Source organism: Salmo trutta, chromosome 4 (genome assembly GCF_901001165.1).
Source record: "Salmo trutta chromosome 4, fSalTru1.1, whole genome shotgun sequence".
In the NCBI taxonomy this organism is placed as follows: domain Eukaryota; kingdom Metazoa; phylum Chordata; class Actinopteri; order Salmoniformes; family Salmonidae; genus Salmo; species Salmo trutta.
This window is the reverse complement of record NC_042960.1, coordinates 56,805,285-56,877,373: the sequence shown is the minus strand read 5'-3', so window position 1 is coordinate 56,877,373 and position 72,089 is coordinate 56,805,285. Positions and strand designations below refer to the sequence as shown.

Below are 72,089 nucleotides of genomic sequence, written 5' to 3'. Positions count from 1 at the left end.
CTCTGTGCATCCATCAGGCATTAGGGTTCCGGATTGTGGCTAAAAGTGGACCGGTTGGTGAGGTTGGGCTGGGGGAGACTAGGACCAGCATAAACAAGAGGGGAAAACTGGGAGGATGAGGAGGAGGAAGAGGAGGAGGCGGAGGAGTGTTGGATTAAAACCCAACCACCCTTTCACTTCTACAAAACCACATGACGTTCATGTCCAAAGCCCTACATATTCAAAGGCATGTACTCCAGCCAGCTCCAACCCTGTGACACAGATGGAGACCAAAATATACAAGCGCAGGCCGACCGGTCTCTCTGATGTTGCCATCAGTGTGGTGTGCTCTGCTGACAGAAGGAGTTAGCCATCAATCCTCTGAAGATAGAGATAGACAAGTCCACTCATATTTACTTTCATATGGTACACCGCTAACGGGCTGAAACAGACAACGGCTGTGAATCAGAACGATGTCTCTGTTATCCTAAAAGTATTGATGGCAGGAGAACCTTGTAGTATAGTGGATCAGTTGTCCCGTCACCCAGGATAAGAGTTAAATGGTGAGATGACAAACCTCCTCTATATTAAAAACAAAAGCGAAGTTTTAAGTGCCAAGTAAGTATTGGTCTTAAGACTAAAAGGAAATTCATGAGCACCACAATGTGTACTTCACCAATGCCCTAACAAGGTTTTCCAGCACACAGCTTTGACCTAATACAGTCGCTATGTTGGTCTATTGTACTTCCAACGATGTGTAAGCAAGTTTCTTTGGATTCCAACCTTATCACAGCCTAATTCATACTCTTAGAGTAGGTGCTCCCACAGCATTGGGATTTGTACTGCATACAAGATAATGTATTGCATTCTTCCCACCCCACACTAAGACATTACCCCATTCCACTACCCTTTCAATTTTTTTATTATATTAAAGCAAGATTTGCTTTTAAACTTACAACTCAATCAGGGTTGATTGAGTGTGTTTACACAGTAAAACAGCTCATCAAATGTATTTGTCACATGCACCGAATACAACAGGTGTTGACTTTAACGTGAAATGCTCATTTACGAGCCCTTCCCCAACAATGCTGAGTTAAAAAGTAAGAACAATTTGCAAATAAAAAAAGGGAATAGAAACACAACAAAATAACAATTAGGCTATATACAAGGAGGACTGGTAGTCAATGTGCAGGAGTATGAGGCAGTTGAGGTAACTCACATATATATATGTAAATATATATATACTACCGTTCAAAAGTTTGGGGTCACTTAGAAATGTCCTTGTTTTTTAAAGAAAAGCTCATTTTTGGTCCCATAAAATAACATACAATTGATCAGAATACAGTGTAGACATTGTTAATGCTGTAAATTACTATTGTAGCTGGAAACAGCATATTTTTTATGGAATATCTACATAGGCGTACAGAGGCCCGTTATCAGCAACCATCACCCCTGTGTTCCAATGGCACGATGTGTTAGCTAACTTTATCATTTTAAAAGGCTAATTGATCATTAGAAAACCCTTTTGCAATTATGTTAGCACAGCTGAAAACTGTTTTTCTGATTAAAGAAGCAATAAAACTGTCATTCTTTAGACTAGTTGAGAATCTGGAGCATTAGCATTAATGGCGAGCACATGGAGGGCTGTGCGGCCCCCCCCCCCAAAGAAATGCCACCCCACAACATGACTGACCCACCGCCAAACCGGTCATGCTGGAGGATGTTGCAGGCAGCAGAACGTTCTCCACGGCGTCTCCAGACTCTGTCACGTCTGTCACATGTGCTCAGTGTGAACCTGCTTCATCTGTGAAGAGCACAGGGCGCCAGTGGCAAATTTGCCAATCTTGGTGTTCTCTGGCAAATGCCAAACGTCCTGCACGGTGTTGGGCTGTAAACACAACCCCCACCTGTGAACGTCGGGCCCTCATACCACCCTCATGGAGTCTGTTTCTGACCGTTTGAGCAGACACATGCACATTTGTGGCCTGCTGGAGGTCATTTTGCAGGGCTCTGGCAGTGCTCCTCCTGCTCCTCCTTGCACAAAGGCGGAGGTAGCGGTCCTGCTGCTGGGTTGTTGCCCTCCTACGGCCTCCTCCACGTCTCCTGATGTACTGGCCTGTCTCCTGGTAGCGCCTCCATGCTCTGGAAACTGCGCTGACAGACACAGCAAACCTTCTTGCCGCAGCTCGCATTGATGTGCCATCCTGGATGAGCTGCACTACCTGAGCCACTTGTGTGGGTTGTAGACTCCGTCTCATGCTACCACTAGAGTGAAAGCACCACCAGCATTCAAAAGTGACCAAAACATCAGCCAGGAAGCATAGGAACTGAGAAGTGGTCTGTGGTCTCCACCAGCAGAACCACTCCTTTATTGGGGGTATCTTGCTTATTGCCTATAATTTCCACCTGTTGTCTATTCCATTTGCACAACAGCATGTGAAATTTATTGTCAATCAGTGTTGCTTCCTAAGTGGACAGTTTGATTTCACAGAAGTGTGATTGACTTGGAGTTACATTGTGTTGTTTAAGTGTTCCCTTTATTTTTTTGAGCAGTATATATATATATATATATATATATATATATATATAATAAAAATCCTCATCAATCTACACACAATATCCCATAATGTTTTTTGCAAATGTATTTCAAATTTATAAAAATAATACAGAAATACCTTATTTACATATGTTTTCAGTCTCTTTGCTATGAGACTATAAATTGAGCTCACTGATGATCCTTGAGATGTGTCTACAACTTTATTGGAGTCCACCTGTGGTAAATGCAATTGATTGGACATGATTTGGAAAGGCACACACCTGTCTATATAAGGTCCCACAGTTGACAGTGCATGTCAGAGCAAAAAACCAAGCCATGTCCGTAGAGCTCCAAGACAGTATTGTGTCGAGGCACAGATCTGGGGAAGGGTACCAAAATATTTATGCAGCATTGAACGTCCCCAAGAACACAATGGCCTCCATCATTCTTAAATGGAAAAAGTTAGTAACCACCAACACTATTCCAAGAAATGGCCGCCACGCCAAACTGAGCAATCGGGAGAGAAGGGCCTTGGTCAGGAAGGTGACCAAGAACTCGATGGTCACTCTCTGGCAGAACTCCATAGTTCCTCTGTGGAGATGGGAGAACCTTCCAGAAGGACAACCATCTCTGCAGCGCTCTACCAATCAGGCCTTTATGGTAGAGTGGGCATACGGTAGCCACTCCTCAGTAAAAGGCGCATGACAGCCCGCTTGGCACCTAAAGGACTCTCAGACCATAAGAAACAAGATTCTCTGGTCTGATGAAACCAAGATTGAACTCTTTGGAATGAATGCCAAGAGTCACGTCTGGAGGAAACCTTGCACCATCCCTACGGTAAAGCGTGGTGGTAACATCATGCTGTGGGGATGTTTTTCAGCGGCAGGGACTCGGAGACTAGTCAGGATCGAGGGAATGATGAACAGAGCAAATTACAGAGATCCTTGATGAAAACCTGTTCCAGAGTGCTCAGGACCTCAGACTGGGGTCGACGGTTCACCTTCCAACAGGACAACGACCCTAAGCACACAGCCAAGACAACGCAGGAGTGGCTTTGGGACAAGTCTTTGAATGTCCTTGAGTGGCCCAGCCAGAGCTCGGACCTGAACCCAGTCAAACATCTCTGGAGAGACCTGAAAATAGCTGTGCAGCAATGCTCCCCATCCAACCTGACAGAGCTTGAGAGGATCTGCAGAGAAGAATGGGAGAAATTCCGCAAATACAGGTGTGCCATGCTTGTAGTGTCATAGCAAAGAATACTTATGTAAATGTGGTATTTCAGTTTGCAAAAATTTCCACAAACCTGTTTCTGCTTTGGCATTATGGGGTTGTTGAGGATCTGAGGACCCATGCCAATTTTTTGAGGGGGAATAGTCTCCTGAGGGGGAATAGGCATTGTCGTGCCCTCTTCACGACTGTCTTGGTGTGCTTGAACCATGTTAGTTTGTTGGTGATGTGGAAACTAAGGAACTTGAAGCTCTCAACCTGCTCCTCTACAGCCCCATCGATGACATTGGGGGCGTGCTAGGTCCTCTTTTTCCTGTAGTTCACAATCATCTCCTTTGTCTTGATCACGTTGAGGGAGAGGTTGTTGTCCTGGCACGACATGGCCAGGTCTCTGACCTCCTCCCTATAGGCTGTCTCGTCATTGTCTGTGATCAGGCCCACCACGATTGTGTCATCGGCAAACTTAATGATGGTGTTGGAGTCGTGCCTGGCCGTGCAGTCAAGAGTTCAGGGATTACAGGAGGGGACTGAGCACGCACTCCTGAGAGGCCCCTGTGTTGAGGATCAGTGTGGTGGATGTGTTGTTCCCTACCCTTACCACCTGGGGACGGCACGTCAAGAAGTCCAGGATACAGTTGCAGAGGGAGGTGTTTAGTCCCAGGGTCCTTAGCTTATTGATGAGCTTTGAGGGCACTATGGTGTTGAACGCTGAGCTGTAGTCAGTGAATAGCATTCTCACATAGGTGTTCCTTTTGTCCAGGTGTGAAAGGGCAGTGAGGAGTACAATAGAGATTACATTTTGTGGATCTGTTAGGGCGGTATGCAAATTGGAGTAAGGTCTAGGGTTTCTGGGATAATGGTGTAGATGTGAGCTATGACCACCCTTACAAAGCACTTCATGGCTGCAGACGTAGTCATTTAGGCAGGTTACCTTAGTGTTCTTGGACACAGGGTATATGGTGGTCTGCTTGAAACATGTTGGTATTACAGACTCAGACGGGGAGAGGTTGAAAATGTCAGTGAAGACACTTGCCAGTTGGTCAGCGCATGCTCGGAGTACACGTCCTGGTAATCCGTCTGGCCCTGGGCCTTGTGAACGTTGACCTGTTTAAAGGTCTTACTCATATCAGCGGCAGAAAGCGTGATGACACAGTCGTCCGAAACAGCTGATGCTCTCACGCATGTTTCAGTGTTATTTCCCTCAAAGCGATCATAGAAGTAGTTTAGCTCGTCTGGTAGACTTGTGTCACTGGGCTGCCCTCGGCTGTGCTTCCATTTGTAATCTGTAATGGTTTGCAAGCCCTTCTACATCCGACGAGCGTCGGAGCCGGTGTAGTACGATTCGATGTTATTCCTGTATTGACACTTGCCTGCTTGATGGTTCGTCGGCGGGCATAGCGGGATTTCTTATAAGAGACGGTAGCAGCAACATTATGTACAACATAAGTAAAAAATAAAAGTTACAAACAACTCCAAAAAACAAACATAAAAACATAATCAATTAGAAGCACTTGAAACATCAGCCATCTTCTCTGGCGCTGTCTTACAATTGATACATGGATTGTGTATGTGTGCCATTCGGAGGGTGAATGGACAAGACAAAATATTTAAGTGCCTTTGAACGGGTTAAGATAGTAGGTGCCAGGCACACCGGTTTGTGTCAAGAACCGCAACTCTTCTGGGTTTTTCACACTCAACAGTTTTCCATGTATATCATGAATGCTCCACCACCCAAAGGACATCCAGACAACTTGACACAACTGTGAGAAGAATTGGAGTCAACATGGGCCAGCATCCCTGTGGACCGCTTTCGAAACCTTGCAGTCAAATTGAGACTGTTCTGAGGGCAAAAATATATATTATTTCAATATCAGGACACTTTAAATTCCATTATCCCTCTGAAGAGTATGAATTAGGCTGGTTTACCCACCTCTGTACACAGACAGACAGACAGACAGACAGACAGACAGACAGACAGACAGACAGACAGACAGACAGACAGACAGACAGACAGACAGACAGACAGACAGACAGACAGACAGACAGACAGACAGACAGACAGACAGGGGAGGATGATGCTCAGTACCGGACTTTACCCACCTCTGTACACAGACAGACAGACAGGCAGACAGAGACAGGGGAGGAGGATGCTCAGTACTGGACTTTACCAACCTCTGTACACAGACAGACAGACAGGCAGACAGACAGAGACAGGGGAGGATGATGTTCAGTACTGGAGTTAACCCATCTATGTACACAAGCCACTGTCTGACACAGCACCTGCACAAGGCAATGGCATGTAGCGCTGTCGTTTACAATACCTTCTAAATAAATGTTTTTATTTTACTGTATCTGAGTGCGACTTGAACCGTTGCAAAAAGTACCTCATCGAAATGATTGTAAAGTCTGATCTCTTCTCACAGTTGGCAGATAATTTCTTAGCTTGTTGACAACATCTTGAGTGCTCTGAAAGGTAACCAAAACGTTCAAAATGCAAAATATTTTGTCCAAGGAATTGGGCTGTGGGGTATCGAGTTCTGTGGTCTCAGCTGTGTAGCACATTGATGTTTTATCAATTGAGAACAGATCACTCAGAGCATGGCATTCTGGGCCATTTTCATGTTTCTGGCTTGGACCTGGTTTGTAAATGCAAGAAAACAATGCTCCTCTCTTTCTTCAATTCTCTCTTTATTATTCCTGTTTAATTCTAGCATGCAAGAGCAAGAGGATTATTACCATTGACAAAATGGCATTTGCTTTCTTGTGTTTTACATGCCTGCTACTGGTCAAACAGTCACCGGTAAGTTCCAAACTATTTTGTCCTCTGTTTCTTTTGAGGAGGGTGGGGTTGGGGTTTAGAGGAAGGGGCCAGTTTCACATTGAAACTTTCAATGGATGTGCTAAGAAAAGCTGTGATGGGTCTCTCTGAGTTTTCCCTAGGTGGAGTCTGCTTTTAGAACCCCAACCTCACTTATTGAAAAAACAAACGCTAGGAAGAAAATATCCTCAAGGAAAAGCCGTGGCCTAGCCAACCACCGGACACCGAGACGCACTGCACAAAGCGCATGTGGGCTGTCTTCAAACTCTCCCCACCAATGTCTCCATGTAGAAACCCACTTCCCTATGGGGATCTGTCTGTCTGCCTCCAAAAGACACACACTAATTCATGCATAGCAACACTCATATATTGAACCTTTATTTAACTAGGCAAGTCGGTTAAGAACAAGATCTTATTTACAATGACGGCCTACCTCGGCCAAACCCGGATGACACTGGGTCAATTGTGCACCGCCCTATGGGACTCCCAATCATGGCTAGATGTGATACAACCTGGATTGTACCAGGGACTATAGTGATACCTCTTGCACTGAGATGCAGGGGCGTAGACCGCTGTGCCACTCGGGAGCTGTACAGCCTCTCATACATTGTAACGCCCTGGCCATAGAGAGGGGTTTTTGTTCTTTATTTTGGTTAGGCCAGGGTGTTACATTGGGTGGGCGTTCTATGTTCATTTTTCTATGTTTTTGTATTTCTTTGTTTTGGGCCATGTGGCTCCCAATCAGGCACAGCTGTAGTTCGTTGTTGCTGATTGGGAGTCACACATAAGGAGCCTGTTTTTCCTTTGGGTTTTGTGGGGGATTGTTTCTGTTTAGTGTTTTGCACCTGACAGGACTGTTTGGCTGTCGGTTTTCTTGTTTTGTGTGTATAGTGTTCTTACGTTTATTAAAATTCAAAGATGAACGCTAACTCCGCTGCACCTTGGTCTACTTCCACAGACAGCCGTTACATACATACAGACCCTCATACATACAGTACAGACACTAAGAGTTAACCAACAATGCAGTTTTAAGAAAATTACCTGAAAAAAGTAACAAATAAAAGTAACAAATAATTAAAGAGCAGCAGTAAAATAACAATAGCAAGGCTATATGCAGGGGGTACCGGTACAGAGTCAATGTGTGAGGGCACTGGTTAGTAGAGGTAATTGAGGTAATATGTACATGTAGGTAGAGTTGTCAAAGTGACTATGCATAGATAACAACAGAGAGTAGCAGCAGCGCAAAAGGGGGGGTGAGAATGCAAATAGTCTGTGGTAGCCATTTGATTAGATGTTCAGAAGCCTCTTGGACCTAGACTTGAAGCTCCGGTACCGCTTGCCGTGCGGTAGCAGAGAAAACAGTCTATGAATAGGGTGGCTGGAGTCTTTGACAAATCTTAGGGCCTTCCTCTGACACCACCTGGTATAGACGTCCTGGATGGCAGGAAGCTTGGCCCCGGTGATGTACTGGGCCGTACGCACTACCCTCTGTAGTGCCTTGCGGTCGGAGGCCGAGCAATTGCCATACCATCAATCAATCAATCAAATGTATTTATGAAGCCCTTTTTACATCAGCCAATGTCACAAAGTGCTATACAGAAACCCAGCCTAAAACCCCAAACAGCAAGCAATGCAGATGTAGAAGCACGGTGGCTAGGAAAAACTCCCTAGAAATGCAGGAACCATGGAAGAAACCTAGAGATGAACCAGGCTCTGAGGGCTGGCCAGTCCTCTTCTGGCTGTGCTGGGTGGAGATTATAACAGTACATGGCCAAGATGTTCAAACGTTCATAGATGACCAGCAGGGTCAAATAATAATAATTACAGTGGTTGTAGAGGGTGCAACAGGTCAGCACCTCAGGAGTAAATGTCAGTTGGATTTTCATAGCCGATCATTCAGAGTTAGAGACAGCAGGTGCGGTAGAGAGAGAGAGTCAAAAACAGCAGGTCCGGGAAAGGTAGCACGACGGGGAACAGGTCAGGTTTCCATAGCTGCAGGTAGAACAGTTGAAACTGGAGCAGCAGCACGACCAGGTGGACTGGGAACAGCAAGGAGTCATCAGGCCAGGTAGTCCTGAGGCATGGTCCTAGGTCTCAGTTTCTCCAAGAGAAGAGAGAAAGCGATAGAGAGAGAGAGAATAAGACAGGAGAAATAATCCAGATATAACAGACTGACACTAGCCCCCCGACGCAAACTATTGCAGCATAATTACTGGAGGCTGAGACAGGAGGCGTCGGGAGACACTGTGGCCCCGTCCGACAATACCCCGGGACAGTGCCAACCAGGCAGGATATAACCCCACCCACTATGCCAAAGCACAGCCTCCACACCACTAGAAGGATATCTTCAACCACCAACTTACTACCCTGAGACAAGGGCGAGTATAGCCCACAAAGATCTCCCCCACGGCACGAAACCGAGGGGGGCGCCAACCCGGACAGGAAGATCACGTCACAGACTGAACCCACTCAAGTGACGCACCCTTCCTAGGGACGGCATGGAAGAGCACCAGTAAGCCAGTGACGCAGCCCCCGTAATAGGGTTAGAGGCAAAGAACCAGCCAGGCAGAGACAGCAAGGGTGGTTCGTCGCTCAAGTGCCTTTCCGTTCACCTTCACAGTAAAACCTTAAAATCAGCCCTAGCCTTAACAAGAAGCCAGTGTAGAGAGGCTAGCACTGGAGTAATATGATCACATTTTTTGGTTCTAGTCAAGATTCTAGCAACCGTGTTTCGCACTAACTGAAGTTTATTTAGTGCTTTATCCGGGTAGGCGGAAAGCAGAGCATTGCAAAAGTCTAATCTAGAAGTGACAATAGCATGGATTCATTTTTCTGCATCATTATTAGACAGAAAGTTTCAGATTTTTGCAATGTTACGGATGGAAAAAGCTGTCTTTGTAACAGTCTTGATATGTTCATCAAAAGAGAGATCAGATTCCAGAGTAACGCCGAGGTCCTTTACAGTTGTATTTGAGACGACTGTACAACCATCAAAATTAATTGTCAGATTCAACAGAAGATCTCTTTGTTTCTTGGGACCTAGAACTAGCATCTCTGTTTTGTCCGAGTTTAAAAGTAAACAATTTGCCGCCATCCACTTTTTTCTGTCTGAAACACAGTCTTCCAGGGAGGGCAATTTTGGGGCTTCCCCATGTTTCATTGAAATGTACAGCTGTGTATCGTCTGCAAAGCAGTGAAAGTTAACATTATGTTTCTGAATGACATCCCCAAGAGGTAAAATATTTAGTGAAAACAATAGTCCTAAAACTCAACCTTGAGGAACACTGCAATTTACAGTTGATTTGTCACACGACAAACCATCCACAGAGACAAACTGGTATCTTTCCAACTGATAAAATCTAAACCAGGCCAGAACTTGTCCGTGTAGACCAATTTGGGTTTCCTAACTCTCCAAAAGAATCTGGTGATCGATGGTATCAAAAGCAGCACTAAGGTTTAGGAGCACGAGGACAGATGCAGAGCCTTGGTCTGACGCCATTAAAATATAATTTACCACCTTCAGAAGTGCTGTCTCAGGGCTATGATGGGGTCTAAAACCAGACTGAAGCATTTCGTATACATTGTTAGTCTTCAGGGAGGCAGTGAGTTGCTGTGCAACAGCTTTTTCAAATTTGTTTGAGGGGAATGGGAGATTTGATATAGGTCGATAGATTTTCATATTTTCTGGGACAAGGGTTGGCTTTTTCAAGAGGCAGAAAACAGTTTTCAACCAGCAATTGAGTTGTGAGACTCTGCTGTAGAGCTCATCACTCCCCCTAACTGTGAGGGGGCCAGATACAATTACTCGATGCCGACACATCTGTCTAGCTGACTTACACGCTGAGGCTATGTTGCGCTTGGTGACCTCTGACTGTTTCATCCTAATATCGTTGGTGCCGACATGGATAACAATATGCCTATACTCTCTACACTTGCCAGTTTTAGCCTTAGCCAGCACCATCTTCAGATTAGCCTTAACGTTGGTAGACCTGTCCCCTTGTAAACAGCGTATGATCGCTGGATGATTCTTTTTAAGTCTAATACTGCGAATAATGGAGTCGCCAATGACTAGGGTTTTCAATTTGTCAGAGCTAATGGTGGGAGGGTTCGGCGTCTCAGACCCCGTAACGGGTGGAGGAGAGACCAGAGAAGGCTCGGCCTCTGACTCAGACTCGTTGCTGAATTGGGAGAACTGGTTGAAAGTTTCTGTCAGCTGAATGAGCGACACCGGTTGAGCATTCCTACATTATTTCCTTCCAAAATCCATGATTCTGCGGGGACTGTGCGAAGGAGTTAATTATACCATCTATACTAATTTGTGGCACAGACGCTGTTTCATCCTTTCCTACACTTAAATTACCCTTGCTTAATGATTGCGTCTGATGCTGGGCTTGCAGCACGGCTATCCTCACCATAAGGTGATCGTTCTCCTGTATATTTTGAGTACAGCGACTGCAATTAGAAGGCTTAATGTTAATATTATAACTTAGCTTCGGCTGGTAGAGGTCCTGTAGAACCATGTCCAGATAAAGCGGACGGGGTGAAAAGGTTGAATGAAAAAAGTTGAGCGAGGGAAAACATTTAAATATAAAACGGTAATTAAAAAATAATAACCATAAACTTCTGCAGGTAGCAAAGTAACGCTAGCAACAAAATGCACAGCATCACATAAACAAGTCCACAAGTTGTGACAGGAAATTACATAATCTCCAGGGAAAACTTGTTCACCAGGCAGCGATGCAACCCATCAGGATGCTCTCGATGGTGCAGCTATAGAACCTTTTGAGGATCTGAGGACCCATGCCAAATATTTTCAGTCTCCTGAGGGGGATAGGTTTTGTCGTGCCCCCTTCACGACTGTTTTGGTGTGCTTGGACCATGTTAGTTTATTGGTGATGTGGACGCCAAGGAACTTGAATCTCTCAACCTGCTCCACTACAGCCCTGTCGATGAGAATGGGGCCGTGCTCGGTCCTCCTTTTCCTGTAGTCCACAATCATCTCCTTTGTCTTGATCACGTTGAGGGATAGGTTGTTGCCCTTGCACCACACGGTCCGGTCTCTGACCTCCTCCCTATAGGCTGTCTCGTTGTCGGTGATCAGGCCTACCACTGTTGTGTCAGTGGCAAACTTAATTATTGTGTTGGAGTCTTGCTTGGCCGTGCAGTTATGAGGGAACAGGCTGTACAGGAGGGGACTGAGCATGCACCCCTGAGGGGCCCCTGTGTTGAGGATCAGTGTGGTGGATGTGTTGTTACCTACCCTTACCACCTGGAGGTGGCCCGTCAAGACGTCCAGGATATAGTTGCAGAGGGAGGTGTTTAGTCCCAGGGTCCTTAGCTTAGTGATGAGCTTTGATGGCACTATGGTGTTGAACTCTGAGCTGTAGTCAATGAATAGCATTCTCACATAGATGTTCCTTTTGTCCAGGTGTGAAAGGGCAGTGTTGAGTGTAATAGAGATTGCATCATCTGTGGATCTGTTGGGGCGGTATGCAAATTGGAGTGGGTTTAGGGTTTCTGGGATAATGGTGTAGATGTGAGCCATAACCAGCCTTTCAAAGCACTTCATGGCTACAGACGTGAGCGCTATGGGTCAGTAGTCATTTAGGCTACTTGGTGTTCTTGGGCACAAGGACTATGGTGGTCTGCTTGAAATATGTTGGTATGACAGACTCAGACAGGGAGAGGTTGAAAATGTCAGTGAAGACAATTGACTGTTGGTCAGCGCATGCTCGGAGTACACGTCCTGGTAATCTGTTTGCCCTGCGGCCTTCGGAATGTTGACCTGTTTAAAGGTCTTACTCACATCGGCTGCAGAGAGTGTGATCACACAGTCGTCCGGAACAGCTGATGCACTCAACATTTACATTTACGTCATTTAGCAGACGCTCTTATCCAGAGCGACTTACAAATTGGTGCGTTCACCTTATGATATCCAGTGCAGTGGAACAACCACTTTACAATAGTACATCTATATCCTTTTTTCTGGGGGGGGGGGGGGGGGGGGGGGTTAGAAGGATTACTTTATCCTATCCCAGGTATTCCTTAAAGAGGTGGGGTTTCAGGTGTCTCCGGAAGGTGATGATTGACTCCGCTGTCCTGGCGTCGTGAGGGAGCTTGTTCCACCATTGGGGTGCCAGAGAAGCGAACAGTTTTGACTGGGCTGAGCGGGAACTGTGCTTCCGCAGAGGTAGGGGGGCCAGCAGGCCAGAGAATGTTTCAGTGTTGCTTTGCTTGAAGCAAGCATTGAAGTAATTTAGCTCGTCTGGTAGGCTTGTGTCACTGGGCAGCTCTCGGCTGTGCTTCCCTTTGTAGACTGGAATAGTATGCAAGCCCTGCCACATCCGAAAAGCGTTGGAGCCGGTGTAGTACGATTCGATCTTAGTCCTGTATTGACGCTCTGCCTGTTTGATGCTTCGTCGGAGGGCAGAGCAGGATTTCTTATAAGCTTCCGGGTTAGAGTCCCGCTCCTTGAAAGCAGCAGCTCTACCCTTTAGCTCAGTGCAGATGTTGACTGTAATCCATGGCTTATGGTTGGGGTATGTACGTACAGTCACTGTGGGGATGATGTCATCGATGCACTTATCGATGAAGCTAGTGACTGATGTGGTGTACTCCTCAATGCCAGCTGAAGAATCCTGGAACATATTCCAGTCTGTGCTAGCAAAACAGTCCTGTAGCTTAGCATCTGCTTCATCTGACCACTTTTTTATTGACCGAGTCACTGGTGCATCCTGCTTTAATGTTTGCTTGTAAGCAGGAATCAGGAGGATAGAATTATGGTCAGATTTGCCTTATGGAGGGCCAGGGTGAATTTTGTACACGTATCTGTGTGTGGAGTAAAGGTGGTCTAGAGTTTTTTTCCCTCTGGATGCACATTTAACATGCTAATAGAAATGAGGTAAAACGGATTTAAGCTTCCCTGCATTAAAGTCCTCGGCCATTTGGAGCACCTGTTTGCTTATGGCGGTATACAGCTCATTGAGGGCGGTCTTAGTGCCAGCATCGGTCTGTGGTGGTATTTAGACAGTTACGAAAAATACAGATGAAAATTCTCTAGGTTGATATTGTGGTCTACAGCTTATCATGAGATACTCTATCTCAGGCGAGCAAAACCTTGAGACTTCCTTAGATGTCGTGCACCAGCTGTTGTTTACAAATATACAGTACATAGACCGCAGCCCCTTGTCTTACCAGAGGCTGCTGTTTTTCCTGCCGATACAGTGTATAACCCAGCAGCTGTATGTTATTCATATCGTCGTTCAGTCACGACCCGGTGAAACATAAGATATTACAGTTTTTAATGTGTCGTTAGTAGGATATACAAGCTTTTAGTTCGTCCAATTTATTATCCAGCAATTGTACAATAGTATGGAAAAGGCAAATTAGCCACTCGTCGCCTGATCCTCACAAGGCACCTCGATCTCCTTCCGCAAAATCTCTGTCTCTTTCTCCTGCGAATGACGCAGATGAGGGCCTGTTCGGGTGTCTGGAGTAAATATCTCTCGTCTGACTCATTAAAGAAAAATTCTGCATCCAAATTCAAGATGAGTAATTGCTGTTCGGATGTCCAGAAGCTCTTTTCGGTCATAAGAGATGGTAGCAGCAACATTACATACAAAATAAGTTACAAACAATGCGAAATAAATATCAAAATAGCACGGTTGGTTAATAAAACGGCAGCCATCCTCTCCGGCGCCATTACAACAAAACTCCTCGCCATTACAAATGTCCTCAATTCTCTGAATTTTGTTGATTTACTTTTCTTGTGAGGACTTCTGGTACGCACAAGTATCGTAAAATGTGTACACACACACACACACACACACACACACACACACACACACACACACACACACACACACACACACACACACACACACACACACACACACACACACACACCCATCTGCTCAGCCTGGGGTTGGACCCATCCCTTCATGTAAGAGTACTGATGCTGTCCTAACTGTAGCTGTGGGGCCTAACTGAAGGAATCACCACATAAGTATTAACCTTGCCTGTATTTTACGAGCACCGCTTACCGCCCCTGTCCAACATAAACAGGTGTGCTGGCAAAATGACTCCCTAGGCTAATGTCTCGTCTCCACATACAACTTTCACGTTCACATTATCTATTCATCTGAAATGATTTAAAGTTTCACTTACGTATAATTAGTAAATATCAATTGTCTAACACATTTACCCTGAAGAATATGAGTAAATCATCACTAACTATATATTACTGCTGAAAATTCAATGAATAGCACATTTTTTATATTCTAAGAGGTGTGCTCAAATTTGTCGCAAACAAAAACATCAACATTTGCTTGTAGATTATGACCCCTATCGTTGTCTTTGTTAGTCTCAATAAGGCAGTGATTATTTAGAATGAATATGCAACTAATAGATATTGGTTAACCATTTCCTACAATTATGCAAATGTTATGTAGCCTCCTGAACCAGCCTCTAACAAGTAATGTGTGTTAAAGTTAAAGTTTGAAGCCAAGAAGACTACATATAGTAAGTTGTACTGTTGAATAAATTAAGGTAATTGGAATCATTCTAAAGGGGGGAATCCAAGGTGAATCCCATAGATGAAGACTACACCAATAAAACAATGTAGTAAGATGCAGGGTAGTGGGCTAGTCAGGTATACTGAACGCAACATACAACAATTTCAAGGATTTTACTGAGTTACAGTTCATATAAAGAAATCAGTCAATTTAAATACATTGATTAGGCCCTAATCTATGGATTTCACTTGACTGGGCAGGGGTGCAGCCGTGGGTGTGCCTGGGAGGGCATAAGCCCACCCACTTCGGAGCCAGGCCCACCCACTGGGGAGCCAGGCCCGGCCAATCAAAATGAGTTTTTCCTCACAAAAGGTCTTTATTACAGAAAAAAATACTCCTACATTTCATCAGCTGTCCAGGTGGCTGGTCTCAGACGATCCCGCAGGTGAAGAAGCCAGATGTGTAGCTCCTGGACTGGCGTGGTTACACATTTTATTTACATTTTCTTTTACATTTAACCTTTATTTAACTAGGCAAGTCAGTTAAGAACAAATTCTTATTTACAATGACGGCCTACACCGGCCAAACCCGAACGACACTGGGCTAATTGTGCGCCAACCTATGGGACTCCCAATCACAGCCGGTTGTGATACAGCCTGGAATCAAACCAGCGTGTCTGTAGTGACACCTCAAGCACTGAGATGCAGGGCCTTAGACCACTGCGCCACTCGCGTGGCCTGCAGTTGTGAGGCCGGTTGGACGTACTGCCAAATTATCTACAATGACGTTGAAAGCTGCTTATGGTAGAGAAATGAACATTCAATTATTTGGCAACAGCTCTGGTGGATATTCCTGCAGTCAGCATGCTAACTGCATGCTCCCTCAAAACTTGAGACATCTGTGGCATTATGTTGTGTGACAAAACTGCACATTTTAGAGTGGCCTTTTATTGTCCCCAGCACAAGCAGCACCTGTGTAATGATCATGCTGTTTAATCAGCTTCTTGATATGCCACACCTGTCAGGTGGATGGATTATCTTGGCAAAGGAGAAATGTTAACAGGGATGTAACTACATTTGTGCACACAATTTGAGAGAAATAAGCTTTTTGTGAGTATGGGAAATTTCTGATATCTTTTATTTCAGCTAATGAAACATGGGACCAACACTTTACATGTTTCGTTTATATTTTTGTTCAGTATATATTTAAGAAGTCTCTGACTGGGGTCTGATGTTACGATCCCGGCTTCGCCATGCGGTCTATGATGTCACTCAGGCCTCTGCCTTTGAATAGCCATGTGTTCCTTGCCACTAATATCAAACAGATGATGCGAAACCTCAAAATGATGGTCTTTCAATAAGACAAGCAGTCAAAACAATGTAAAATAACTGATGAGAAACACCATTCTAACCTAACAGCAGATAACAAGCCATGTGATTTCGGAACTGGGTACAATACTGTGTTGCAACCTTTGTTGCACTCGAGGAATAGATCCAGTTCACTTGGCAAAAATAGTTTGTACCTATTTTCTATTGATTCCATTTACTGGAAGAACACTTCATGAGTTTTGGTGTGTTGTTCTTAGATCACAGAAAAGGATAACTTGCATTTTAGATCTGAAATACATTTTAGAGCTAATAAAGATCCTTGGACATCAGCTGATTTACCTCTCAGGAACACTGAAGTCAGACTAAGTGACATATTCAATCTGTATGGCGTTACAGCGTGGTTGCAATGTAAAGACAATGTTCCCGCGTTAGCAGTAAATGCCCGGCTCAATCGTAAATTACCGTAAAATGTATAATACGCAGTCTGTAACGCTTCAACGATACAGATTTAATAGAGTCTAAGATTACAATCAAATGACATAGTATACTGTAAAAATTCTTACATCACGTTACAGAGTGCTACCATACCAAGACAGACGGTTTCAGCAACACAGTAGTGCCTCAGGACTTTCTGATCAGCTCATCAAAAGCCATCATCCCACTGGGCACAGACGTCAATTCAATGTCTATTCCCACGTTGGTTCAACATCATTTCATTGAAATGACGCGGAAACAATGTTGATTCAACCAGCGTGTGCCCAGTGGGATGTAGCTCCAACAACAAACAAGACATGGTAGAATGGTTTAGAATGATGCATCACTCTGCAGACGTTTACATATGTTCCCTACGTGTCTCCCAGGCACACTGTAATTGATGTTCAGTGTCTGGAAGACAACAGTCCTTCCTTTCTTCTCTCTTGATCCCGGGAAAATCTCAAACATCAACTCAAACGACTCCTGACTCCTTGAATGTAACCCCCCCCCCCCTGGTTTTGAGGGGAATATTTTTTGCCACCCTCGCCTCTCTCCCCCACCGCAGCTGTGTCTTATCTATGATGGCCAGCCTCTGATCCTAAGGTTCTCGTTTGTTTCACAGAAGTTATAAATACTGGGTGGAGCCAGATCCCCAGATTCCCAGATCCCCAGATCCCCAGATCCCCTGATCCCCTGAGCCAAGCTGGAGGAATCTATAGTGCTTTTGTCAATTCATAAATGTTAAGGGAAAAGACAGAGGAAACCCTAGCACCTACACTGGTGTTTTTCCAGTAGTTCTGTGCAAGGCAGGACTAGCTAACATCTTTGTTACCTCTTTAGTGACCACCCCATATCTATTCTATATAGAGCTGGTCTGATACTTGAAGCTGACAGTTGGTTCTTGTGCCTCTGGGCTGGCTCAGGCCATTAGACCATAGGCGGTAACTAACGCCGCCCCATTTCCAGAAGCAGTGAATGAGGATGTTTGTCAGCTGAAGCAGGACAACACTGCATGGTCAATCTGTGCAGGCACTTCAATGGGTCTGAGCAGCAAAGTCTTCCAGAAAAAAAGTTTTGATCAGGAACTCACGAGGGAGGGCATCCAGCTTCCGGTCCTCTCTTCATCCTCTCTTTGCTCTCTGCTGTGGGCAACCAACTGGTCTCAAATGAGACTTGGCAGCCTTTTGGGCCTCTCTTATGTTCTTTAGACTCCGACTGTGTCTCAAATGGCACCCTATTCCCTATATAGTGCATTACTTCTTACCAGAACCCTAATAGGGTGCCATTTTGGACGCACCCTCAGTCATCTTTAAGTTAACGGATCTCGTTCTCTTGCCAAAGTCATGTACATTGGATCAGACCTCTCCCTGTTGTTTGTCCCCACTCTAAACTCTTAATCATGACCATAGATGTGGGCTGGTTACAGATACAACCCCTGTTCATCCATTCCCCACTAGTTTTCAATGACTGTGTTACTTTGCAACTCTCTCTCCCATCCCAGGCCCTGATTTGGAAAAGCAGACACGTCGCTCTCTACTAGTGTGAATTAGACCAGAAGCATTAGCTTGCAGAATATAACCCAATGAACTAATGATTCTGACACCTAAACAATAGCTGGTTTACAAGAAGGCACACACACAGCAAAGTCTGTTTTTCTATCTCATATTTTTTAATGACAAAATGTTTGTCAGACACAAATGGATTTATTTTTCTCAATCCAGGGTATAGTATGGGGAGCTTATGTTGTTCCGGTCCCCAGGGTTTCAGACAACTAACAAAACACATCTTACTTCTGCTCTGGTGCCTGGCTGTAATGCTTTTCACATAAAGGAGTGGGAGCGCCCACTAAATTAATAAAGTAGCATGGCCCTTTTCACAGTTATGTAGCGCCACTTTACATTAAGATCTGGATTCGAAATGTTGTCCAAGTTTAACACACAGCAACCATTTACACTTTTCACATAATAAAAAAAACATAATTTACGAGATTTGTTTTCAATAGCTGTAAGTTTGAAAGCTCTTTTTGTACAACGGTCAAAATATAACCTATTAATGTAATTATGCATTAATATTGTTTGTTTTTATACCAATTCACCCATAATCTTTAGAAATATAGACAGACACTTGTCTGTTTCAAAGCTGTAGATATACATATATCACATGTCAAATATACCATAAAACTCAACAATAATACCCATGGAGATATTGATTTTGACTCATAGTCATGTATAAAAATAGCAATGTTGACACCATTGATTTACAAAAAATGTATTGGATTTAAAAAGAAATGAAACAATATTTTGTTGTATAAATTATCTGGTAATATCTTCATATCTGAATTTTATTAAATACTTGCTGGCCCAAGTGAATTTCATGTTTATTTTATATTTATTTTAGGGATAATTAATTTGTTATATCAATCATATTGTCAATGCTAAAATACCAAGTTTTCAATTTTAAAGGCAACGTTCACCCAAATTAGTCCTTCACTAGGAAATGACTAGGCACATTTTACTGAACTCCACAATCTACATCACATCTATGGAGTTGATCGCAGATGACTGTAGGTGTACCTCCAATGACATTGAGTCTGTAAATTCTTAAACCCATACCGTGTACCTATGTTTGTCCCCTGTAGCTGCGCGCCTTTCTTTGTTTGCTGGAATCCCATACTTTTTAATAAAACGTTAATCAAATACAACCACCGACTGTTCCCTCGCATCGACTGAGTTGAGAAACCCATCTAGCAAATGACATGAACTTGTTAGCTCCTACAATGCTAATTTGAAGCTGTGGCTACGTAAACAAACCCAAGTCTTGCTCACTGACTTTCAGAGTCCATATGATAATTCATAGAAAAGTTGATTTAACCATCCACAACGAACAAGGGAACTAACCAACACATGAATTGGTTCAAAGATGAGTAGGCTATGGGTTTCTTCTTACTTTTTGATCTGATCTTAATTGGATTTGAATATTTTTTTTTTATTTAGCCTTTATTTAACTTATTGAATATTGACTATTAGAGAACACATCATCCCAGTTGAGGAAAAGACAGCAACACAAATCAAACATTTATGATTCACACCATTTGCTCTCCGCCACACGACTGATAGGTTAATCCTACGGTTGTACCTCCTTAACAGTATCCCCACACGTTCTCTCCCTCTCCCAACCCATTTTCACCAGCCCCTCTCTCTCCTAACCATTCTTTTCACTTGCTGTTTCCGGCTACACATGCACATCCTTATTCCATCCAGCCATCCCATCCATCTATAAAACACACTCAAAAGAACGACACTCTCGTTTGTGTCCAGAAACAAGAGGCAAACTGAGGCACTGCCTATTCAGCACAGGTCATTTGCATGGAGCTCCGCTTCCCCAGTGACACTGGATGCCAATGCTGCCAACACAGAGCGTATGGAGAGGGTCCAGAGAGTTAAGATAATCACTGTACTGGTACTCTATCAACATATAAAGGCGGTCGGAACACTTGAGAGAACACTTGAGAGAACTTATTGACGTCAATAATAGTATCTCATATCAAATGGTGATATATTGATGTACCGCAGGCCTACAGCCAGGAACCTGGGCAATGCATGGTGACTGAGTTAGACCAATTAATCAGATGATTGAGTGAGAAGGTTTATCTTCAGAGGCAGCTCTGACAATCCAAGCCAGACAACTCTAATTACCCAACATAAGAACTCCCAATGAGGCTTCACAAAGCCCCAAGACCACAGGTGGCTGGTGGAAGCTTAATTGGGGAGGACAGGCTCATTGTAATGGCTGGAAAGGGAAGAATGGAATGGTATCAAACACATGGTTTCCATGTGTTTGATACCAATCACTCCATTCCAGACATTATTATTATTACTATTATTATTATTACTATTATCCTCCCCTCATCAGTCTCTCTCAGACTCGCTGCCTGCATGTGACTGACTGATTCGGAGATGGGCTTCGAGAGATAATTCACTTTTGTTTCCTGCGTGCCATAACAAACACAAACAAAGCACAGATTACTATGAACATGTGTTGTATAAAAAATAATGTATTTACAATATTTAATGATTTATGCTTCCTTCATATCGCCAATAGCTATATTAAGGGTGGTTGGAAGTTCTGAATAAGGGGTATGTTTTATATAAATTCCTCCATTCCTCCTGACAGCTGGTGTAACTGAATCAGGTTTGTAGGCCTCCTTGCTCGCACACGCTTTTTCAGTTCTGCCCACAAATTCTCTATGGGATTGAGGTCAGGGCTTTGTGATGACCACTCCAATACCTTGACTTTGTTGTCCTTAAGCCATTTTGCCACAACTTTGGAAGTGTGATTGGGGTTATTGTCCATTTGGAAGATCCATTTGTGACCAAGCTTTAACTTCCTGACTGATGTCTTGAGATGTTTCTTCAATATATCCACATCATTTTCCTCCCTCATGATGCCATCTATTTTGTGAAGTGCACCAGTCCCTCCTGCAGCAAAGCACCCCCACAACATGATGCTGCCACCCCTGTGCTTCAAGGTTGGGATGGTGTTCTTCGGCTTGCAATCCTCCCCCTTTTTCCTCGAAACATAACTATGGTCATTATGCCCAAACAGTTCTATTTTTGTTTCATCAGACCAGAGGACATTTCTTCAAAAAGTACAATCTTTGTCCCCATGTGCAGTTGCAAACCATAGTCTGGCTTTTTTATGGCGGTTTTGGAGCAGTGGCTTCTTCCTTGCTGAGCGGCAATATAGGACTGTTGGTATAGGACTCGTTTTACTGTGGATATATATACTTTTGTACCTGTTTCCTCCAGCATCTTTACAAGGTCCTTTGCTGTTGTTCTGGGATTGATTTGCACTTTTCGCACCAAAGTACGTTAATCTCTAGGAGACAGAACACGTCTCCTTCCTGAGCAGTATGATGGCTGCGTGGTCCCATGGTGTTTATACTTGCATACTATTGTTTGTACATATGAACGTGGTACTTTCAGGTGTTTGGAAATTGCTCCCAAGGATGAACCAGACTTGTGGAGGTCTACAATTGTTTTTCTGAGGTCTTGGTTGATTTCTTTTGAATTTCCTATGATGTCGAGCAAAGAGGCACTGCGTTTGAAGGTAGGACTTGAAATACATCCACAGGTACACCTCCAATTGACTCAAATGATGTCAATTAGCCTATTAGAAGCGTCTAAAGCCATGACATCATTTTCTGGAATTTTCCAAGCTGTTTAATGGCACAGTCAACTTAGTGTATGTAAACTTCTGACCCACTGGAATTGTGATACAGTGAATTATAAGTGAAATAATCTGTCTGTAAACAATTGTTGGAAAAATTACTTGTGTCATGCACAAAGTAGATGTCCTAACCGACTTGCCAAAACTATAGTTTGTTAACAAGACATTTGTGGGGTGGTTGAAAAACGAGTTTTAATGACTCCAACCTAAGTGTATGTAAACTTCCGACTTCAACTGTATGGTCTTCTGCCAAAGAGGTTTTGGTGTCGCTAAAGATGTTTTGGTGTCACTAAATGTGTATTAGTAATATTATGAGAAACTGTCTGAGAGATGGTTTGGATAATTTTCACACTTTTGTCCCCTTGTTGCTGAGTTCATACTGTATCTAGAAATAGCAACAGGCCTGCGGTGGTTTCAATCAGAATTAGAACGCATATTAATTTGAAACACCTGCACCTCTAGTATCTGAGGAACACTCAACTCCGTTCTCTTATATCGAGACGGATATAAGCGGATAAGAGAACAGAGTTGAGCGTTCCTCAGCTACAGCTCTGGGTGACGTTAAATAGTTAGCTTAAGTCAGCAGACTATACCGGTTAATTACACTAGTATTGCATTGGAGTTGCACTTACATTGATAGCATAGTTGAAAACTATTAAGGACTAGATTTACATCATTACCACAATAAAACAGCACCTTCACCTAAATTGAGTGGTTATTGTTCAATATGCACAACCTATGATGACAGATCTGTCTATCTTATGAAAACCAAGAAAATGAGCCAAGAAAGAAACGGGCCCATCTGACAGGTAAACCTTGGGTCATCATAATCTCAAATAAGCAGAAAGCAAATATTATCTTATCAACATATGAAGGTTAAAGCTAGAATCCACTGTTGAAGCTATACCAAAGTGGTCACCCGCCTCTGTTTTGGGAAAAAGTTGAGGGATGGGCCTGGAGAAATGTAGCCACTCTGAAATTCATAGACAGAGCTATGGATGCAATGACTGACCATCCCTGATATCAAAATTATAGTTTCAATCATGTTTTAAGGCTATACCGTGTTTGTTTACGTTGTTAACAAACATTGGAGTAAAACAGGCTTATATTTGGGGTTCTGATAGGATGAGACAGTTGAACTAAGCTCATGAGGCATTTACAAGTTATATTCTTCAAAAATCAATGGTTATATACCATTAGTTTATAAGTCCAAAAATGGATGTTGCAACTAAGTATTCTAGCTTTAAGCATGACGAAAAGATTCTGAAAATAATGTTTGTTTTTGATCAGTGATGTATACTGATGGTTTACGTCAATGAAACTCTACATAGACTGACACTTGGTGTAGTATAACCACAACCAATGAATACAGATGAGAATGCCAACACAGCTTTGGATGCAGTGAATTACCAAAACTGTTGGCTAAAACCTAACATTTCCTCTCACGACCAGCAGACTTCACTCACTATCAGTCTTGTTTTTCTTTGATTCTTAGTCTTGTTTTTCTTTCCAATAAATTTCAAAAAGCAGTCAAATGGGAGATTATTTCTTTTTAATTTTGGTCGTTTCTGAATAGAAAATAATATCAGTGCACTCTACAATACATCCAGCAATATCATGTTTAAATAATTGAGGAAGGATCTTTGCGGTTAAGAGATGAGTTCTCTTGCTACTGTCTATGCTAAATAACCCAGACAGGATGTAGGCCTAATGTCTGCTGCATAAATGACTGCAAACAAAAGCTATGCTACAGCAAAATATAACCAATGTGATTGATTGGGATGTGAAATACCCTGTATTGTTGATTTTTTATGTAGTCAACACACCAGTAGCAATGAAACCATTTTAGAAAAAGGGGAATTGATAGTGGGATGGGGCCATATTCTAAAAGACACGCATTATCTTCAGTCAGAGTTTTCTAAAAAGTAATTTTTACACTTAGTACAAAAAAAGACATTTCTACCCGTTAGTGCTTTGTTTTAAGATACTATAACATAAATAAACAATTTATTTTCAGTGTTCAAACAGACAGTTCCAGTGTGACTGGAAAACTAACATACTCCACCGTATTCCAGTTGGCAGCAGAGGGCTTACTATAGAGACTTCTCCACTTTCAATGCGCCCCAAGGCACCACACTTACACAGCGTTCTTCATGTCTACACAGCTCCAAAAAGAAAACACCTCAAGTTTGGGGGCTCAAATATTCACCTCTGTTCTCTCCGTCTGTGGAAAAAGAAAGTAAAACTCAAAAGTTCTCACTAAAAGACTTTTAGAGTCTCATGCCAGTCTCATCCCTCAACAGTTACTGTCATTTTCTACCACATCTCCAGAGTCTGTCTTTCTGTTCCATGAAGAAGCCATTCTGTGAAAAAAATAACTACAAATCCCAGAGTGCAATGCACAGTTCCCATCCAGGCACCATTTGCTTCCTGTAGTCCTAACTTTTACATCAGTACATGATCACACATTATTCTTTCTCAGTCAGTCAAAGATTTTAGTATTATTACCTATTGATATTTAGCCCTCACTTTTCTTTTAAAAAGCTCATATAGATTCTGCTGTGCAAAACGATGCCATGAAGAGCTGATATTGAACATTCCATTCCTTTTTATTTTTAAATCTCTCACTATTCCTGTTCCAAGACATTCCTCTGGGGGTCTTCCTTGTCATCCAGCTAGTCCTGCCACGCCCCTCCCAATCATAGTACCGTACTGTAGGTCCGTTATGTCATGCCCCTTTATTTGCAGGTAAACACCTCCGTCCTCTCGCTGCATGTGTTGCACTTGACGAAGCAGCACCACTGGAACTTACAGTTGCACTGCCACACTTTGGTGTACTGGTGCGTGTTGTAACCCCGGCCACAGCACATGAGGTCGCAGCCGTCCGTGTGGGGCGAGGTGCGGTTACACAGCCTCCCCTGGGTGCCAACGCTCCCCGTGGATGCGTCCTCCTCGCAGTAGTTGGGCGACCTCTCGATGTAGACGAGGTCGGTCTCCATGGGCTTGCGGTAGCCCTGGGTCTTCTTCACCTTGAGGAAGGTGGGCTGGCGTAGTCGGCTGGCCCGGACCACCTCCACGTGGACCGCCTGGTTGTACTTGTCTTTCAGGACGTAGCCAATCTCTCGGAACTTGGGCAGGGTCGTCCAGCAGGTTTTGGTGGTGCAGGAGCCTGATACACCATGACACTTACACTCCAACTTCATCCGCTCCTCCAGGACCTGCATGGACACACAGGGATAGAGGAGGTTACATGGCGTTAAATTACATTACTAAACATTACATAACATTACATGGACAAACAAGGGGAGAGAGTCATACATGACATTTTATTACTGGGGTAGGCCCAGTGTTGAAATACAGAGATGACCTGACTTGGGTGGAAAGAGAAACCAAAAGAAACCCAAAGGGTGAAGAGGTTGCTAGCTAGCTCTGCTGCTGAATGAACGATGGAAAAAACTATCCCCAGAAGGTCAGTGAGAAAAGATGGTCCTTGGATAATATCATGTTTTTCTATAATAAAAGAACATTAGACAAGACCAAGCTGTTCTCAAACGTTGGTGAACTACCACACTTTTCTCAAAACTCCTTACGAATTACCTCTTGAGCCAACAACTGTACTTTGAAGGGATATTATTTTAGTGCGTTTGGCAATAACTACTGAACTCCTAAACCAAATGCAAGGTGAAAATGTGACAGGATGCTGTCCAACAATCCTCTATTGGGCTTGGTAACATTTGATGATTTTTCTTTTTAAAAAGTACGAGAACATTTAATGATACTAATGAATCACACTGCTCCAAAGTCTTCCCTGACACTTTAAAAAGGACATACTCAGATAAGAATCATGAACCAATTTTTACAAGACCAGTCTGAGAATACGTGAAAGCATAAAGTTTCAATGTCTCTAACAGTCTTTTAATATTTTTTAATTAAAAGTGTCAAAACATGGAGCGATACCACACTGTTGCATGGACCAAAAGGTAACTGTTGTCTGTGATGTATTTAGAGCACTGTTAGCTAATGTCTAAGTACAGTATACACCATGGCACTGTGGCAAAATGACACTATATAGACTACCGTTCAACAGTTTGGGGTCACCTAGAAATGTCCCTGTTTTTGAAAGAAAAGCACATTTTCTGTCCATTAAAATAACATCAAATTGATCATAAAAACAGTGTAGACATTATTAATGTTGTAAATGACTTGTAGCTGGAAACGGCTGATTTTTAATGGAATATCTACAAAGGCGTACAGAGGCCCATTATCAGCAACCATCACTTCTGTGTTCCAATGGCACGTTGTGTTAGTTAATCCAAGTTTATCATTTTAAAAGGCTAATTGATCATTAGAAAACCCTTTTGCATTTATGTTAGCACAGCTGAAAACTGTTGTACTGATTAAAGAAGCAATAAAACTGGCCTTCATTAGACTAGTCGAGTATCTGGAGCATCAGCATTTGTGGGTTCGATTACAGGCTAAAAATGGCCACAAACAAAGACCTTTCTTCTGAAACTCATCAGTCTATTCCTGTTCTGAGAAATGAAGGCTATTCCATGCGAGAAATTGCCAAGAAACTGAAGATCTCGTGCAAAGCTGTGTACTACTCCCTTCACAGACGGAGCAAACTGGCCCTAACCAGAATAGAAAGAGGAGTGGGAGGCCCCGGTTCACAACTGAGCAGGAGGACTAGTACATTAGAGTGTCTAGTTTGAGAAACAGAAGCCTCACAAGTCCTCAACTGGCAGCTTCATTAAATAGTACCCGCAAAACACCAGTCTTAACGTCAACAGTGAAGAGGCGACTCCTGAATGCTAGCCTATATATATACAGAACCAGTCAAAAGTTTGGATACACCTACTCATTCAAGGGATTATCTTTATTTTTACCAATTTGTACATTGTAGAATAATAGTGAAGCCATCAAAACTGTGAAATAACACATATGGAATCATGTAGTAACCAAAAAAGTGTTACACAAATCAATATATATTTTATATTTGAGATTCTTCAAAGTAGCCACCCGTTGCCTTGATGAAAGCTTTGCACACTCTTGGCATTCTCTCAACCAGCTTCACGAGGGAGTCACCTGGAATGCATTTCAATTAACAGGTGTGCCTTGTTAAAAGTTAATTTGTGTAATTTCTTTCCTTCTTAATGTGTTTGAGCCTATCAGTTCTGTTGTGACAAGGTAGGGATGGTATACAGAAGACAGACCTATATGGTAAAAGACCAAGTCCATATTATGTCAAGAACAGCTCAAATAAGCAAAGAGAAACGACAGTCCATCATTATTTTAAGACCCGACACCAATAAGAAGAAGAGACCTTCTTGGGCCAGGAAACACGAGCAATGGAAATTAGACCGGTGGATATCTGTCCTTGGTTCAACTTTTGAAAATCTGTCCTTTGGTCCAAATGTGAGATTTTTGGTTCCAACCGCCGTGTCTTTGTGAGACACACAGTTGGTGAACGGATCTGCATGTGTGGTTCCCACCGTGAATCATGGAGGAGGAGGTGTGATGGTGTGAGGGTGCTTTTCTGGTGACACTGTCAGTGATTTATTTAGAATTCAAGCCACACTTCACCAGCATGGCTACCACAGCATTCTGCAGCGATACGCCATCCCATCTGGTTTGCGCTTAGTGGGACTATCAATTGTTTTTCAACAGGACAATGACCCAAAACACACCTCCAGGCTGTGTAAGGGCTATTTGACCAAGAAGGTGATGAAGTGCTACATCAGATGTCCTGGCCTCCACAATCACCCGACCTCAACCCAATTGAGATGGTTTGGGATGAGTTAGTCCGCAGAGTGAAGGAAAAGCAGCCAACAAGTGCTCAGCTATGTGGGAACTCCTTCACGACTGCTGGAAAAGCATTCCAGATTACTACCTCATGAAGCTGGTTGAGAGAATGCCAAGAGTGTGCAACGCTGTCATCATGGCAAAGGTTGGGTACTTTCAAGAATCTCAAATCTCAAAAAAAAATTGGTCACTACAGGATTCCATATGTGTTATTTCATAGTTTTGATGTCTTCACTATGATTCTATAGTAAAAATAAAGAATGAGTAGGTGTGTCCAAACTTTTGACTGGTACTGTATATACAGTTGAAGTCGGAAGTTTACATACACTTAGGTTGGAGTCATTAAAACTCGTTTTTCAACCACCCCACAAATGTCTTGTTAACAAACTATAGTTTTGGCAAGTCGGTTAGGACATCTACTTTGTGTATGACACAAGTAATCTTTCCAACAAATGTTTACAGACAGATTATTTCACTCATAATTCACTGTGTCACAATTCCAGTGGGTCAGAAGTTCACATACACTAAGTTGACTGTGCCATTAAACAGCTTGGAAAATTCCAGAAAATAATGACATGGCTTTAGAAGCTTCTGATAGACTAATTGACATAATCTGAGTCAATTGGAGTTGTACCTGTGGATGTATTTCAAAGCCTACCTTCAAACTCAGTATTTTGCTTGACATCATGGGAAAATCAAAGGAAATCAGCCAATACCTCAGAAAAACAATTGTAGACCTCCACAAGTCTGGTTCATCCTTGGGAGCAATTTCCAAATGCCTGAAGGTACCACGTTCACCTGTACAATAAGGGATCATAACTTTCACCTGGATTCACCTGGTCAGTCTATTTCATGGAAAGAGCAGTTGTTCCTAATGTTTTGTACGCTCAGTGTAAATTCTTTAGAGAGAGACCAAGAAACATTCTGAGTGAAGAGGACGTATTTATTTGAGTTCAATATTGTGTTTATTAATGAATAACAAAGAGTTTTCAGCAGACGGTTGTTAAATGCACTCTTTGTATGGAGGAGTCCCTGTAAGTGGAAACGGATGTTCACAATGACAGATGCGTGCCATTCCATAGACAGTTGTTTTGATTTGAAAGTATTTGAGTATATTGTGTTATAGAATAGAGAGTTGTGTTTGATCTGAATTCACACTGGTTGTTTGTTCTGTGCGTTGTGCCACATCCATTTACATCTGAGGGTCAAACATTCACAATCTGGCGTAGAGTGACTGTTCCCTATGAAGTAGACCAAACCAGGCATATCTGACATTCTAAGAGGGACACTGATGCCAGCTATATGTCAAAAACAGGGGAAAATGCACTTACTGGTAATATTCAACCATATAATTATCCCTACCTTCCTGAAGACTACATCAATAGCAAGGGAAAATAAATATACATCTCATATAACCATACACCATTACGCTTGAGTTAAATGTGGATCATTCAGCTATTTAATGCGTTGCAGATACGACATAGTCGACAGATGATTATTAACTGTTTGCATCTGGATCAGCGTGTATGCTGGGATCATGGTTTGGTTAATTAACTAAAGAAACATGGCGTTTGAATGAAAGAATTATTAAATATTGGATGTCACAATGAAACAGATCATCCAAATCAACACTTCAAGGCCTCTTATCTTCAATCAAAACACTGTTACATGTTCAGATAGCAGACATATATCTTAGAAACGGAATCGTTTCAAAATGCACTAGTACCCATTCATTACCAAGCTCATCTCTGACATGTTTACATACATTTTAGTCATTTAGCAGACGCTCTTATCCGTACTGGTCCCCCGTGGGAATTGTGGCATGTGGCATGTGGCACATAGTGTAGAAGAGAACTCGTCTTAAATGCCTAATCCTAGGGCATCTGGGAAATATTGTGTGGTGTCCTCAGCAGTTTAGTGTCAGGACCAAGTCAATCCTTGTTCTACAACAGGCCTCTACTTACCTACTGTAAATCGGCATTCTGTCACTACAGTACATGCTGTATTCTGTGGAGAATAGAGTGGATGAAGTCATTGAGAAAAAAGAGACTGTGGCGCTTGTATAGGACATGGGATACATATAGTAGTCCTAACATGACTCTTCCAACCTAACTGGGTGCTTCTACTTGTAAGAACCAAGTATGCATTCGTTATATAAGATGTTCAGTTTTGTTGGCAGGGCATTTTTCCAGAGCAGTTTTTTCCTGGCATGACGCCTTGCCAGCAGTAGTCATCGTTTCTGTCAGACACTTCCACAATGTACACAATGTACACAGAGTTATGGATTAATAAATGCTGCCTGATTCTTACATTGACACTGTATGTGTTTTGAAATCCGTCATTAGCAGATATTCGATTGAAAGCGTGGGGAGAAGGTACATAGAATACTTGAGGGTCAACCGACAATCTCGTTACAGATGATGATTCAGAATGAGGATTTCCCAAAATATATGGTGGTATAAACCACAATGAATGTCTGTGTGAAACAGAATTACTGAATGGTTGAAAACATTTACTTTACACTGTGTCCATCAAAACCTTGTCTGCTACCAATTAGTCAGATATGACCAGATTTGTCAAACTCACTGGATCCCAGTATACAGAGAGACTAAATCATTCCATGGGTTTGTCTGTATTTATTTGGGATTCACAGAACTGGAGCCTACAGTGTTTGTGTCGGAATGTTCTAGATGCAGAGGGATCTTTGTAGTGGTAGAGTAGTAGTCTCGGGCCAGCATCAATCAAACCACAAACACTGTGAAGAAAATCACATTATTCCTGTGCTGTGAAAATGCATCCTTTCAAACAAAAAAATGTGTTTAGCTGAGTTTCCCCGTTGTCTCGTTAATCAACAGATTGCACTTAAAAATGTACTGATCCCCCACAATGCCCGTTTCCACAGTGTGTGTTTGATTGAGCCCCATCCTCTGTACCAAACCTCTGCCAGGCTTAACTCAGACTCAGACAGGTCATCTGACTACGATCCCCTCATATCAGTCTGCCTGCGTTAACTCCGGCATTGTCGCTGTGCTTTCAGAAACTGAATGGGCGCAGTGAAATGGCAGTGCTGTGTTTTTGGTACGGCTGAGAGACCTGCAATAATATCCTGTTCCTGACTTTACACTTCATAATTCCATGAAAGGGCTGGATGGAGGGCCATGGCAGAACTCCATCTGGCAGACGGCTGCCGGCCGCGCTCCGCTCCGCTTTCCCAGCGAACACACGATTAAACCCTGGACTTATTCATTAGATCCATTTGTCACCAGAATGCCAGAGAAGCCCAGAGAGGCATGCGCTCTCTCTCTTTCTCTTGCTTTCTCACTCTTTCTGTCTCTCTGTTATGATTCATGTTGTTCTTTGTTCTGGGATGACTAATAACAAACAAACATAGCCCAGGACCACACCACCACCACCACCACCACCACAGGAGAAGTGTGCCAGATCTCCAAGAGAAAAACACCCCACATTATAGTGGGAAAAAAATCTGTAATTGAGCTAAAGCAAAACATGCTGCTGAGAGGCTAACTGTCAATCAGCATGACCCCCATTTAGGAGTTGCCGCCACCACTCTGTAGGTTCCATTCTTTATCTGGGCTGGGGTGTTTACACATGGATGCGCGTGCACACACACAACCATAAATACACGAATGAATGAGCGTGTGCACACACACACACACACACACACACACACACACACACACACCGATCTAAAAATATAAAGATGTATTTCTTCTATGTGGTTGTTTACCTTTCTCCCTGCCTCATTGTTGTGGAGGTTCATCAGCCGGCGCGTGGTCTTCTTGATCTCGCGGGCGTCTACGAACCTCCTGGAGAACTCAACGCCATACTTGATGTCTGCCGAGCAGCCTCCCCACTTCCAGCCTTCTTCCTGGTTATAGTAACCCTGCTTCTCCCGGTCACAGCCACACTGGCTCAGGTTGCCCTGGCTACACGCTGCCGTGATGGCATGGGCTACGCCGGCGGCCGTGATGGCGTACGTGAACGCAGCTTCCCGGCTACCTGAGAAGAGGTAGAGAGGTTAGGGACGTTAAATTGTAGAATTACAGCGATGACAACAGAACGTCATAGAAGCTTGTGTACTATGACCTTGTTGCTCTATTTTGACTTGATGATCTCTAGATAAGGAAATCAGGCACAATCGTCCAGGCAAGACCTCCCCGGCGTCCCTCCCTCCTACCTTCGGTCCCTCCTGCACCTTGGTAAGAAGGTGGTCACAGCATCAGACCACAAGTCCTCAAGGACAGCCTCCAAGTGTGCAGTGCTGTGATTCCAGGCCGAGTGGGGAGAGGAGAGTACTGTAGCTAGGTGCTGTCCACAGTGCTGAATTCCTCTCCTCGAGCACCTTGTACTGCATGCCCACATTACTACAGCTGTGCTTTGCAGGTCTGTCTGGCTGTCTGGTGCAGTTACTTCCCTTCTCCCTATCTCTCTCTGGGAGCCTGGTGTTCTCTCTCTCTCTACAGTACACTTGCAGTGGTTAGGACTTCAGCATTACTGGTATAGGCCATGTATGCATGCACAAGTTCAGACAGAGGACAACCAACAGACAAAAGTGATGCCGGTATGACATACTATTTCCTCCAATGAGATGTATTGTTCAAGACTGTTAATACAAATGCTTTTTTCTACAATCCCTTTTCAAGTATGCATCCCCCAGACAGTGCTGTCCAATTGTCAGTAGGGAGTGCTCAGTCTTTAAAAGGCTGCTGTGCTCCAAAAGGGGCCATGGACGCTGTGCTGTCACAGTGAGTTACCCAGGTGTCCCCTGAGTAGTCTGTGGGAGAGAGGGTCTGGGCCTCAGAGAGAGAAAAAGGGGCCCTGGGCCCCAGAGAGAGTAGAGGGGCTCTGGGCCTCAGAGAGAGAGAGAGAGAGTAGAGGGGCTCTGGGCCTCAGGGAGAGAGAGAGTAGAGGGGCTCTGGGCCTCAGAGAGAGAGGGTAGAGGGGTTCTGGGCCTCAGAGAGAGAGAGAGAGTAGAGGGGCTCTGGGCCTCAGAGAGAGAGGGTAGAGGGGTTCTGGGCCTCAGAGAGAGAGAGTAGAGAGGCTCTGGGCCTCAGAGAGAGAGAGAGAGAGTAGAGGGGCTCTGGGCCTCAGAGAGAGAGAGAGAGTAGAGGGGCTCTGGGCCTCAGGGAGAGAGAGAGAGTAGAGGGGCTCTGGGCCTCAGGGAGAGAGAGAGTAGAGGGGCTCTGGGCCTCAGAGAGAGAGGGTAGAGGGGCTCTGGGCCTCAGAGAGAAAGGGTAGAGGGGCTCTGGGCCTCAGAGAGAGAGAGAGTAGAGGGGCTCTGGGCCTCAGAGAGAAAGGGTAGAGGGGCTCTGGGCCTCAGAGAGAAAGGGTAGAGGGGCTCTGGGCCTCAGAGAGAGAGGGTAGAGGGTGGAAGGAGAACAAATGCTACTAGTGACAAACCAGTGGGTTTATTGGGTCTTAAAGGGGATATATATATATTTATTTTTTTACATGGATGTTTCTGTTTCTTTACGTAACGTACTTTGCGTGTAACATCACTCTGTAGAATTCATGGTTGTGTTTTCTTCTTACTCAAATGTGTGTTCCATATCATGTAAACAATATTAATCAAGTATTTCAGATATCCAGGAGATTTTATGATCATCAGACCGACATGTACTTTCTGCTGTCTGGTCCATAAGGCAGAGCAGGCCTACTGTACCAGGCTACCAGCATGAGGGAAGGGAAAATGATATTGACCACTGCATATTGCAATACAGCCAAATTACAGTAAAAAAACATGACAAATCTCAAATGTGAAAAGTTCTACGTTATTTGGCTAAGCAAATAAATATTTAACAATTTAGAAACTTCCTAGATGCAAAATCATCTAGTATTTTACCTTATTTTACAACCCCAAACACTGTGGTCACATCCAGTGGAGGCTGAGGGCTAAGGCTGCTAGCCTGTGATGCTGGAGATAAGCCCGGCCATGACTGCTGCTTCTAATGCCCTGCCTGCCTGCCCACTGCCTGCTGTATGTACTGTATGGGGACTGACTCACAAACACCAGCCTTACTGGTTACCAACAGAGCTGTGCCCTGCCAGCTTGTGGTCACTCAGCCACCTTCATCTCACACATACAGACACACACACACACACACACACACACACACACACACACACACACACACACACACACACACACACACACACACACACACACACACACACACACAGAATCGCATACAGACACATGCACACAGACACACACACACAACGAACACACACACACACGGCGGGGCAGTGTAATGGTAAAAACAGAATGGAGTATGAAGTTTCCAGGGTAAGAAGGGTGGTTCCCTGTGCCATAGATGCCGGCCTGTTTCTGGGCCCATTCAGCCTGCACTAACATTTCTCATGGGGGAAATGGTATTGGTTGACACCCCCTGTTGGGTCTGGAACTGTCAACTAACGCTAAAGGCATCAACAAGCTTCAGTTCGGCTTGTGCCTAGCCGGGCCCGGCTAGGAGAACCAAACGAGTGTGCTCGCATACTCCCTTAAAGGACATTCACTTGAAAACATTTCCTTTCATTTGACCTTTATTTTAGCAGGGAGTCACCATTGAGACCAGTGTCTCTTTGTCAAGGAGCCCTGCATATACAATATTCATAGAACTAAATAATCTAATACAATATAAAACAAGTCAAATACAGACAAACATGAATACACAAAAGACAATCAACTAAAACAAACACATTGTTCATTATAAGATTCCTCTTTCCAATCTCTAAACAGCGCCAGGGACACTAAGGCATCTCTCTAAACAGCGCCAGGGACACTAAGGCATCTCTCTAAACTGCCCCAGGGACACTAAGGCATCTCTCTAAACAGCGCCAGGGACACTAAGGCATCTCTCTAAACTGCCCCAGGGACACTAAGGCATCTCTCTAAACTGCCCCAGGGACACTAAGGCATCTCTCTAAACTGCCCCAGGGACACTAAGGCATCTCTCTAAACAGCACCAGGGACACTAAGGCATCTCTCTAAACTGCCCCAGGGACACTAAGGCATCTCTCTAAACAGCGCCAGGGACACTAAGACCTCTATGTGTACTGCTTTTTGGAGATTATTCCAAACATATGGGGCATAAAAACTAAAGGCCAATTTACCTAACTCTGAAGACACCAAAGGAGTCTCCAGAGTTAACCAACCCTGTGAACATACTTTTAAATCTTAATAGTGAAGTGAAGTAAGTCGGAAGCTTGTGGAACAGGGCTTTGTGAACAAAAAGAGAGTAATGATGTGATCTACATGACTTCAAAGACGTCCAGCCAACCTTTTGGTAAAGAATACAGTGATGAGCTCTATGACAAATGGCATCCAGGGGTTTAAGAGAACAGGCAGCTGCATTTTAATAAATAGTATCACCATAAGCAAGAACTGATAGAAAGTTTGACAGCACAATCTGCTTCCTGCTGACTAGAGAGAGAAAATATCTGTTTTGTAAAAGGCGACTTTAAATCTTAGTTTCTTAACAAGCTCATTCGTATGTTTTTTAAACTATAAATCATTGTCAATCCAAATACCAAGGTATTTCTATGACAGACTAGTTCAATTATACAACCATCTGATGAGTGAAGACCTAATCCATTTGAGACAATCTTACGAGAACTTGAAAACAACAGGTATTTTGTTTTTCCTGTATTAAACCTGTTGTGGATAGGGGGCAGTATTTCACGGCCGGATAAAAAACGCACCCGATTTAATCTGGTTACTACTCTTGCCCAGAAACGAGAATATGCATATAATTAGATTTGGATAGAAAACACTCTAAAGTTACTAAAACTGTTTGAATGGTGTCTGTGAGTATAACAGAACTCATATGGCAGGCCAAAACCTGAGAAGATTCCATGCAGGAAGTGGCCTGTCTGACAATTTGTTGTCCATCTTTTGCATCTCTATCAAAATTACAGTATCTGTGCTGTTACGTGACACTTTCTAAGGCTTCCATTGGCTCTCTAAAGCCTTCAGAAAGCGGAATGACACGTCTCCTGTCTCTGGGCAAAGTACAGCAGCAGAGTTTATAAGTGGTCTGCCTGGGGACAGTGAGACTGGAGATGCGCATTCACGAGACCTCAACATTTTTTTATTTCTCTCTTTGAATGAATACAACGTTGTCCGGTTGGAATATTATCGCTATTTTACGAGAAAAATAGCATACAAATTGATTTTAAACAGCGTTTGACATGCTTCTAAGTACGGTAATGGAATATTTTGAATTTTTTTGTCACGAAATGCGCTCGCGCGTTACACTTCAGATAGTGACCTGAACGCACGAACAAAACGGAGGTATTTGGATATAACTATGGATTATTTGGAACCAAAACAACATTTGTTGTTGAAGTAGAAGTCCTGGGAGTGCATTCTGACGAAGAACAGCAAAGGTAATCCAATTTTTCTAATAGTAATTCTGAGGTTAGGTTGCCCCGACGTTGGCGGGTGTCTGAATAGCTAGCCTGTGATGGCTGAGCTATGTACTCAGAATATTGCAAAATGTGCTTTCGCCGAAAGGCTATTTTAAAATCTGACATAGCGATTGCATAAAGGAGTTCTGTATCTATAATTCTTAAAATAATTGTTATGTATTTTGTCAACGTTTATCATGAGTAATTTAGTAAATTCACCGGAAGTTTTCGGTGGGTATGCTAGTTCTGAACATCACATGCTAATGTAAAAAGCTTGATTGAACAAAACATGCATGTATTGTATAACATAATGTCCTAGGAGTGTCATCTGATGAAGATCATCAAAGGTTAGTGCTGCATTTAGCTGTGGTTTGGGTTTTTGTGACATATATGCTTGCTTTGAAAATGGCTGTGTGACTATTTTTGGCTGGGTACTCTCCTGACATAATCTAATGTTTTGCTTTCGCTGTAAAGCCTTTTTGAAATCGGACAATGTGGTTGGATTAACAAGAGTCTTATCTTTCAAATGGTGTAAAATAGTCATATGTTTGAGACATTGAAGTTATAGCATTTATAAGGTTTTTGTATTTCGCGCCACGCTCTACCATTGGATATTAGGCGAGGCGTTCCGCTAGCGGAACGTCTGTCCTCAACATTAAGCACTAGTTTTAACCAGGGATTTCTGCACAGCTGCAAAATTGGACTGTAGCCTTGTCACAGCCAGGTCAGCAGTTGGAGCAATTGCATACATTGTAGTATCATTGACCAAGTATTTATATACATAGTGAAAAGACCAGGTCCTTGAATCGACACCTGCGGAACACCTGCATGTACTTCACGAAATTCGGACTTCACCCCATCAACCACGATGGCCTAAGTTCTGTCACTTAGATCAGTGGTTCCCAAACTTGACTACCAGTCTGAATTAATTGGTTGGGGCAGAGAGGAGGAAGTGCAACCCTTTAGAGATTAGACAGTTTTCCAGATTTTAGCTGAGTTTCCCTTGCAATCATAAAGAGTGGTTACATAATAGAGGTCAACCGATTATGATTTTTTTTCAACGCCGATACCGATACCGATTATTGGAGGGCCAAACAAGCCGATACCGATTAATCGGATGTTGTTGTTTTTTTGTAATAATGACAATTACAACAATACTGAATGAACACTTATTTTAACTTAATATAATACATCAATAAAATCAATTTAGCCTCAAATAAATAATGAAACATGTTCAATTTGGTTTAAATAATGCAAAAACAAAGTGTTGGAGATGAAAGTAAAAGTGCAATATGTTCCATGTGAGAAAGCTAACGTTTAAGTTCCTTGCTCAGAACATATGAAAGCTGGTGGTTCCTTTTAAAATGAGTCTTCAATATTCCCAGGTAAGAAGTTTTAGGTTGTAGTTATTATAGGAATTATAGGACGATTTCTTTCTATACGATTTGTGTTTCATATACCTTTGACTATTGGATGTTCTTATAGGCACTTTAGTATTGCCAGTGTAACAGTATAGCTTCCGTCCCTCTCCTCGCTCCTACCTGGGCTTGAACCAGGAACACATCGACAACAGCTACCCTCGAAGCAGCGTTACCCATGCAGAGCAAGGGGAACAACTACTCCAAGTCTCAGAGCGAGTGACGTTTGAAACGCTATTAGCGCGCACCCCGCTAACTAGCTAGCCATTTCACATCGGTTACACCAGCCTAATCTTGGGAGTTGATAGGCTTGAAGTCATAAACAGCGCAATGCTTGAAGCATTGCGAAGAGCTGCTGGCAAAATGCACGAAAGTGCTGTTTGAATGAATGCTTACGAGCCCGCTGGTGCCTACCACCGCTCAGTCAGACTGCTCTATCAAATATCAAATCATAGACTTAATAATAATATAATAAACACACAGAAATACGAGTCTTAGGTCATTAATATGGTCGAATTCGGAAACTATCATCTCAGTGAAATACGGAACCATTCCGTATTTTATCTAACGGGTGGCATCCCTAAGTCTAAATATTCCTGTTACATTGCACAACCTTCAATGTTATGTCATAGTTACGTAAATTTCTGGCAAATTAGTTCGCAACGAGCCAGGCGGCCCAAACTGTTGCATATACCCTGACTCTGCGTGCAATGAACGCAAGAGAATTGACACAATTTCACCTGGTTAATATTGCCTGCTAGTCTGGATTTCTTTTAGCTAAATATGCAGGTTTAAAAAATATATACTTCTGTGTATTGATTTTAAGAAAGGCATTGATGTTTATGGTTAGGTACAGTCATGCAACAATTGTGCTTTTTTCGCAAATGCGCTTTTGTTAAATCATCCCCCGTTTGGCGAAATTGGCTGTCTTTGTTAGGAAGAAATAGTCTTCACACAGTTCGCAACGAGCCAGGTGGCCAAAACTGCTGCATATACCCTGACTCTGTTGCAAGAGGTGACACATTTTCCCTAGTTAAAAGAAATTCATGTTAGCAGGCAATATTAACTAAATATGCAGGTTTAAATATATATACATGTGTATTGATTTTAAGAAAGACATTGATGTTTATGGTTAGGTACACGTTGGATCAACGACAGTCCTTTTTCGCGACTGCGCACCACATCGATTATATGCAACGCAGGACAGGCTAGATAAACTAGTAATATCATCAACCATGTGTAGTTAACTAGTGATTATGATTGATTGATTGATTGTTTTTTCTAAGATACGTTTAATGCTAGCTAGCAACTTACCTTGGCTTCTTACTGCATTCGCGTAACAGGCAGGCTCCCCGTGGAGTGCAATGTAAAGCAGGTGGTTAGAGCGTTGGACTAGTAACCGTAATGGTTGCAAGATTGAATCCCCGAGCTGACAAGGTAAAAATCTGTCTTTCTGCCCCTGAACAAGGCAGTTAACCCACCGTTCCTAGGCCGTCATTGAAAATAAGAATGTGTTCTTAACTGACTTGCCTAGTTAAATAAAGGTGTAAAAAAAAAAAAATATATATATATTAAAATCGGCAAATCGGTGTCCAAAAATACCGATTACCGATTGTTATGAAAACTTGAAATCGGCCCTAATTAATCGGCCATTCCGATTAATCGGTCGACCTCTATTACATAATAATCACATTTAGCCTTTTTGGTCAGTCTTACACATTGACTCCTCAGTTGCCTAAAAGAAAAAAGCGGCTGTAGTACTGTTTGTCCATTTTGAGACGCCGTAGCCAGTATACACATCCTCAGAATAGTATAACTAAAGAAATCTGTCATTAATTTTGACGTTTTTGCCGAGGGGATCTTAGTCGCACAATTTTGCTTCTAACTAGGATGTTTGATGCAGTATTTTTATTTAACCATTATTTCACCAGGCAAGTCAGTTAAGAACAAATTCTTATTTACAATGACGGCCTACCCCGGCCAAACCCGGACGACACTGGGCCAATTGTGCGCCGCCCTATGGGACTCCCAATCACGGCCGGATGTGATACAGCCTGAATGACAACAGGCACTTCATTGAAGAATCTCTACTGTTGACCAATCGCCGATGAGGGGGCGTAGACTTCAGCTACTGACTTCGGCTTACCTCAAGAAAAAATGTTCAATATAACATTTATATACAAATATTCTCCTGCAGTGATCCTAAGCATAATGGAGAGCTATGTTAATGGTAATCTGCATTATCCATTAGACAATTATATCAACTGGGAAGCTGCATTATCCACCAGACAATTATATTAACTGGGAATCTACATTATCCACTAGACAATGATATCAACTGGGAATCTGCATTATACATTAGACAATGATATCAACTGGGAATCAGCATTATCCATTAGACAATGATATCAATTGGGAATCTGCGTTATACATTAGACAATGATATCAACTGTAAATCTGCATTATCCATTAGACAATGATATCAACAGGGAATCTGCATTATCCATTAGACAATGATATCAATTGGGAATCCGCATTATACATTAGACAATGATATCAACTGTAAATCTGCATTATCCATTAGACAATGATATCAACAGGGAATCTGCATTATACATTAGACAATGATATCAATTGGGAATCCGCATTATACATTAGACAATGATATAAACATTTACTACTGCTGGACAACTTTCGTTGTATCATGTTTTGACTTTGACTGCTTTAAGTGTCTCAAAACGATATTTGAGTGTTCCACAATGTGATTTCTAAAATCTTTTTTTTAATATAGTGTCAGCTCTTGTATTTTTATTAGCACTTTTTCTTCATTTTTAACTCTGCTTTGTTGGAATGGCCTCTTAAGTAAGCATTTCACGGTAAAGTCTACACCTGTTGTATTCGGCACACGTGACAAATAACATTTGATTTAATTTGTATAATTGTGGAGTGACACTTTAATACACGTTTCTAACTACAACTCTACAACTGGTTTAGGTCCTCATGAATCTGACTGTTTTACCACACACCCAAGACCCAACCCTAGGGTTTTAAAGGTTGTGATTTATGTTGTGTGAGTGAATGCGGGAGTTGCTTGATGCTTGGACTAGCAAGCAGTGAGAAACTTTAATACTGCTTCCATGGAGGAGATGTTCGATGCTACAACTGTGAGATTTCTGATGCTCCGTTTCTGTGTTTGAGCCTCTGCGTCTCAGTGAGTGAAAGGTTTGATGGAGTAGTGGTGGTGAAGATATTTCATCATCGACCCGTGAGGTGGTTGATTGTGTATTGAGAAGACAGATGTTCCATGCTGTGTTGGGCGTGATGCTCCAGTGCATCTACATCTACAGTATGAATGGGACTTGTGTACTGTACTCCCATGCCCTTGGGGAGCTCCTACTTGTTGAACAGGCATGTGGTTAATGAAAGAGAAAAAGGCTAAAGAGGCACCAGGCCCCATAGTCCTGACAGGATTCCAGGAGGAACCACCCTGGGGTAGCCTTGTAGGCTGCCAGTGGAAAATTGAACTGACCAGAAAAACCTCAATGAACTTGGAATAGTCCGGGGAGAAGAATAGAGAAATATTAAACCATCTGTCTAATGGAGTTTAGTGGCAAGTGTCTGTGACAGTGTCCAATATGGACAGAAGGAGAAGGAAGGAAGGCTCAAGCTCTTCCCTGAGAGCAGTTATCAGTCAACATCCTGTGGCCATACAGGATCGCTCACTACACACTGTACAGAGGAATACACCCTGTACGGAGTAATACACCCTGTACGGAGTAATACACCCTGTACGGAGGAATACCCCCTGTACGGAGGAATACACCCTGTACGGAGGAATACACCCTGTACGGAGGAATACACCCTGTACGGAGTAATACACCCTGTACGGAGGAATACACCCTGTACGGAGTAATACACCCTGTACGGAGGAATACACCCTGTACGGAGGAATACACCCTGTACGGAGGAATACACCCTGTATGGAGGATAACCCCCTGTACGGAGGAATACACCCTGTACGGAGGAATACCCCCTGTACGGAGGATAACCCCCTGTACGGAGGAATACACCCTGTACGGAGGATAACCCCCTGTACAGAGGAATACACCCTGTGCGGAGGAATACACCCTGTACGGAGGAATACACCCTGTACAGAGGAATACACCCTGTACGGAGGAATACACCCTGTACGGAGGGAATACACCCTGTACGGAGGAATACACCCTGTACAGAGGAATACACCCTGTGCGGAGGAATACACCCCTGTACGGAGGAATACACCCTGTACGGAGGAATACACCCTGTACGGAGGAATACACCCTGTACGGAGGAATACAGCTGATGCAAAGGAGAGAGAGAAGAGTATGAAGAGAATGGGTGTGAGAGTATGGCCTTTGCATCAGCTGACCACTGCCTGGCCTCCGCGCGTCCTTTATATCTTGCCGTCCCAAATGGACCCAAACATTTCTGGATGTGGTGGCCGGCCGCTTTTACGACAATCTGTGTTTAAAGCGGAGGCGAGCGCACCACTAAACAAATTTACATGACACTGCAAAGGAGATTTACAACCTGAGAGAGTACAGGCAGTGCTAGGCTACACTAGCAACACTCTCCTGGTGACCTCTCTGGGCTCAGCGTCCCCGCCACGCCAGGCCTATGTTGATGTTGCTGACCAGGGAGGGAAAGAGGGCACAAAAGGACACAGAAAGGACACATTGGGGAGAGTCACCATAGAAACGACAGCCGGTTCATACGTACTGAGGTTACAGCCAGCCCCTGGCCTGTCTTTTTGATGAGCTCCTGGCCTTGACACTGGACTGCAAGGGAGTGGAACACTACAACTAACCATTCCTCTGCTCTGGACTGCCTGGAAGTGGTAGTGAGTGGAAACACTACAACTAACCATCCCTCTGGACTGGTAGTGTGATGTCTCTGTAGATCCTGTGTTTGGAGATGTGTAGGTGATGGGGACAGAGGATCAGAGGATCAGAGCTGTCCCAGTAAGTCACAGAGCACAGTGATGACTTAATCACTGCTCTGGGGTGGAGCGCAGGGAGAGGGGGAGAGGATGGGGAGCTGGAGAAAGGAGGGGGAGCTGGGGAAAGGGGGAGAAGCTGGGTAGAGGGGGAGAGGAGGAGAAGCTGGGGCGAGGAGAGCGGGGAAAGGAGAGAGAGCTGGGTAGGGGGGAGTGGTCCCGGACGGAATCAGGGTGGGAACCCAGGCAAAGCAGAGGCAGAACACACAGGCACACACACACACACACACACACACACACACTGAGCCCAGCAGGGCAGACCAGTGGCCTCTACACACAAGCCCAGCGTCTGTAAAAGAGAGGGGGACAGCCTTGGCTTCTAGAGAGGAAAGACATTTAAAGACCCTGTCTCTGACATGCACTCGGAGAGGAGGAGGAGGTGGAGGAGGATAGAGAGAGGAGGAGAGAGAGAAGAGAAGGAGATAGGGAAGAGGAGAGAGGAGGTGGAGGAGGAAAAAGGGAGGATGAGAGAGGAGGAAGTGGAGAGAGGGAGGAGAAGGAGAGAGGAGGAGGGAGGGAGGGCGGAGAGAGGGTGAAGAAGGAGAGAGGAGGAGTGTGTTGCTTATAGCATGGACGGATTACAGTTATAGAACAGTTATATCGTTGTAGTCATCCATTAAAGGTGCACTATGCAGACATTTCTCCCCCATTTCCTGTTTGCAATTTTTTTTATAGTTCACCTAATTTCAGTTTATGTGACAAAACAGGCAAGTATAGTGTAGAGAATCATTTTACCATCTAAATCTCACTGAAATATATTTTCCAAAACCAAAAATATTGTATTTTCAGCTGTTTGAAGCTGGTGTACAAAACTGAAAGTAAAAGTCACAAAACCGAAACTTAAGAACAGGAAGCATAGAAATAGTGCACATAGAACTTCTTAGACTTTAATTTCAATGAGAATGACAGAGCTATAACTCACATTTCTATGTGAATTTCGATGAATCGCCCAAAAAGTTACATATTGCAGCTTCGGGCACAGAGAGAGCCCATAACGTACAGCACAAATGTAATCATTAATTTGGAACAAAGAAAAAAGTGGCACCTGCTGGTAGTCACGAGGTGCTGCAGTTGAACAGTATGGTTCAGGATTCTTTAAAGGAAAACCCCTGCTTTAAATACCAACCACTCCGCCCCCCACCCGACTAATATACTCTGTACTACTGTTTTCCGTTCCGCTTTATGTACAGTTGACATGAACCTATGCTCAGAGAAAATTATAGACAAAGTTGTGGTCCGTGAGGTTTGCAGCTAGAGGAATTAGTGCAGGCATGTTCCTTCACAATAAAATCATATTTTTTTTACCAGAACTACATACTGGATGCACTCACATTGTAAACTGTAATACGTTGGGAGTCACACACTCGGGCAGTCGGAAAAAGAGTGAGTCTTAACCTCTGGTCCATAGAGTGATGATGAGTAGAGAAAGAGTTAAGTTGTAATTACAACTGAAAAACAATATGGGGTCATTTGGGTTCAATGGTTTTAAATGCTGGGAAGCCAACCAATCTGCCTCCAAGACATGGACATAAGACTTACAGTTTGAACACTGTTCATGTGCCTTGCCTACACTTCTCCCATCTGTCTTCCCCCAGGTGAGGATAAAGATTTCGACACAATGATGACACTGTCAAAAGACGAGCCAGAATCCATCAAACTCCTTTAATGGAAAATCCTATAATGAGTCAGTACAGTTCAAGACCTCATCTAACTCTGCAACTTGGAAAGAAGTTCATTTGAGGTCATTGTTAGAATGATTGTTTGTGACATCTTGTTTATTGACATCTTGTTCGATATTGAACAGTAGTATGCTGCCTAGATATCCAATGTACTGGTTGAACTGTAACTCAACCACTCATTCAAGTCTCAGAGGATATTTGATCGTCCCAACATTAACAATATGCAAAGCCTTCCATTTTCATATCGTCATCTCAATAAGGGGTTAAAGCCTCTTTAACGTTTCCTCATCCAAACCTCTCTGTATCTGTCTCTCATCTCTCTTTAATGGCCAATAGTACTGTGATTGTTGGCACATGCAAATGTGCTCTGCCGCCCTGCGGTAGTGAACACAGTTAGTGCTGGGATTGTGTGGAACAAAGCACGCTTTGAGATTACAGTTGATCCTCTCACATCCTGTTCCCCCGCGTCCGGCCAGGCGGACATAGACGACACAGATCCCAGCGGACGATAACGCCACGTGGGTTATCGACCCACCCCGGCCCACGGCATCAGGCCCCCAGGGGGCAAAGGGGTGGGGCAGGCCGGGAAACCCAGCCCCTGTCAGCAGACAATATAATCTGTAGTGGAGGGAGGGAGGGGCTCCCCCCCATGCTGTCAGAGAGCAAGGGGTAGGTGGAGAGACAGAGAGAGATATTAACTTTTGGGAGTGCAATGTTTACTGTAAATGTTTTATTGTTTATTTCACTTTTGTTTATTATCTATTTCACTTGCTTTGGCAATGTAAACATATGTTTCCCATGCCGAGAGAGAGAGAGAGAGAGAGAGAGAGAGAGAGAGAGAGAGAGAGAGAGAGAGAGAGAGAGAGAGAGAGAGAGAGAGAGAGAGAGAGAGAGAGAGAGAGAGAGAGGAGAGAGAGAGAGAGAGAGAGAGAGAGAGAGAGAGAGAGAGAGAGAGAGAGAGAGAGAGGAGAGAGAGAGAGAGAAGAGAGAGAGAGAGAGAGAGAGAGAGAGAGAGAGAGAGAGAGAGAGAGAGTGAGAGTGAGAGTGAACCAGTCAAACGTTCTACTATGTTGTACATTGTAGAATAATAGTGAAGACATCAAAACTATTAAATAACACATATGGAATCATGTAGTAACCAATAAAGTGTTCAACACATTTTTAGATTCTTAAATTTCCACATATGCTGAGCACTTGTTGGCTGCTTTTCCTTCACTCTGCGGTCCAACTCATCCCAAACCATCTCAATTGGGTTGAGAATAGGTGATTGTGGAGGCCAGGTCATCTGATACAGCACTCCATCACTTTCCTTCTTGGTCAAATAACCCTTATACAGCCTGGAGGTGTGTTGGGTCATTGTCCTGTTGAAAAACAAATGATAGTCCCACTAAGCGCAAACCAGATGCTATGGTGTATCGCTGCAGAACACTTTAGTAGCCAAGCTGGTTAAGTGTGCATTGAATTCTAAATAAATCATTGACTGTGTCACCAGCAAAGCACCCCCACACCATTATACCTCCTCCTCCATGCTTCACGGAGGGAACCACACATGCGGAGATCATCCGTTCACCTACTCTGCATCTCACAAAGACACGGCGTTTGGAACCAAAAATGTCTAATTTGGACTCATCAGACCAAAGGACATATTTCCACCAATCTAGTGTCCATTGCTCGTGTTTCTTGGCCCAAACAAGTGTCTTCTTCTTATTGGTGTCCTTTAGTAGTGGTTTCTTTGCAGTAATTCGACCACGAAGGCCTGATTCACGCAGTCTCCTCTAAAGAGTTGATGTTGAGATGTGTCTGTTAATTGAACTCTGTGAAGCATTTATTTGGGCTGCAATTTATGAGACTGGCAAATCCAAGGAACTTATCCTCTGCAGCAGAGGCAACTCTGGGTCTTCCATTCCTGTGGCGGTCCTCGTGAGAGCCAGTTTCATCATTCATCATACGCTTGATGGTTTTTCAAAGTTCCTTGAAATTTTTTGCATTGACTGACCTTCATGTCTTAAAGTAATGATGGACTTTCATTTCTCTTTGCTTATTTGAGTTGTTCTTGCCATAATATGGACCTGGTCTTTTACCAAACAGGGCTATCTTCTGTATACCCCACCTACCTTGTCACAACACAACTGACTGGCTCAAACGCATTAAGAAAGAAAGAAATTCCACAAATTAACTTTAACAAGGCACAACTCTTAATTGAAATGCATTACAGGTGACCACCTCATGAAGCTGGTTAATGCTAGCAGTATGCTAGCAGTATGCAAAGCTGTCATCAAGGCAAAGGGTGGCTACTTCGAAGAATCTCAAATATAAAATATATTTTGATTTGTTTAACACTTTTTGGTTACTACATGATTCCATATGCGTTATTTCATAGTTGTGATGTCTTCCCTATTATTCTACAATGTAAAATATAATCAAAATAAAGTAAAACCCTGGAATGAGTAGATGTGTCCAAACTTTTGACTGGTACTATATACGCTCCTGTTCAAAAGACCTTGTATTTGTAAGAAAAGCACATTTTTATCCATTACAATATCATCAAATTGATCAGAAATGCAGTGTAGACATTGTTAATGTTGTAAATGACTATTGTAGCTGGAATATCTATGTACATAGGCGTACAGAGGCCCATTATCAGCAACCATCACTCCTGTGTTCCAATGGCACATTGTGTTAGCTAATCTAAGCTTATCATTTTAAAAGGCTAATTGATCATTAGAAAATCATTTTGCAATTATGTTAGTACAGCTGAAAACTGTTGTACTGATTAAAGAAGCAATAAAACTGGCCTTCTTTAAACTAGTTGAGTATCTGGATCATCAACATTTGTGGGTTCGATTACAGGCTCAAATTGGCCAGAAACAAATAACTTCCTTCTGAAACTTGTCAGTCTATTCTTGTTCTGAGAAATGAAGGCTATTCCATGTGATAAATTGTCAAGAAACTGAAGATCTCGTACAACGCTGTGTACTACTGCCTTCACAGAACAGCGCAAACTGGCTCTAACTAGAATAGAAAGAGGAGTGGGAGGCTAACTGGTGCAAAACTGAGCAAGAGGACAAGTACATTAGAGTGTCTAGTTTGAGAAACAGACACCTCACAAGCCTTCAACTTGCAGCTTCATTAAATAGTACAGCAAAACACCAGTCTCAACGTCAACAGTGAAGAGGCAACTGGCCAATAAAAAGAAAAGATTAAGATCGGCAAAAGAACACAGACACTGGACAGAGATATGGCATTTTCTTTGCAACTCTGCCTAGAAGGCCAGCATCCCGGAGTCGCCTCTTCACTGTTGACATTGAGACTGGTGTTTTGCGGGTACTATTTAATGAAGCTGCCAGTTGAGGGCTTGTGAGGCGTCTGTTTCTCAAACTAGACACTCTAATGTACTTTCTCTCGTGGAATAGCCTTAATTTCTCAGAACAAGAATAGACTGATGAGTTTCAGAAGAAAGTTCTTTGTTTCTGGTTATTTTAAGCCTGTAATCGAACCCACAAATGCTGATGCTCCAGATACTATAAAGAAGGCCAGTTTTATTGCTTCTTTAATCAGAACAACAGTTTTCAGCTGTGCTAACATAATTGCAAAAGGGTTTTCTAATGATCAATCAAGCTAACACAACGTTCCATTGGAAGACAGGAGTGATGGTTGCTGATAATGGACCTCTGTACGCCTATGTAGATATTCCATTAAAAAATTGCCGTTTCCAGCTGCAATAGTCATTTACAATGTCTACACTGTACTTCTGATCAATTTGATGTTATTTTAATGGACAAAAAAATGTAATTTTCTTTCAAAAACAAGGACATTTCTAAGTGATCCCAAACTTTTGAACGGTATTGTATACATGAGGGGAAAAAATACATATTTTTTTTCCCTTGTCAATTTACAGACAATACTCCATAATGACAATATGTTTTTAGAAATGTTTGCAAATTTCTTAAAAATAAAAAACAGAAATACCTTATTTACATAAGTATTCAGACCCTTTGCTATGAGACTCGAAACTGAGCTCAGGTGCATCCTGTTTCCATTGATCATCCTTGAGATGTTTCTACAACTTGATTGGAGTAAATTCAATTGATTGGGCATGACTTGGAAAGGCACACACCTGTCTATTTAAGGTCCCACAGGTGACAGTGCATGCCAGAGAAAAAAACAAGAAATGAGGTCAAAAAAATTGTCTGAAGAGCTCAGAGACAGTATTGTGTTGAGGCACAGATCTGGGGAAGGGTACCAAAAAATGTCTGCAGCATTGAAGGTCCCCAAAAACACAGTGGCCTCCATCATTCTTAAATGGAAGAAGTTTGAAACCACCAAGACTCTTCCTAGAGCTGGCCGTCCGGCTAAACTGAGCAATCGGGAGAGAAGGGCCTTGGTCAGGGAGGTGACCAAGAACCCGATGGTCACTCTGACAGAGCTCCAGAGTTCCTCAGTAGAGATGGGATAACTTTCCAGAAGGACAACCAGCTCTGCATCTCTCCACCAATCAGCCCTTTTCTGGCCAGACGGAAGCCACTCCTCTGTAAAAGGCAAATGACAGCCCACTTGGCGCATGCCAAAAGGCACCTAAAGACTCTCAGACCATGAGAAACAAGATTCTCTGGTCTGATGAAACCAATATTGAACTCTTTGGCCTGAATGCCAAGCATCATGTCTGGAGGAAACCTGGCACCATCCCTACGGTGAAGCATGGTGGTGGCAGCATCATGCTGTGTGGATGTTTTTCAGCGACAGGGACTGGGATACTAGTCAGTATCGAAGGAAAGATGAACAGAGCAAAGTACAGAGAGATCCTTGATGAAAACCTGCTCCAGAGCACTCAGGACTTCAGACTGGGGTGAATGTTCACCTTCCAACAGGACAACGACACTAAGCACACAGCCAAGACAATGCAGGAGTGGCTTCGGGACAAGTCTCTGAATGTCCTTGAGTGGCCCAGGCAGACTTGAACACGATCGAACATCTCTGGGGAAAACTGAAAATAGCTGTGCAATGACGCTCCCCATCAAACCTGACATAGCTTGAGAGGATATGCAGAGAAGGATGGGAGAAATTCCCCAAATACAAGTGTGCCAAGCTTGTAGCGTCAGACCCAAGAAGACTCGAAGCTATAATCTCTGTGAAAGGTGCTTCAACAAAGTACTGAGTAAAGGGTCTGAATATTTACGTGAATGTAATATTTCTGTTTGGTAAAATAAAAAAAATACTGTTTTTGCTTTGTCATCATGGGGTATTGTGTGTAGACTGATGGGGAAAAAACGATTTAATCAATTTCATAATGAGGCTGTAATGTAGCAAAATGTGTACAAAGTCAAGGGGTCTGAACACTTTCCAAATGCACTGTATATATATATATATATATATATAGAGAGAGAGAAACAGAGAGAGAGGGAAAGAGAGAAAGAGAGTGGGTGGGTATACAGAGAGAGAAAGAGAGTGGGTGGGTATACAGAGAGAGAAAGAGAGTGGGTGGGTATACAGAGAGAGAAAGAGAGAGGTATACAGAAAGAGAGAGAGAGAAAGAGAGAGCGAGAAAGAGGGAGAGAGAGAGAGGAAGAGAGACCAGCCATGGGGATCAGACATCACTGTTTCCCTGACGTAGGTGTTGGGCCCCGCCTAGCCAACAAACGCATTAGGGAAAACACTGCCCACTGTCTAAGGGGAAAAAGATCTGACCTTTGCCATGCCTTGGGTACTAACAACCCACTCTCTGTAGGTCGACTCACAGCCAGGCTACTGTACCTGATAAAGCCTAAAGATACTGCCCACACTGTAGTGGAACCCACAGCCAGACAACAGATAAACTCTAATGATCCTGATAAAGCCTACAGATGGTGATGCACATCCTGCATGATTCCATTAGGAGTCCCTCATCCCACTCTGTTTCCCCTGGCCTCAGCGGCTTGACAGGGAGGAGGCCAGTGGATTAGGCCTACCCACATGATGATGGCTCCAAACATAGGTATTTTATTTGCTGCCACTCTAGCATAGCACAATGTACGCATCACTTGCATAGGGTTATCCACATGATATCAGTTACTTGGCTATGGGTGACTCCATTTTCGGAGAACTTCACGGACATTATTTTGTTTCACATTAAATCAATAGATACTATATCTATCCATAATAACGCTGTAGATAGTATGATAGCATAATTATCAGATTTGATTACAATAATTTACTTGAGAATAACATAGCCAACAGGAAGAGGAGAAACAGTGATGCTAAAAGGAATAGCCTCAGTAGCTGTGTTATACAAAGGTGAATAATGATATTTTGGGAGAGTGTCAAAGCATCAACTTATAGTGCTCTTCCAAAAAATATTTCTTAAAAAATCTCTCCACATTAAACAAGGATTGGTTGGTTAAAGTACTTGGCTGTGGAATGGAATGTGCAATCAGATGCGGCATCAAATCATTATTCTAGCAAGAATTGAATTACTTTGTTTCCCTCCCCACTCGTCATGTTGGATGTAGAATTATGGGGAGAGAACAGGGAAATAGATGACCACTGTGACATGGGATAATGAGATTCAAAGATTAATTTATAGCATTTCCTTTTTAGCATTGTTTACAATGTTCTTCAAGATCCATAATTTATTTTTTATATATATATTTTTTTGGGGGGGGGTCCCAATAGTTTATATTTTAAAGAAATATGTTTATTTTCAGATTTCTATATGACTTTTCCATTTCAATGTCTGTATCAAGATATTTCTTTGAAAAAAGTAGCGGTTGTAGAAAACTTTCAGCAGGACATAATTAATATTGAAAAATGCCTTTCTTTAATTTTGTCAAATTGGAAGAAAGCATAAAATACATTAATAAATTAAATCAAATGTGTATGATTTTGATTTTGGCAGTGCATTTTAATACATTGTTAGATTTGGGAGGATAATAGCTCATTATTAGGATCAGATTCTACAGTTGAAGTCGGAAGTTTACATACACATTAAAACTCCTTTTTTAACCACTCCACATTTCTTGTTAACAAACTATAGTTTTGGCAAGTCGGTTAGGACATCTACTTTGTGCATGACACAAGTAATTTTTCCGACATATGTTTACAGACAGATTATTTCACTCATAATTCACTGTTCCAGAGGGTCAGAAGAAAACATACACTAAGTTGACTGTGCCTTTAAACAGCTTGGAAAATTCCAGAAAATGGTGCATTGGTTTTAGACGCTTCTGATAGGATAATTGACATCATTTGAATCAATTGGAGGTGTACCTGTGGATGTAATTCAAGGCCTACCTTCAAACTCAGTGCCTCTTTGCTTGACATCATGGGAAAATCAAAAGAAATCAGCCAAGACCTCAAAAGAAATTGTAGAACTGCACAAGTCTGGTTCATCCTTGGGAGCAATTTCCAAACGCTTCATCTGTACAAACAATAGTACGTACGTATAAACACCATGGGACCACACAGCCGTCATACCGCTCAGGAAGGAGACGCGTTCTGTCTCCTAGAGATGAACATACTTTGGTGCGAAAAGTGCAAATCAATCCCAGAACAACAACAAAGGACCTTGTGAAGATGCTGGAGGAAACCCGTACAAAAGTATATATATCCACAGTAAAACGAGTCCTATATTGATATAACCTGAAAGGCCGCTCAGCAAGGAAGAAGCCACTGCTCCAAAACCGCCATAAAAAAGCCAGGCTACGGTTTGCAACTGCACATGGGGACAAAGATTGTACTTTTTGGAGAAATGTCCTCTGCTCTGATGAAACAAAAATAGAACTGTTCGGCCATAATGACCATAGTTATGTTTGGAGGAAAAAGGGGGAGGCTTGCAAGCCGAAGAACACCATCCCAACCGTGAAGTGTTGGTGTGGCAGCATCATGTTGTGTGGGTGCTTTGCTGCAGGAGGGACTGGTGCACTTCACAAACTAGATGGCATCATGAGGGAGGAAAATTATGTGGATATATTGAAGCAACATCTCAAGACATCAGTCAGGAAGTTTAAGCTTGGTCGCAAATGGGTCTTCCAAATGGACAATGACCCCAAGCATACTTCCACTGTGGCAAAATGGCTTAAGGACAACAAAGTCAAGGTATTGGAGTGTCCATCACAAAGCCCTGACCTCAATCCTATTGAAATTTTGTGGGCAGAACTGAAAAAGCGTGTGTGAGCAAGGAGGCCTACAAACCTGACTCAGTAACACCAGCTCTGTCAGGAGGAATGGGCCAACATTCACCCAAATGATTGTGGGAAGCTTCTGGAAGGCTACCCGAAATGTTTGACCCAAGTTAAACAATTTAAAGGCAATGCTACCAAATACTAATTGAGTGTATGTAAACTTCTGACCCACTGGGAATGTGATGAAATATACGAAGCTGAAATAAATAATTCTCTCTACTATTATTCTGACATTTCACATTTTTTAAATAAATGGTCATCCTGACCGAGCTAAGCCAGGAAATTTTTCTAGGATTAAATGTCAGGAATTGTGAAATACTGAGTTTAAATGTATTTGGCTAAGGTGTATGTAAACTTCCGACTTCAACTGTATGTAGATACCATCGGAATTTGCGTTCTTTCACAACAAATGACCATCAAGTGATTCTGAGAAAGGGAAGGAACTCTTACCAATTAATTTATAATTGGAATGGAGTATTAGTTGTCCTTCAATTGTGAGCTTCGGCTTTGTTACAGTCCATGAGACAGAGCTATACTTTCTTTGTTTGCACTCAAACCGCAAATGAATAATATACACTATCACTTGCAACTCATCATCAAGCTTTGATTATTTGAATCAGCTGTGTAGTGCTAGGACAAAAAACAAAATGTGCACCCGGTGGGGCCCCAGGATCGATTTTGGGAAACCCTGATTTATTTGAACCCCTATGAGCCTAGCACAGGGCTCTCATACCCTGTTGCTGGAGCTCTACCTTCCTGTAGGTTTTTGCTCCAACCGCAATCTAGCGCACCTCATACTTTATCTGACAAGAGCCATTAATACAAAAACATAAACACAAAATATATCCAATTCAATCACGAGTGCTGATCAATTAGTGCTTTTGAGGTCGGTTTGTTTTTGGTTCGATTATTAAAAAAGAATCACGGTTTCTACTTTGGTTTCGATATATTATTTTTTACATTAAATGCACTATGCATGATGTTGGTTGAACGCTGTAACAACACAGAGTAAAACAATGAATACAAGTCCCATGATGGTAGTGACTGCCCATTACTGCTTATCACTTATCACTTGCTTATCATTTATTCACATTACTTTACTTTAATAAAATATTCCAGTTGTTGTGTAGCCTATATTACATTTGTTTTATATGATGGCTTTATTATTTCATTCAAAGTCATCATCTCATCTCCATAGAGTTGCTGTCTATGCTGTCTGACAAAATCAATTTAGTAGTTCTATAAAGTAAATAAGGCATACTTTTATGGATTATGGTCATTGTAGTTAATTACCACATTTTCTGCGCTAAACTATGTACAACCTTGGCCTGTTGGAAACTACAACTCCGTACTGCATCGTTTGATCTGATATACCTCTAGAGAAACTGAGCAATGTGCGCATTGAGCTCACAGAAAAAAAAACCAGAACGAAATGGAATTCAAATAATGGAACTAACTTGGGTCAATTCATTGTTAAAAATAAATAAAAACTAACCAGAATTTTGATTAATCCCTCAGCACTATAAATCACAGATATTACTTTGGAGTGACCTGTATAAGTCAAACTCTCCTCCAACACAATGCCAAAACATGATTCACCTTCCTCTGTGCAGCCCACTTCTAAACAGAGATAAAAACACACTCTAATCACCGTGACTTATGGAGCGATGTGATCTATTGACAGTGACCTTGTCTGATCCGGGGCCGGGCGGGGGAGCTGGTCTGTTTAGGGGCGTAGTAGTTTCCATCTTCAGCTCCTGATCTAGAATGTTCCACTCAAGTGGCTTTCAATGAACCTGCTGACTTGCTCATCATTTATCTGGCTAGACGTCTGTTTGGCTCGGCCTACCCCGGCAACACAGCACTCCGATCCTCCCCTTCTGAACCCCTCCCCGTCTACACCTCTCAGCCCACCCCGTCTACTGTACACCTCTCAGCCCACCCCGTCTACACCTCTCAGCCCACCCCGTCTACACCTCTCAGCCCACCCCGTCTACACCTCTCAGCCCACCCCGTCTACACCTCTCAGCCCACCCCGTCTACACTTCTCAGCCCACCCCATCTACACCTCTCACCCCACCCCGTCTACACCTCTCAGCCCACCCCGTCTACACCTCTCAGCCCACCCTGTCTACACCTCTCAGCCCACCCCGTCTACACCTCTCAGCCCATCCCGTCTACACCTCTCAGCCCACCCTGTCTACACCTCTCAGCCCACCCCGTCTACACCTCTCAGCCCACCCTGTCTACACCTCTCAGCCCACCCTGTCTACACCTCTCAGCCCACCCCGTCTACACCTCTCAGCCCACCCCGTCTACACCTCTCAGCCCACCCCGTCTACACCTCTCAGCCCACCCCGTCTACACCTCTCAGCCCACCCCGTCTACACCTCTCAGCCCACCCCGTGTACACCTCTCAGCCCACCCCGTCTACATCTCTCAGCCCACCCCGTCTACACCTCTCAGCCCACCCCGTCTACACCTCTCAGCCCACCCCGTCTACACCTCTCAGCCCACCCGGTCTACTGTACACCTCTCAGCCCTCCCTGTCTACACCTCTCCGCCCACCTCGTCTACACCTCTCAGCCCACCCTGTCTACACCTCTCAGCCCACCCTGTCTACACCTTTCAGCCCACCCTGTCTACACCTCTCAGCCCACCCTGTCTACACCTCTCAGCCCACCCGTCTACACCTCTCAGCCCACCCCGTCTACACCTCTCAGCCCACCCCGTCTACACCTCTCAGCCCACCCCGTCTACACCTCTCAGCCCACCCCGTCTACACCTCTCAGCCCACCCCGTCTACACCTCTCAGCCCACCCCGTGTACACCTCTCAGCCCACCCCGTCTACATCTCTCAGCCCACCCCGTCTACACCTCTCAGCCCACCCCGTCTACACCTCTCAGCCCACCTCGTCTACACCTCTCAGCCCACCCCGTCTACACCTCTCAGCCCACCCCGTCTACACCTCTCAGCCCACCCCGTCTACACCTCTCAGCCCACCCCGTCTACACCTCTCAGCCCACCCTGTCTACACCTCTCCGCCCACCCCGTCTACACCTCTCAGCCCACCCCGTCTACACCTCTCAGCCCACCCCGTCTACACCTCTCAGCCCACCCTGTCTACACCTCTCAGCCCACCCCCCGGGCTGTGTGGGAGTGAGACAGAGCTTCCTTGGGGAGATGATACTGTTTGCTATGGGTCCAGGGGAGGGGAAATAGAGATGGAACATTCCACCCCTGTTTGTTTTCGCCTCTTCCTAAAGCACTCGTTTGCTTGGTAACCAGGCAGTTGGAGCTGGTCGGCATTTCTCTTGCAGTCCGTTCGCCTCCTACCTGGTCGTGCCTTGGAGTGCCTCTCTCCAGAGCTGTACTCATGGAGTCAGGCTCAGCTCTATAACTCAACTCACTGCCTGCCTGCCTGCCTGCCTGCCTGCCTGTCTTTCTGCCTGCCTGCCTGTCTGCCTGCCTGCCTGCCTGCCTGCCTGTCTGCCTGCCTGCCTGCCTGCCTGTCTGTCTGTCTGTCTGTCTGTCTGTCTGTCAGCCTGCTGCTTCTGCTAATAAAACAAAGTGCAATGCAATGTCAGGCTCAGCGCTATAACTCAACTCACAGCCTGCGAGAACTGCCTGTTAGTCTGACAGCTTCTCCTCTCTGATAATTGAGCAGATAGTTTTGTTTAAAAGCAACCTGGTCAAAAAACTAAGGGATAGACTACTAGTGCATTGCTTTGTCATTGAATCAAAGCCTGTGGGTTGAGTTCTCCAGTCTCTAATAGATTGAGCCAGGGGACAGAGTGATTGAGCCAGAGGTCAGAGTGATTGAGCCAGGGGACAGAGTGATTGAGCCAGGGGACAGAGTGATTGAGCCAGGGGGAGGACTGACTGAGCCAGGGGACAGAGTGATTGAGCCATTGGTCAGAGTGATTGAGCCAGGAGACAGAGTGATTGAGCCATGGGACAGAGTGATTGAGCCAGGGGACAGAGTGATTGAGCCAGGGGTCAGAGTGATTGAGCCAGGGGACAGAGTGATTGAGCAAGGGGTCAGAGTGATTGAGCCAGGGGCCAGAGTGATTGAGCCAGGGGCCAGAGTGATTGAGCAAGGGGTCAGAGTGATTGAGCCAGGGGCCAGAGTGATTGAGCCAGGGGACAGAGTGATTGAGCCAGGGGACAGAGTGATTGAGCCAGGGGTCAGAGTGATTGAGCCAGGGGACAGAGTGATTGAGCCAGGGGACAGAGTGATTGAGCCAGGGGACAGAGTGATTGAGCCAGGGGTCAGAGTGATTGAGCCAGGGGACAGAGCGATTGAGCCAGGGGTCAGAGTGATTGAGCCAGGGGACAGAGTGATTGAGCCAGGGGTCAGAGTGATTGAGCCAGTGGTCAGTGTGATTGAGCCAGGGGACAGAGTGATTGAGCCAGGGGACAGAGTGATTGAGCCAGGGGACAGAGTGATTGAGCCAGGGGACAGAGTGATTGAGCCAGGGGTCAGAGTGATTGAGCCAGGGGTCAGAGTGATTGAGCCAGGGGTCAGAGTGATTGAGCCAGTGGTCAGTGTGATTGAGCCAGGGGACAGAGTGATTGAGCCAGGGGCCAGAGTGATTGAGCCAGGGGTCAGAGTGATTGAGCCAGGGGTCAGAGTGATTGAGCCAGGGGTCAGTGATTGAGCCAGGGGACAGAGTGATTGAGCCAGGGGACAGAGTGATTGAGCCAGGGGGCAGAGTGATTGAGCCAGGGGGCAGAGTGATTGAGCCAGGGGACAGAGTGATTCAGGGGTCAGAGTGATTGAGCCAGGGGCCAGACTGATTGAGCCAGGGGACAGAGTGATTGAGCCAGGGGACAGAGTGATTGAGCCAGGGGACAGAGTGATTGAGCCAGGGGATAGAGTGATTGAGCCAGGGGACAGAGTGATTGAGCCAGGGGACGGAGTGATTGAGCCAGGGGACAGAGTGATTGAGCCAGGGGACGGAGTGATTCAGCCAGGGGACAGAGTGACTGAGCCAGGGGCTGGAGTGATTTAACTTTTGCAATATTTCATTATTGAGCACAACAAGAACCTCTTTGATATGAAAAGCATGAATCCCTATGGTGACAAACTGGTTGGAATGTTAAATAGAAAGTAACCAGGGCAAGGCAGTTAGACGACGGAGCCTACATCTGCTTTTGATGCTGAGTGTAGCCGTTGAAAGGTGTCTGTTTTCATACTATAATCGCTAACATCAAGCGCTCTGCTCTTCTGTTCAGGCTGAGGCTGTTCAAGCTGAAGGTGCTCAGGCTCAGGGGCATAGGACTTCCCTGGTGCTCCCTACAATCTATTATTTCACATCAAATAATGGCAGGGTTCTTTTTACATGAACTACTACCAATTGAAGATGCCATTAATATCTTAACTGACCAGTAATCTTAACTACTTTGGCAACAGGCCAAAGTAGCCAGTAGTGTTGAAACTGACAAGGTGTTGACTTCCCACAGGTTGTGATAACCTACTGATGGAAACAACCCACCATACATCCCTACTATTCTTACTGTATCAAAAACTTGCTGCTGAGTATCACTCTCTTGCCATTTATCCTGGCTTTTTCCATGTCTCTGTCCAACCCTACTGCGTCAATCTGCTTTGACTATCCATAGCCCCTCCCTGCCTTGATGATGGATCTGACTTCAATTGCGTTACTAACTGTTAATAGAGGGAAATATACTGTTCAATAACACCCACTTCTGTTAGCACAGGATAATTCACTCCATATTTTATCGGCTCAACTTACAGAGTGGTGCCAATGTCATTGTGCTGTGGCATACTACAACGTGAGTGAGTGAGATTGCTAAATCTTCTGTGTCCATAGGAGGAAACACAAACATATTTTAATACCCAGGTTTCAGTGTTTACGGTCTTGTTCTCCAACGTGTCATTTAGAACATAACAGGAGAGCCAACGACTCTTCGCACAATAGAGGAACTGTTGAAGGACATGGCCGTAATGAGCATGTTTCCATCCATCATTTAAAGTCCCACGGAACACAAGTGCCAGTGTCGAGGAGCGCTGTGTTAGCCAGCAGCACCCTTTTTCTCGAAAGGATCTATATTTACAGTATAACACAGAAATAAATATCAAATTACTGGCCTTTTCTGAAACAGAATCTTTCCTTGAATCAAGATATTTGGGGTTCTGTAATTCTCAATAACCCAGCTATTAATGTGTCCTTTCCTGGAAGGCGAATGTAATACCACGGAACCCGGCCAAACTGACCGACTCCATCCAAGTGCAAGCAGCACAGAGAGAAAGCATTAGGCTTGTGGTTCCCTGATCTTTCACTCTTCAGAAAACGACGGCATCTCCCCCGATCCAAAATGAAGACTGGATCATTGAGAAGAGGAAAGGTTTAGTGTTCATAATTTGGGGATTTGAATGAAAAACTTCAGCAGGAGCAGAACAGGGACCTTTTCCTAGGAGTTGATTATGTGGGAGGAGAAGGAAAAGGATTGGAATGTTTGTCTACTAAGGAGGTGTATTCCATGACTTCATATCCCACACTGAACAACACTACTGTCATAAATACAACACAATTAGAGAGCACGGCTACTCTCAATGTTCACTAATTGTAAATATCAAACTAGTATCATAAACAAGCGGCATTGAAAAACCCAATGGCAGGTTGACAATAAGGTGTTTACGGAAAGCACTAAATAGGGCCACTTTTAGAAGTGGAAGTTGACATGCAGCAGTGCTGGTTGATGTGGTGTCCCATGATGACCCAGTAAGAGACATGAAAACCCTGAGCTAAATACTGACTGAATGGCCATCCAATGACCTTTCTACCTACAGTACTGGAGCAGGTGACCTCACAGGTAATTCACCCATGGAGGACCTGGTAGCAGCCAATCACGAACCAGTGTGAGTCATACTGTACAGTACCAGTACCCATCGTCTGGCTCTAGTTCTGAGAGACTGTAGTGAAACATCCCTGGTTTCACTGCCACAGATTATCATAGAGGACAGTATGGCTACTGTAGAGAACAAGGAATCGCTCTCTCTCTCTCTCTCTCTCTCTCTCTCTCTCTCTCTCTCTCTGTCTCCCTCTCAGGGTATAGGATAGAGGGAAGCATCCCTCTAAAGTTAAAGTACATGCCTGACTGAGTTAAGGCTTTGACCATAGATGTGGCCGGGTTCATGAGTCAAATAATTAGAAGAAGTCATACAAATGGTCTAAAAGCATAAGCAGCAGAGGGAAGAAAATAAGATCCAGTAAGAGACATGCAGTAGCCTGATCATGTTCTCAGTGATAAGCAAGGCATTCCCCGCGGTGCTGTTCTCTTCAAGTCTCTCTGAAGCTTGGCAAAAAAAGAAAAGATGAAAAAGAAGTGCAAAAGAGATGCTGAAAACAGAAGAAAATGAGACGAGACCCTTTACTAAAGCGCCAGAATTACAACAAAGAAAAATGCTTTTAGAGGGGTTGGAGCTAAGTCAGCCGCTCTTAAATAGCAGTGATTGTTAACAGAGCTATTGGATTAAATGCATAGTCAAACCGCACTTTAACAGCAACAAAACATTTGTAAATGAAAGGAAATTTATAAAAGTCCTTGTAAAAAAAGCCATGCAGAAGAGCTCTGCAGAATGCCGTTTCCAACGAAAACACCGTAAATGTAAATGTAAATGTTTGTCTGTTTGTAGCTTGTTCTGACTGTATGTACACACACACACACACACACACACACACACGCATACACACACACAAACCAAGCAATGGACACAACTAGTTTCCTAAGATGAACAACAGATGTGGCCATCTACAGTATTTTGGTTCAACAACGTTCTCTACAATAATACCATTGGTTGTCTCCTCATTTGCTATATCATTTTTCCACCATACTTTTTCCCCATTAGACTTTAGTGCTTCTGGTAACCTCTCCATAACTTTGGTACAGCCAGCAATGTACGGCATACTTTTAACCAGAAGTTCAATGCAAATCTTACATCAACAGAAACCAAGCCATGCTGCAGAAAAGTAACAGTGTGAATTGAGATGAGGACACACCGGACTGGAATATGTTGGAATGGTAACATAATGAAGACGTGTTTGAGTTTGAGTTGAGTGCACTAAGCAACCATTGACAATATGTATGGTTATACAATAGAGTTGTACTCAGTTGGTTAAAGTTTGACTCTGATGTGTACAGCTTGGGTTTGGCTTGTGAAGAGCCATTTTTCACAAGGCTACGGGGGTCGGGGCTTGGTAGTGTATTGAGTTCTGCTCTAAGGCTACCATTTAGAGAAGGCTCCATTCAAAATGTAACATGTTTTCCATCACAGCTTCAATGACCGATGACTACCATTGCAATCAGGGTGGGAAAGGTACTCTTTGGTCCACCAGTCACCGGTGGATGCCCTAATTTTACCAGACACACAATTTGTTTACCAGATAAATAACAGAAAACACTGTACCCCATCCCGCTTTCACCACTGTAGCATTGAGATTCTCTTTTTCAGAGATGACACACACACACACACGTTGTTGTTGCTTTTTTACATGTTGTCTTTGGGGACATTTTGTTTTACTACTCCCAAATGCTCTGTGTGACCACCCTCCAATGTGGCTGGTAAGAATAGACATTCTACCAGCCAATTCCAAAATCTACAAACATTTGGCTGGTGGCTGGTGTTAATTTCCCACCCTGATTGCAATCCAGTCCTCCCTGCAAATAAGATTTGAAGTAACTCTTAAAATGTCAGCCTCATGCCTCCCCACAAATGTAGCAAACTTATTTTAGTTTTATTATAATTGGTATTGTTTTTATTTCAATTGGTTCCCCCCCAATGGTCATGCTGCTCCCCCTATTGTCATTCCCCCCCCCCCACCCCCTCAACAGTCTTTCTCTGCCTCCACTCCAATGGACATGTATTTATTCATCACTGTTACAGTTATGATTTCTGTTTCTATTGTTGTTGTTTTTTATTACCATTTTCATTATTTTATTCCACTTAGTCCTGCATGTTGGAGCTCGGAGCCTAAGATGTTCTCTGTACCCTGCGATCACACCTACAACCCTGTACATGTGACAATGAAACACTCTGAATCTAAATCTGACATACATGTCTTTCTGAGTTGAAGACATTACAGCGTCAGACCATAGTGCAGCAGACAAGGATCTCCCCCTCCAAAGCCAAATCCCCCCCCAGCCTTGAGACAGGCCCAAGGTGCCCAGACTGACCTACTCGCAGCTCCTGTCCGAAGACAGTCCTCTCCCCCAGGGCGGAACAATTCCACCGGCCGTAGCGAAACTGGTACTGACACTCGTTGATGCCCAGCTGGGCGCCCTCCCCCACCACGATGATGGCATCCGGGCGGCTCTGGCAGATGGCCCTCTGACGAGGGGCCAGCCCAGGGATCTTGTTGCAGATGATGTTGGCACCCAATGCCACCACGGAAGACAGGGCCCTATGGATCGGGAGGTAAAGACACATGCACATACATACGCACGCACGCGCACACACACACACACACACACACACACACACACACACACACACACACACACACACACACACACACACACACACACACACACACACACACACATAGTCAGTCAGTGCTACTGCAGGATAGATTACATAGACTTTAGGCCTCTCCAGACCAGGAATAAATTAAATCAAAGCCTTGATGAGCATTCCTTAATTACTCAGTGCTGTTTTATATGATGATTATATTACAATTTAATAGATTAGAGGTGAGATAGCAAAGAGAGCATCTGAAACCAATATCTGACGCTGCAGAGGATTGTAAAACAGATCCAAGGCAGAAAATGACATTGTGTTTATTTGCTTACTGACAATGCCTCTCCGCATTGGTTTGGCTCGTGATCGTAGAGAAATGAGTTGGGAGTTTTGCGTTAATTGTTAGGTAACATGGCTAGAATTGTTTCCAGGCATGAGGGAGCTGGGCAAGCCTTGCACCGGCACAACCGTGCCTTCAATTTGTAACTGGGCTTCTCAACCAAGAAGTCACACACAACTATGTTATCCCGACGAATTTGAGATTGATCTGTTTAAAGCACGCATGCAGTGTACTGCACCGCCTAGAAATATCTTTCCTGTGCGAGATTTCTTTCCTTTATCCACATTTTGAGAGCTATGCTACAGTATGCCTGGCTAATAGCAAGGTTTCCGACACCAGCCTCTCTGCAAGCCCAATGAGGTATAAGTCCTCGAGGGTTAACCCTAGACCAAGCAGCCATTTAACCCGTGACATGACACCTTGGAGCTTCTGCTCCTCAGAGGCTGTTCTGTAGCACCTCTGATCACCGCCTTGGGACTTAATATCATCCCTGTTCCTAACACATGTTGGGTTTGGAACAGTCATGTACCAGAAAACAGACGGCTAAACAAATGGGGTTATTTCTCCATCAGAGTGTTTATAGCCATCCAAACCCTGCAGATACATGCCTTTCAAACATGTCAGTAGGAGCCGTAAAAGAGCATGAAGACGAATGCCAGCTTTGATGTCTGACGTAGGCCTTCAAGGGCTTTACCACAAGCAGGGCAGGCTGATGCAGGCAAGTTGTGTGTCAGCGAAAAACGACAGTAGGGGTAGAGAGAGAGAGAGAGAGAGAGAGAGAGAGAGAGAGAGAGAGAGAGAGAGAGAGAGAGAGAGAGAGAGAGAGAGAGAGAGAGAGAGAGAGAGAGAGAGGGAGAGAGAGAGATAAAGGGGAGAGAGAGAGAGGGAGAGAAGAGAGAAAGGGGGGAGAGAGAGAGGGGGAGAAGAGAGAAAGGGGAGAGAGAGGAGAGAGGGAGAGAAGAGAGAAAGGGGAGAGAGAGGAGAGAGGAAGAGAAGAGAGAAAGGGGGAGAGAGGAGAGAGGGAGAGAAGAGAGAAAGGGGAGAGAGAGGAGAGAGGAAGAGAAGAGAGAAAGGGGGAGAGAGGAGAGAGGGAGAGAAGAGAGAAAGGGGGAGAGAGGAGAGAGGGAGAGAAGAGAGAAAGGGGGAGAGAGGAGAGAAGGGAGTGTGACAAAGAAAAGAGGGAGAGAAGAGAGAGCGGGGTCGACTGCATTTTGTGGATTCCCCTTCAAAACGATTATGGAAAAAAACCATACTGCCCCTCTGACTCAAACAACCCAAAGAGTGAATGAATATTGATTGTAAATTGGTTATGGCCAAACATGTTCATCTTGATTGTTTGGCTCTCTCCAGATAGAAAATAAACCTTGAATGTAAAACCACATGACATGTTCAAATTAAACCATAACGGCAACCAGTCATCTCTAGCAACAAGAAATACTTCTGTCTAATTCAGGCTCTTTGGTACTTCATCTGCACTAGAGGAGGATGTACTATGGATGTGTTGTGGGTGAGCTTCAGTTGCAAAAGTTGTTTAAAATTCTTACAGATTCAAACATTTAAGCCCAATGAACTCAAATGAACTGCAAAAGGATTTCATTAGTTCAAAAGAGATGATTCAGACATCCCTGCTTTCTTCAAAACTGCTGTGCATCCTAAGCAACATATACCTCTCTGTTTTTCATATCCAAAACCATATGATAAATGAAGCTCACTCATGCTTTGATCTTTGCAAAGATAACATAACCACCATGCAGGCGTTAAGAAATCAGGTGCATAATCAAAGTCTGGCAAATGCCTTTAGAAATCTCAGCTTCATATCCATCCAAAACTGAAATTGAGATATAAAGCAAATCATTTGTGAAGCACAGAGCACTAAAATAACTCTGCATACCTCTCAAACCTGCTGTTCCTCGATGTCTACTAAACAAAACCATTCAAATGCTCCACCAACCTTCTCTACTGTAAAACAACCCCCATGGAGTTAGTGGTTTAAATGTATGTTGGAATCATATACTGCATTATGCTAATGTTTATGAGGTCAGGTGCAATGTGACTGAAGCTCTAGCAAGGTAAACAGATGCTCTGGATTACACCACGTGACACAGTCAGGAGAACAAAAGAGTTTGGCAGACATAGATCCCAAATATCCTATAACAACAATAATAACAGTAATACCTGTGTGTCGCTTCTCGGTCAGCAATGAGTCACTGTGCACCTCACTGACTATTACAGTGATTATGAGGAGCTTAATGATGTTGCTATTGTTCTCTTGGGTAATAGTATCCTTGCCATTTCCAGCTGCCAATTCCCAGTATCACTATCTAACATGGGCTTGCAAAAGCAGCAGACAATGCAAAACAGAGCGTTCCTCAGTTAAGCTGTTAAATCCCTGCATCATCAAAGTGCACAAATGCGATTCTGTTTGCTTAGTGACAACTCTGTGTGCACAGTAGCAGTTTGCGACAGAGAGCACTGCAATAGACACAGCTAGGAGCCCCATTGCCTGCTCAAATTAGATATTGTGAATATGTGTTAACCAAAAAATGTGTTAACCAAAAATGTGTTAACCAAAAAATGTGTTAACCAAAAAATGTGTTAACCAAAAATGTGTTAACCAAAAATGTGTTATCCGGTCTTCATATCGTTAGGTTAAGTACTTTTGGTAAATGTTTTGAATGAAAAAAAAAGATCTACAATATATACTAAACAGAAATACTGTATAAACGCAACATGTAAAGTGTTGGTCCCATGTTTAATGAGATGAAATAAAAGATCTCAGAAATTTTCCAAAAGCACAAAAGCTTATAAGTCTCAAATGTTGTGTACAAATTTGTTTAAATCCCTGTTAGTGAGCATTTCTCCTTTGCCAAGGTAATCTATTCACCTGACAGGTGTGGCATATCAAGAAGATGATTAAACAGCATGATCATTACACAGGTGCACCTTGTGCTGCATGGGGACAATAAAAGGCCACTCTAAAATTGGCATGCTGACTGCAGGAATGTCCACCAGAGCTGTTGCCAGAGAATTTAAAGTAAATTTCTCTACCATAAGCCTCCAACGTCATTTTAGATCATTATTTCAGCATGTCCAACCGGTCTCACAAGCGCAGACCACGTGTAACCACACCATCCCTGGACCTGTACATCCTGCTTCTTCACCTGCGGGATTGTCTGAGACCAGTGACCTGGACAGCTGAAGAAACTGAGGAGTATTTATGTCTGTAATAAAGGCCTTTTGTGGCAAAAAAACTATTTCTGATTGGCTGGGCCTGGCTCCCTAGTGGGTGGGCCTATGCCCTGTCATGTGAAATCCATAGATAAGGGACTAATGAATTTATTTAAATTGACTGATTTCTTTATATGAACTGTAACTCAGTAAAATTGTTGATATTATTGCATGTTGCATTCATATTTTTGTTCATTATAGAAACAATTCTGCTACCAGAAATGTACAGTAGGCTATGTAGGGATGTTAACAATAGCAAATCCAAGGATTCCCACAGTGTATTATTGTGCAGGCAAAACCTTCCATTATAAAGTGTTGGGTTGGATGGGGCTACACACACCTATTCCATCAGAGAAAATGCCTTTGATAGGACACAGCATTAAGCTCACAGGTATGTCTCACTGAGAAACAAGATGTCCGACACAAAGTGCTCCAGTGGCAAATTGCTGGAATATCAATTGTGAAACGAAATAAACCTGTAAGATTTGTTTTGTGGAAATTAAGGATATGAATTAATAATATTTACCTTAATTAAAAACAAATAGTTATCTAATGAAAAGCTTTTAAAACGTGCGTAATATATGTAGGCCTATTTGAAGGCAAGATAAATGAGAAGAACAGCAATGGAGCTCGTTTTCATGTCTTATTCCACGTTGATGTTATTAGGGTTTAATATGGAACAAAACGTATTTCTAAAGTTCCCCGTTTTAAAAACCGTATACTGATCCTATTTGGTGACGTGGTGCAATAAAGGCAACTTTAAATGTGTGATTGACCTTAATTGAATATGATTTAATTGAATGATAGCGTACTCTGACTAATCCCTCTGTGTGAGGATGAGTCATTTGCCACCCATACAGTTCACCAAATGTCAATGTGAGTTGAACCATATAAACATGAGTTGCACATGTAATGAGAGAGAAAGGAGCACCTTGGAGGATGGATCACAATCCTCTCTTTTCTTTTTCCACTTTAAAAACATCCTCATCCTTAAACCTATTTTATTTGCTGTACTGTACTGTAATTAAGCATGTTTAAATGATCAATTCAAACGATGGTATGTAGTTTATAATGTGCAAATCCATACTAAACATAGGCATAGCCACTTTTAACTGCAACCATAAACCACATATATTTTAACATCAAGTTTGGGGTCTCCAGCAACATCAAATTTGGGGGCTCCAGGATGGATTCAAAGTATGGTTCGGTAATTATTTTTAAACCGAAAATAAAACGTTATCTTGCGAGAGCAACTGATTCAATGACGCAAGTATTATGACTAGTGTCAATCACGTGCATACATGTCAGAGACCGATGTTTTACAGCCACTTTTCCAGATGTGGCTTTAAATTATACCTTGGTAGATCTGCATAAAACCATGAGTGATGTAATGCATAAATCCGAATCCATATCCAAAACTGTGACAGGTAATAATCCAATGCATGCGTAAAAGCTATTCATACCTTCGGGGTTTGCTAACATAGGGGGAAAAATGAAATAATGTTCTCTCTCCATGTAATTGTCTTGAACATCTCTGCCACTCTGTGGCCAAATGAAACCGTGTCCAACCGTCATTACAATGTTTTAAGGAGGATTTGGGTCTTTAAGAAGAATAAATAGACCTAACAAAAAAGTATTTATATTACCTCATCAGAAGCAAGTCCTGTGTTACAACCTGCCCATAAAATAGGACTTCGGGTAATTGACATCGACGTATAACTCGATCCGTTATTTACCACGTGGACCGGAGGGATTCCCCAGCTACCTGAAGCATACATGTATGCTTTGATAACGAATAGATGTTGAGTATAATTGTGTCATTTTAAACGGTAAAGTCTTTAGAACACAATCGAATGTCTGGAAATACCCAATATTCAATCAAATTCGGTGCGTAAAATGCACAGCCAAGCAGAAAAGCGCTGACATCGAAATAATGTTGAATCTTCAGTTTGATATAACCTAGTTGCCTTAAATGACTTGTTCTATATTCAACAATGTTGTATGTTCTATATTCAAACCGTTTTTATTAGGGACGTACGCTGTGGAAGCAAACAACCATACCTTAACCAACAACCTGCGCCAATCTTTCAGAGAGAGATTTAACAACAGAATTATCCATCAAGTACATCGAAAATGAAATTCATATAGGCCTACTCAGTATGTCTTGGAACACAAAAGCACACAAGTGAGCTAACTAAGGGGCCCGTTGATTGGGTCAACTTACAGGTAGCTCCCACTCGTAAGGACGAGGAAGATCTGTGGATAGTAGACTGACAGCAGTACACCGCGCGACGACAAGATGATCATGATGACATTGAACAAATGGCCGCTTTCTGATGGAGTGAAAAGAAATACTGTGATAAACTCCTTTTTAATTCCTTGATGTCGCTCGTTTTAGTTCCCCTTTGCTCCAAAATCAAAGAGCTGACTCCCCGTTTGCTGCGATGCGTTTGCGGTGCTTGCTTGAGTGGCGGTGCTATGCAGCTCCCAGTCCCAGGGCCGTGAGTGTGCAGCGGGCGCGGAGATTGGCTCTGTCATCTCTCAGCGGTAGAGGCTGTTACAGAGTGTGGTTTCCGAGCCGGAATGATGATGGTTTTAGGGATTTTGGATGGCAGAAAAGTGCCTTTCTTCACTCTCATGAGAGTCGTGGCTGCCATTGGGCAGAGAGAGACACTGCTATCCGCCCACTTCTGCGCCACAACAGAACCATGGGGTGATAGTGATCCGCTGCTACCCTGGACAAGCTGTATTTCATTCATCAAATCAAACTCCAAAGTAAACAAACACTGGCGCACTCAGTGACGGTTTCATCTTTAGGCCTACTGATTCACACACACATCATCAGGGTGAGAAAAAAAACGTCCGTGCGTAATGGCGTAAAGCAAATATATTCAATTGTATTGCAAACATTTTATCCAATGCTTGTTCAAAAAGTTCATGTGACCATATCGTTATTTAATTAATAGGCATACATTGTGAATAGCCTAATAACTAACTGTATATAAATGATCAATTAATATGATGTGTTATTAATGGCTTCAGTCTATCCATAAAAGAGTACTGCAGGTTAAGGTTTTAATACCATCAAGCTCTCACAGTCTCACTGCAGAATTAGACGTTTTAATACACAGGATCCGCAAGGTGCATCTTTGCGTTGAACCCGGTGAATGAAAGGCTCTGTCTGCACAATCGCTTCAGCCCAACGTGATTTCACTCGTCACCTGCAGACTCCACGTATTGTGTGTGAAGAGGTCATCGTGAAAGATTTTCCCAGGCTGATGGAGGGGGGTAGTAGGCGCGGGAATGAACTAACTGGTTTTGCTTGATGAAACCATGAGATATCTGGTGACGCTTCACTTGGAGTGATTTTTTCCTATTTGAACTGTTTAGATATGAATACCCGTGGAGGTTATCCGTTAGGCCTATTTCACTCAAGGATCACAGCAATGGAACGAGCTGGGGAATGACACCTGTTGTTTTGATAACTATGACATGGCTATGGATTCTGGTATGAGGAGCAACGCTAGTCTGAAAGGCTTACCTCTTGTTGAAATAAATGTGTTTTATTTTTTATGAACTGGTTGCATATCATTTTTCTCTATGAGGTATGGCATCTCTTTTTGTTTTTGCAAACACAGAACATGTATAAATCATCTCTCTTTATGCATCAAGGTGAGCTATTGCAAAACAGGTAAAAACTCAGTCTAGGCTGTGGAATGTGGAAATACAACTCAACCAGTCTGTCGCTATTAATGAAGGAATGCAGCAGTGAGCCGGAGCGGTGGAGACAGACAGCGGGTCAAATGATCTCGCTATAGAGCGACAGACCAACCAGACTCTGAGCAGATGAACAACAACTCTAATTGAATATGGATTCATCTTCTTTGGGGGTTTTTGCAAACCGCTAAATAATTGGACGGCTTTTACGCAAGCGTCCAGAAGTTGTCCCTGATGGCTATGGGTGTCAGGTTCATTTGAACACTGACATGGACGGAAAACACAGAGTTTTTTTTAGTTAGTTTGTTATATGTCATTTAGGTCAAAAGGGCAGGTGCGTCGAATTATTGCCCGAATTACACTGCATTTGTATGCATTCAGAATATCCATAGCCGTATGTGGTACAGCGTGTTGTAGGCTATATTTAAAATAGTAATACACACAACAAAGCAACATAAACATATTGACAGTTGCAATAAGTACATTTACACTTACCCAAGCCTTAAGTAGATGATGCCAAAACACAAGATGACGTAAAAAGTCCACCTTCGGAGGGGTCTGTGCATGATCATAACCGCTTCTGGGACTGGCCATTCACTAGAATGAAATGGTCACGCTTACGTTCACATTGGCAACACTACAATACCTAACCTTTCCAGATGCAGATAGGCCTGTAACTTCTGTTTTCCAAAATGTCAAATCTAAACACCTTTGAAATATTTAGCCGTCTGAAATCCATTGTCAACGCGTCACAGGTGAGAGTCGCAGAGTGATGTTGATCCAAAACGTGCGTGTTAAAAAACGAAACACTTATGAGAGTGAGAGAGAGGGGTCGAGGAGAAAGATGAGTTCTCGAGTGAAGCGTTCTTATATTTCGTCCTTTGTATCAAAGTAGGGCAAGTTATGTATTCTCACTTGTTCTTGCTAGCGCCAGGTACATTTACACCCGGTGCAATGTCCTCTTTTTCAATAGAATCTCGCTGTATTGAAGCCGTGACACATCGGTTGCAGTTCCTCTCCCTTGACGACATCTTAAATTCTTTCCATGTAGCTGCAGGTACTCTAATACAGGTAACAAAAGTCCTATCCACGCCTCCTCCTTTGAACTGGTATGGATATGCAGGGGATGGGACGGGCTTCGGGGTTGAGCTGAACACGTGCAGTTGTTGTACAGTAACATACAGATAACCGAACCGAAACGGCCTTATATACTGTAGGCTAGTTGAGGTTGCAACCTTGGGTATTGCCCACCAGGAGATAGACTATCCTCATCAAGTAGCCAATCAATGGTAGCGATTAGTTTACATTGTGACTAGTGAGTAGAAGAGTACTCTGCATTTCATTCGTATAGCAACAACAAACCTTCTATGGCACATTTTATGAATTATAGACAATATGTAAAGCTCATTAGGGAAATGTGTTTCTTATTTTTCGATAGATCAAATCATAGGGATCGTTTTCATTAAATACGCGACAGATTTTCCAACTATGATGAATGCGTTTTAGAACAATACGTAAAAATGCCTCCTTGAGTGTCTGTCCCCTGGGGTCCCTTCCTAATGTATTATACTCCCCCTGGTGGCCAAAGGAGACAACTGCTGTCTTACTGCCAGAAGTCTTCTGTGTTGCTGTACAGTCCTGTATGATGTGAGTGGGTGTGCCTCTGAATGTGTTTCTGACTGTGGGTCAAGCTAGGTCTTCTACTTATATCACTACTCTTTTCACATCAATATGCCATCACGCTTGACATTACAAACAGTTTGGTGGCTCATTTCATGCATGTATATTTTAATAGGATGTGCGCCTGTGTAATCATTAGAAAGTGTAAATCACAATCAATATGCAAATGTATTTAAATTGATTTCTGTTAATTTCTGTATTTTTTTGTTGCATTTGAATTGTTTAAATGACAAAGAAATGTAATCCATTATTCAAGATTCCATAAGATTTTATGATTAATTTATGCTCTTTGTTAAAACAGCACATAAACTGTAAGTCATGCCATATTTGAACAAAACTATACGCATGAAAACATCTAAACTGGAATAATAATTACAGTTTAAACAAAAATGACAGACATGACCCATCTCTGTGCTGCTGAGAGTTATTGTTAACCACGAGAAACAGACAAAACAGCAGAAACCCTTGTTTCAAGACATCCTTGCTTTGTGGTTTCCAGGCATTTTCCTTCAAAACATGTCCATCAAAATTCCAGATGGATTTTTGAAATAATGAACATCAACATAAAGACCCAGGGCGACATAAAAATACACCTATTTGATGTGTCCCTGTAAAAGATGGATTTGTTTCTCTCTCTTCAAACATAACTATTGGTAGAGGCTGGATGGGATGGTCCTGTTTAGTTTAATTAAAACGTTCAAAGGAGCTCCCATGTTTTATTAAGCCCGATCCTCAAAGACCAGGGACAAAATACGTCAGCCCCATTTGTCACCCGCCACTGTCATTGAAGACAGACATGTCACACACATAGGCACGCACGCACGCACGCACGCACGCACGCACACACACACACACACACACACACACACACACACACACACACACATACACACGACACTGTGGTGGCTGGCATGTGGAACATCTTATGACATAGTGTTTATTCTACTTTAAAGAGCTTAGGGAACAGGAGCAAAGATGAGAGCATTAGGGACAGGGAGGACTCATCAATCAAGCC

At 43.3% G+C, this 72,089-nt stretch overlaps 1 protein-coding gene across 2 annotated transcripts; it reads right to left on the bottom strand.

The window, feature by feature from the left end:
* Positions 1-23,639: 23,639 nt before the first annotated feature.
* Positions 23,640-70,552, bottom strand: LOC115192675 (protein Wnt-7b). 2 transcript variants are annotated; one of them, XM_029751433.1, is made up of 4 exons: positions 69,890-70,552; positions 61,827-62,053; positions 31,655-31,926; positions 23,640-25,322 (listed from the first exon to the last, which is right to left on the bottom strand). In XM_029751433.1, the coding sequence occupies exons 1-4, from the start codon at positions 69,964-69,966 to the stop codon at positions 24,843-24,845; spliced, it is 1,056 nt and encodes a 351-aa protein (XP_029607293.1). In that variant the 5' UTR covers positions 69,967-70,552; the 3' UTR covers positions 23,640-24,842. The 2 variants fall into 2 exon arrangements, with proteins under 2 accessions (XP_029607293.1, XP_029607292.1); XM_029751432.1 differs by lacking the exon at positions 69,890-70,552 and adding an exon at positions 67,902-68,262.
* Between the last annotated feature and the right edge of the window lie 1,537 nt (positions 70,553-72,089).

Excerpts from the sequence above, each read along its gene's own strand:
- LOC115192675 (XM_029751432.1), bottom strand. The coding sequence starts at position 67,984 with ATGATCATCTTGTCGTCGCGCGGTGTACTGCTGTCAGTCTACTATCCA. Across the intron at positions 62,054-67,901 it reads CTTACGAGTGGGAGCTACCT|GGCCCTGTCTTCCGTGGTGG; the intron begins GTAAGTTGACCC and ends CCCGATCCATAG. Across the intron at positions 25,323-31,654 it reads ACAATGAGGCAGGGAGAAAG|GTCCTGGAGGAGCGGATGAA; the intron begins GTAAACAACCAC and ends GTGTCCATGCAG.